Here is a 69849-nt window from a genome sequence, read left to right as displayed (position 1 = left end):
TTTCATAGCAACCAGTGTGGTGCCCTCTAACGAACATACTGTGAATGATGAGAACATAAAAGGCAGGCATTTTCACACTGCACTGTACAGTACAGTAAAACTCAAGCTATTTCAGCGAGTTTTCCAACAAGTTTTTATTCCACATTTTATATTTGTTCACAACTTAAAACAGTACACACTTCCAAACACGCACTTCTGTCATTCTAATTCTATTCTACAGCAGTGTTAAAAAGTTCACCAGTTATTATTAACATATGTGCTATACTTATTCGGAGTCAAAAATATATATTTACATATAAATCTTACGTAGGAGTAGCAAAAGGTACACTGACTGGAAGGTCATCATAGAGAAAATACTGAAATTCAGGGTTTATTAAAGTGAGTTTTTTCTAAAATTTTGGATGCTTACCATTTAGTTTAGTGGTAAGAAAAATATGTAAAGCATGACACTGATGATAGTATTTGTATTCCTACCATGAACGGCAGTGTTAGCATTGCTAACGTAGCATTGTTGTTGTTGACGTTTACTGTGCCGGCGTTTCCTGGTTCTTCATTTCCTGCCATTTTTTCTCCCTCAGGCTCAGCTCAGCATCAGAGAACGCAGCCGGGCCCCAGTTTGTGATCATCTGATGTCCCTTGGAGCCTGACATGTGGGAAGGAACACGCTATGATAATAGTCATATTTCAGTGCTTTTGATATTAATAAATGTACAGTCCATTTGAACTGGACGTCGGGAGTTTCATTTCACTGACAAATGTGCAGACAATTGGTGATTGGAGTGTCAAGCTAAAGTTATAACCTACAGGAATATTACAAATTGTTTTTATGTGCATCTAGCAACACGCAAATGTTTCAGCATTACCTGGCTGAATAAGGCGCATGAACCCCTCATGTTCAGCCACTTTGTGCTTCCACGATTTTGTGTTGTTGGTGGCGTCTTCCAGCTTCTTCATCACCGTCTGACTCACACAAAAAAGAAAAAATCATGACGATGATGATAATCCACTTTAACGTATTGCGGCTGGGGTTTGTATTATGTGACCTGGTACTGCTCCAGCACCCCCTGCCTATCCAGCTCTAGCTGCTGCAGCTGCGTCATGGCGTCTCTCAGAGCATTGTCCTTGGCCAGCCGCTCTTTGTGCAGCTCCTGCTTCTCGGCCTCTGTCTCTGAGATGGCTTGCTGCTGCCTCAGGTGGATCTGCTCCAGCTCGGCCCGCTTGGCCGCTTCCTCCTCCAGCAATCTGCGGAGGAGCTATTGTTACACTGACCACACAGCAACTGTCATATTACCACTTAAAACACTAAAACTACAGAAACAGATCAACAACCTTCCTACTATTCTAACTGCTTTAATGCTCATTCATTAATTAACTCACTGACTGCCATTGACGGCGGAAGAAAGCCAATCCATTTTGACCTTCTATCGCTGTCAACTGCACTGAAACATGATCAAACAATACCAGCCATCCAAGTTACAATTGATTTGATGTCTACCGCTATCAGTGGTAGTGAATGAGTTAAGATTACTACTGTTCTACAAGCAATGTGTAATTACAGCTGCTGCTATTTCCTTTATCTGTGTGTGTTGTTAAATTGCGCTAAGTCACTCTCTCTATGGTCAGGAAAGTAAATAAAGTCAGCAAAGAGGAAGGAAGGAAGGTCAAAGAGGAACTTGAACTGGACTGGTTGTGACACCATTTAATATTCCTTTCGGAACATCGCATTGATGATTTCTATATAAATTGAGTTAATTTTTAGACTGCCCAGAGGGAAGTCTCAACAACTCTTTTTTTCTCGGTCTTGTGGAAGACACATACTGAAATTGTTCATCTGCCGTTAGTCGTTGGCGGATCTAAATGAAATTTGGTAGGTATATTCAAGGGATGTATAGGCAGCAATCCTCAGAGTAAAATAAGTGTTTTTTGTCTCAGGAGTGATTAATCAGATTAACTAATTGATGATTTAAAGTAGTACATTTTTCTATTTTTGTAAATGGGTCACAGTCAAACTTGGTCAGTACATTTTAGGGATGTACTTGGGCCCTATTTCTAATATTTTCGTCTCAGGGCTGATTAATTACGTTGATTAATGGCTGAATTACTTTAGCCAGGAGAGGGCATGCGCACTCTTTGGTTTAGCTTTTAGTATCTCTCGGCTGATGAGATATTGAGGGAACGCGCCGGGCGGTCGTAGTTCATTTTGAATTTGTTCAAATGAAGCCCCTTTCACACACATATCCCGGTAAATTCCCTTGTAAGGTAACTCGGGATTTACTCACGTCATTGCTTTCACACATGGAGAGATATCCCAGGAATCAAGCAGGCTGGACACTTTCACAGACGTGTCCCGTGTTGCCGACTCGGCGATCTCTGTGCGGGGAGGGCTGCTGGTGCGATTTTATAACCCGGACATTACGTCATTTTTGGTCGGCATCTGCGGTTGTCACATTCTGTTGGTCGGATTGTGTTTTGTTTCAGAGCTGGTTGTGGGAGCATTCCCAACGTCGTACCTGATATTATAAGATATTAACTTGCTGGGTGCCATTCCACACCTTGTACTCTCGAATTTCATGCATTTGCTAGCTTGTTTGTCTGCTGCCCTTGTTTTAAAATTCCTGAAATTGTGCTGGTATTTGAGTGTATTTATTTTGTTGTCTCATCGGCTCTCTTCCTACCGCTTAGGTTAGTATTATTGATCCCCGTCCACCTATGTCACGGACCCATTGTGTTATTTCCCCTTTTCCGCAATCGCGTGTATTTTTGTTTGTATTTAATAAACCTTTGAACGCATCCCTCCCTTGTTTTCTGCTTTGAGGTACAACCTTGTTTCCGCAGTTCCGGACCCCAACATCAGCAACAAAATAAACCACACATTTCCAAAGATGGACAATGGACTCTCTTCCTCGGTTCTACGCTCTAGTAGCAATTTAATTTCGTTATTTTTCCGTTTAATTTTGCCATTTCCAGTTTGCCATGTTAATAATTGTGATGTTTGTTTACCGCTGTTCATCTTACTGCGAAGAAAGAGGAAATGACGATTGGCCCACCGTGATATTTACATCACCAACCATCGTGCTGTGACCCGTGAAATCAAACGCGTGCTTTCACACAAACCTCGTCCCGGGAAAGTCCCGGACATAAAACTAAGATCCAACCCGTTAAATGTCCGCGTAATCGCTGTGTCAGTCGACCCGTGATATTGCTTTCACACACAAGGGCTACCCGTTTAAATCCCGGGATTTTAACGGTGTTCAGGTATATGTGAAAAGGGCTTATGTCAGTTGTATGTGTATAGTGGGAAAGACACAGGAGGTCTGCCATTTTGGTCAGAAACTTCAGGATCAGTAAAGGAACATCGTCCTACAGTTTTTGTCTATTTGCTACAAATTTGAAGCATGAATTTTATATAGAGGGTAATATTTTTGCCGTCTTACCTGGCCTGCAGCTTTCGGACTGTCTCCTCATCTTGGCGAGCACGGCGCTCATCCTCTAAAGCATCCTCCAGCTGCCGATACATGTCCTCCATCTCGCGGACCTTTTGCAGGTACTGCTCGAGTTCTGTGGACTTCTGGGCTACCTGTTCCTCCATTTGTTGCCTCACCTAAACATGTGTAGAGAGCAAGTAATGTTTCCATGATGTGTGAAGATAGACGAGGGTCTACGAACTCACGTACCATCTTCTCTCTCTCCAGATCCACCCTGTAGCGGTCCTGAAGGTCGGCCTGGGTCTGAAGGCGCCGTCGCTCTTCCTCCGCCGCATTAGCTGCCGCTTCGTCGAGAGCCTGATGACCACACATTAGATAGTAAATTGCCATAAAAGTGTTTTTTCTATGAAGATCAATTCACTTATGATATATTTTTTGAGAAAGTGAATGAATAAATATATGCAAGTTCATGATTATTATTCATTTAGTAGTAAAGCATAAGGTGGCCATTTTAAGACCATGATGAAGCACCATGTTTGTGTGCGTATACAATAAACAATGGCAACAAACAAACAAATAATGCACTGAGTTTACTTCTGTGCAGTTAGTGTGAGCGTGTATCTTATTGTGCATTCATGCAGTCACGAACTATGCTGGACAAAAGAGTCGCACCTCAATGCCAAATGTTTGTGCATTCAGCACCAAGACAAAGTGTGTCAGCCAGTAAGCACACCAAACTGTCAGACGCACACTCACACAAAGACACGTACTGTGTACCCACTTGTACAACAATAGCTGACTCAACCTGTTTCAGTCAGTTTCCCCCCACAGGAAATAAAGGAACTAGAAATAATCTTTTCCAGGGTTAGAAAAACACAAAATCCCCATCATGACTTAACTATGCCATTACAGCAACTTTATTTTATAGAGTAAAAGTTCATAACGCTGAAGCAAACATGAGTCCCAAACAAAGCGACTGCAATAGCGCCGCAATCCAAATGTCAGCAGTCTCAGGACGTTCTAGTTTGGCGATATGAACTGGAAGAGCATGTTTAATGGCGACTGACCGAGCCACCAATCCTGCTTTAATCCGCATTCCAGCATGACAAGTGACTCATTATTCATGATCAGAGGGGCGTAGAAGTGGAGAAGCGGAGGTTAGGGGGGCTTCGGATGTTATTAGTATTCATGATGTGGCGTCACACTGGCCAGAGAGTGCGAATGAAGCCTAGAGGACAATTTTGCTGCTTGGAATAACAATGGCGCTATTTAACACCACGTGAAGTCTTCATCCATGAGGACAGTTGCTCATCAGTTTGGATGGACATTATGACTATGACTACTTCGAGAGGTAAAGCTGTGCACTGCTTTAAGTGCTATGTTAACGAACAAGCAAGTTTATACAGTGAAGAAAATAAGTATTTGAACACCCTGCTATTTTGCAAGTTCTCCCACTTGGAAATCACAGAGGAGTCTAAAATTTTCATCGTAGGTGAATGTCCAATATGTGAGAGATCTAAAAAGAAAAATCCATATCAATATATATATATAAATCAATATATTTGTGTGATACAACTGCAAATAAGTATTTGAATTAGGAGTGTGACAAAATATCGAAATGGCGATATAGTTATTGATATGCTCCTGTCAAGAATCGAAATATCGTTTTAAAAAGGTGTCAATGTTAAAAAAAAGGAACCATCAAGTTGCTACCAAAATCTTCCACTATAATAGTGTCTCAGTTAACTCTAAGGCTGCCATTGACGGTGCTTGAAGCCCAATCCATTTAGACTGAGAAGGTTCGTTCATTCAAAACCAGAGCATTCACAGTCATTCGGTCCGATTTTCGGGGCATTTACAGGTCATTTCCTGTTGAGTTTAAATCACTGCCTATTCATTTGGGTGATTCCCAGGTCACTTCCTGTTCTGCGACTCAAAATAAACAGGAAGTGACTCATTAAAATACTCCAAAATCAACAGGAAGTAACTGAAAATCAACAAGTAAATGACCTTAAATGGCCCAAAATTACCTCATTGCCGCATTGGCTGCCATTGACAGTCATAGACGTTCAATCCGTTTGAAGTGGCAGTTCAAATGGATTGGACGTCTACTAGTGATAAACTCATTCCAATTCACAGCAGACACTTGTTTTTCTGTTTATTAGTTGTTTGTAGAAAATCCTAGACCAATGTACCAATGTATCGCTAATCGTTGTATCGCCATATCGTCAGATCATCGTTATCTTGAGCTTTGTATCGCAAATCGTATCGTATTGTGAGATACCGAGAGGTTCCCGCTCCTAATTTGAACACCTGTCGATCAGCTAGAATTCTGACCCTGAAAGACCTGTTAGTCCGCCTATTAAAGTCCACCACTCCATGTATTATAGTGAATCAGATGCACCTGTTTGAGGTTGATAGCTGCATAAAGACACCTGTCCATCCCTTAGAATCAGTAAGATTCAAACTTTTAACATGGCCAAGACCAATGAGCTGTCCAGAGACACAAGCGATAAAACTGTACACCTCAACAAGGCTGGAAAGGGCTACGGAGCAATTGCCAAGCAGCTTGATGAAAAAAGGTCCAATGTTGGAGCAATCACTAGAAAATGGAAGAAGCTAAACATGACAGTCAATCTTAATCAGAGTAGAGCCCCATGTAAGATATCACCTCGTGGGGTCTCAATGATCCTAAGAAAGGTGAGGAACCGGCCCAGAACTACATGGCAGGAGTTGGTCAATGACCTGAAAAGAGCTGGGAGTACAGTTTCCTAGGTTACTGTTGGTAATACAGTATGATGTCATGGTTTGAAATCATGCATGGCACGGAAGGTTCCCCTGCTTAAACCAGCACATGTCAAAGCCCGTCTTAAGTTTGCCTATGACCATTTGGATGATGCAGAGGACCCATGAGAGCACGTTTTGTGGTCAGATGAGAGAAAAATAGAACTTTTTGGTCATAATTCCACTAACCATGTTTGGAGGAAGAAGAATGAGTACTATCCCAAGAACACCATCCCTACTGTGTAGCATTGGGGGGTAAACATCAAGTTTTCTTGGTGTGTCAATGTTAGATATCAGATAAAGGCTAGATTAGCCAGATAACTGATATCAAGATGGTTCTAAAGCAAAATCTAGGTCCCACTGGTAGACAACTTTCTTACGGACTACATGTCATCAAAGCATTACTAATGAATTGCTAGATGTTAACTACAAAACAGTTTGTGAAGACTTACCGAATTTTCAGCATTATAAGGACCACCTAAAAGCCTTCAATTTGACAGTGCGCTTCTAATCCGATGTGCCTTTTATATGGCTCGGTATTGGTTAATCATGGCATGGCATTCCCTTTAGCGATGCTCCATCTAGTGAATGCATAACGCAACACCAACACTACTACTACTGCACCTTATAATGCAGTGCGCCCATTCATTGAAGGTGCGCCTTGTACTCCAATGTGCCTTATTGTGCGGAAAATACAGTACGTTATATTACAGAATCGTTCTTCCTTGCAACAAAGGTGATCCAAAAAATCTCTTTTTTGTGTTTAGCAACAATTAAAAAACTACAGCAGTAGGGTCCTCCTTGTGGTAATCCTTACCTTCCTCATGTCTTCAAGCTCGTGCTGCTTGGCCTCGTTGGCCGTCTGTAGCTCCTTCATCCTGGTCTGCAGCTCTTCCTGGTCGGCCTTCTGCTTGAGGCGCATCTCGCGCCGTTTGTGGCGTGACTCGCGGTGTGGCGCCGGACGGCCTGCTCGCATCAGGTTTAAGCAGGTCTGGATAGCTAAAATGAAACGCACGTGTTGAATAAAGATTATCTATACTACAATACTTACAAAAATGTTGGGTTGTTGGGCTGCCAAGGGGGTTTTATGGATAAACCTAAACTGCTCTGTAGCTTTACAGGTGAACTTTTTTGACCTCGTAAATAATTTTGAATGCACTTGTCCAACTGTTCACTATTTCACCACGTCACATAAGTTTGTTTTTTTTAAGGGTGCTAAAGGCTTTCTTCTCAGAATTTGTAATTATAGAGCCTACTCACATGTCTTCACAACCACACCTCCGCGCCATTATTGTCCGTCAACTCGTCGTGTTTACGCATTACCGCTACGTAAATTCCTCCTATTATGGCGTGGTTTTCTGCTCGTTAACATTAATAATGAAAATGGTGAAGGTGTGTGTGGCGGTTGGTTGCAGTAAAAGAGAAGATAGACAAAGAGACTTGAAGTTCTAACGTGTTCCGAGAGACCCGGAGAGGAGAGCGAGATGGACTGCTGCAATTCGACGAGAAAACTGGGCACCAAACGATCACCACAGATTATGTAGTAGTCATCTTATATCTGGTAGGATACATTTAATATATATTTAGAGGGTTTTGGGCCGACAAACACAATTAAGATCATTGCGAGGCTAATCTCCGACAACATACAGTTTCAAATTCAAGATGCTTACAGTATTTCTTCCACCATCATTATTTTTTGAATAATATTTAGCTGGTACCAAGTGAAAGAAGCTGGCATCGTCTACGGATCATCAGTTAGACAGGTGTGTCCAAACCTTTTGCAAAGGGTGCCAGATTTGGTGTGGTAAAAATGCGGGGGGGTGGGGTGGGGGGGAGGGCTGATTTACATAGAACAATATATTTAAACAAATTTTAGCAAGCCCTTCTGTGTGTCATATTTGCTTTATTATTTTTTTTTTATTCATAATTTCAACAATGTCGTCTTTGTGGCATTCTCTTTCGACACTCGGGCTCTTGCGAAATACTGCCGCTGTGAAATTAAACTAGCTTCAAGTTGCTGCGTATATCTTCCCTGTAATGTTGTACATGTTAGCGTGTCTTGTTTGGTAATATTGCGTCACATCGAACTCTTTGAAAAGAGTGACTGTCTCTTTGCAATGAGGCAGACACAGTTGTTGCGTATTTTATTGAAGAAATAGTCCAATATCCACCTATCCTTGAAGCGTCGGCCATCGCAGTCAACTTTTTTTTTTTTATTGATTGTCGCCATTTTAGAAAATTGGAAGTACAGGGTCACACAGGGGTAACGTTGCTTAGAGTGCTGCTGTTGAAGTTTTTCAAACTTTCGTGAGAATACGCTGAGTTTCTGTGGACAAGATAGTTGTAAATATCAGGGTAGTAGATGTCAGGCAGAGACGGCGAAGACAGCGGGTCGAAAAATATCAATTTAGGCATCAAATATGGATCTGGCGAATGGATCGACCGAAGCTTTTCCACATAACGCCTTTTATGCAACACATCCAATGAGTTTACAGCGTCTGAAAGCACCGGGGCTTCCATGAATTTCACTATAAATTGCACGACAAATTGAAACCATTGAGAATACGGATAAACAATGACGGACAACATGGTGGCCGGATACAGCGACACGTCATTGTGTGACGTTGGTGAGTGGGGTCTATATGCGCTTCTGTGACTGTCCATATTATTTTTTAGTGTGTCGTAGAAGAGACCACTCCCTCACCCTGAATCCACTCCTGCTTCTTTTTCTTGTCCGACGCATTGATTTCAAAACTCTTTTGTGATGATCTGATGAAGAATAGACACTTCTTGCCATCCTTGTCCGCTAGAGGCTAAAAAGTACCACATCTAAATTCAATAAGCCACACCAAATTCACTTTGTTGTCATTGAGGTTGCCCTTGCCTCTACGCTGCAGTGTTCGTCTAGCATTATGTCGCCCTTCTTCTCACTCTGGTCCTCGCTCACATAGTAGGAGATGGAGTTAGGCTTTAGTGTGAACCAGCGTTCCGTCCAATTCTTCCTTTTGTGGCCTTTTTTCATCATGTAGCCCTGCAAGAAATGCATCTTAAAATAAACACTGCAATCATTTAAATAAACAATTCAATTTGGATAATTAGTCCAACAATTGCTGCAATTCCGTTTACTATTGACCATTAGAACACACCTGCTTGAGAACATCCAGGATGAGCTCCTGGTGGAGCTCGTGGATGCCCATGGAGAGGGTCTGTCGGTCCATGCCCTTGCTGAAGTGTCCGGAGCCTACCAGAGTGATCAGCTGCCATACGTTGATGCTCTGCTGCTGCTGCTGAGAGAGCATATGCAGCTTGTAGTCCTCAAAGCGCTCCTCCACCCAGCTGCCCCCCATCGCCTCTGTCAGCTTGCGCAGGAAGTACTCTATCTGGAGAATCGGGAGGTAAAACATGACATGTGAAGGCTGAAAGATGATGTCTGTGAGCACAAATGACAGGTACAGTATGAGGAAGTTCTTAACTTCCCTTGCTTGAATGACCCTCAGCGACCCATCAAGTGACCGATCAGCTTACCTCCAAACAAATACATGTGAATCTGTTCTCGAGCGATTCACAGGAACACGGAAAACACCTCACCTCTTCTGTGACGATGACTGGCGGGTAACTATCCTCTGACAAGAAGTTGAAGATGCACCAGATTTTGAAGGCATCTTCATTGGAGATGAGCAAGTTGGCCTGGTCCAGGTTCTTCCTGGAGCACAAAGTCCAGCACATCCAGTCGAAGTCCTGCCGGTCAAAGTTGTTTGTTGCCTGTCACACATGATTCAAAAGTTGTCAATCGTTGAACAAGGGATTTAATTTTTTCTACAAATTATGGCATCCCATAACAATCATTTTCAGATTGATCGTTGATTATCACACTGATTTCAACCTTTTCTGAGTCACGGCACGTTTTTACAATGGAAAAAATCTCGTGGCACACCACAAACCAAAAATGTTTCATATGAATTAAATGGAAAGGACACTTCATGTATCGACACTTGACAAGTCTAGTCAAATCATGTACAGTAGAAGTGCTAGGGTCCACATTGTCGTGGAGAGCAAGGTGGCTGATGGCTAGAAATCCGAGCAGTTCTTGAATGCGACACGACCAATACCTCGCTCATCTGCACACGACCGAAAACTTTCTACCTACTCCTTCCTTCCAACTGCAAAAAAAAAAAAAAAATGCAACATTGGATAATTTTTCACGGCACACCTGACGATCGCTCGCGGCACACCGGTTGAAAAACACTGGATTATCAGAATGACATACAAACCTCCCTAACCATTAAAAACAAGATAAAGGTATAATAATTATACGTATACACTGCTGGCCAAAAGTATTGGCACCCCTGCAATTCTGTCAGATAATGCTAATTTTCTCCCAGAAAATTATTGCAATTAAAAATGCTTTGGTAGCAATATCTTCATTTATTTTGCTTATAATAAAAAACCACAGGAGGATTGATTTTTTTTTTTTTAATCATTATCATTTTACACAAAACTCCAAAAATGGGCAGGACAAACGTTTTGGCACCTTTTGAAAAATCATGTGATGCTTAACTAATTTGTGTAATTAACAGCACCTGTTACTTACCTGTGGCACATAACAGGTGGTAGCAATAACTAAATCACACTTGCAGCCAGTTGAAATGCATTAAAGTTGACTCAACCTCTGTCCTGTGTCCTTGTGTGTACCTCATTGAGCATGGAGAAAAGAAAGATGACCAAATAACTGTCTGAGGACTTGAGAAGCAAAATTAAGAGGAAGCATGGGCAATCCCAAGGCTACAAGTCCATCTCCAAAGACCTGAATGTTCCTGTGTCTACCGTGCACAGTGTCATCAATAAGTGTAAAAGCCCATGGCACTGTGGCTAACCTCCCTAGATGTGGATGGAAAAGAATAATTGAAAGATTTTAACGAAAGATTGTGCGGATGGTGGACAAAGAACCTCGACTAACATCCAAAAAAGTTCAAGCTGTCTTGTAGTCCGAGGGTACAACAGTGTCAACCCGTACTATCCGTCAGCGTCTGAATGAAAAGGGACTCTATGGTAGGATACCCAGGAGGACCCTACTCCTGACCCAGAGACATAAAAAAGCCAGGCAGGAGTTTTCCAAAACTTACCTGTGGAAGTCCAAAACGTTTTAGAAGAATGTTCTCTAGTCAGATGAGACAAAAGTAGAGCTTTTTGGGAAAAGGCATCAACATAACAGTTTACAGGGGAAAAAAACGAGGCCTTCAAAGAAAAGAACACGGTCCCCACAGTCAAACTTGTCGGCAGTTGCCTGATGTTTTGAGGTTGCTTCACTACCTCTGGCACTGGACTGCTTGACCATGTGCATGGCGCTATGAAGTTTGAAGACTACCAACAAATTTTGAAACAATGTAGGGCCCAGTGTGAGGAAGCTGGATCTCACTCAGAGGTCATGGGTCTTCCATCAGGACAATGACCCAAAACACACTTCAAAAAGCACTAGAAAATGGTTTGAAAGAAAGCGCTGGAGACTTCTAAAGTAAAGTTGTATTTAAGACCTTTTATGAGATTTTAGGAGAATACAAGACACATTTTAAGGCCTAAACTTCAAATTATTGGATTTAAGACTTTAAAAAAAAAAAAATTTTATAGACTTTTCAAGACCCCGCGGATACCCTGTGTATATGATCAATATTGGTTAATCATGGCATGCATAACACAACCCCAACCACTACTACCACTACTAATGCACCTTATATATTTAAAAAAAAAAATTAAGATAGGCCATTCATTGAAGGCGTGCCTTATATTCCAATGGGCTTTGTAGTGCGGAAAATGCGGTCCTTGCATTTGAATTTTAAAATTCTTATGTTGGACAGCGATTTTATTGCTGTCCCTCAATGTGTCTCTAAACCAGCATGTCCAAAGTCCGGCCCAGGGGCCAAATGCAGCCCGTGGTCAAATTTCATCCGGCCCCCAACCCCTGTCATAAAATCAATAACGTCTGGTCCGCACACACTAATAAATTGGTCAGCAGTACTGCTACCAGCATATGAACTAGCTTACACACTAAATTTACCCACTAAAAAGCAGCAGCACTCTAAGCAACATTATCCTGCGTGACCCTTTACTTCCAATTTTCTAAAATGGTGACAATCAACAAAAAAAAAGAAAGTTGACTGCGACGGCCGACGCTTCAAGGATAGGTGGAAATTGGGACTATTTCTTCGCTAAACTACGCATCAACTGTGTCTGTCTCATTTGCAGAGACAGTCATTGTTTTTAAAGAGTTCAACGTGAAGCGTTATTAAATAAACAAGACACGTTGACATGTACGACAAGATTACAGGGAAGATACGCAGCGAAGCGAATTAAAGCAACTTGAAGCTAGTTTAATTTCACAGCAGCAGTATTTCGCAAGACCCCGAGAGTCGAAAGAGAACGCAACAAAGGCTAGCTGCGAAATTGTTGAAACTATTATTTAAAAAAATAATAAAGCAAATGTGACATACAGAATGGCTTGCTAAAATTTGCTTAAATATATTGTTCTACGTAAAGGACATCAGCCAAGGTTGGCACCCCCACCTTTTTAACGCACCAAATCTGGCCCCCTTAGCAAAAAGTTTGGACACCCCTGCTCTATACCAAAGTAGCATGTATGTACTGTAATGCCATGTTCTGTTTTTCCCCTTAAGAACAAAGATGTGACTCTCTCTCTTTTAGAAACGAAGATATCTTTGGCTGACATTAACGGCAATAGACATCTAATCCATTTTTGGCTGAAGGCGAATGATCGCTTCCAGACCCTTCCAGTCAAAATGGATTGGACGTCTGTTGTTGTAAATTGGGTTTTCATCATTGTTTTCTATCTTTTACAAACTACCACAAGACATACTCAAAGACTAACACATACTTTGTGACCAGAGAATGAGTTAAGAATGAAACATTCTGTCATAAATGCTTGTCCTTGCACAGTTACAATTTCTCAATTTGCTGGCTTCTTTCCTAATTTCTCCATGAATAAAGCATATATCTGAAGAGCAAAATTCAGTATGTGTACATATAAGGAGGCACTGGTTGGCGGAGTTCCATCATTATTTCTGTAGCGCCAGAAAAGAGAAGTAGCTGTGTCAACAAGAGCAAAAATAAATCATGCTTAACTTCCCGAGAAAATGTGAGGAACACGCAGGGATTGTCAAGCGTCGGCATGGAGACAACTGACAGGCCAGGCGTGAACTCGTGCAGCTTCAAAGATGCAAAATGGGTGACCCCGAAGTTAAGCGTCTCTAGCACTCCTCATTATAACATAAGTTTTCTCAACATGTGTAATTTATAGAAGACTACTATACACACACACTTAGGGACAGGATATGATGCAACACGCTATTGTGCTATGTGGGGCTGATTTAGCACCCGTGCGGAAAATTGTGCCACTCCACCCAGAATGCCTCAGAGTGGGATCTCCCACAAAGATTAACAAATGTGCTAGACAATCCCCTCTTTTCTTTTTTCAAACCTAAGTAAAAATACTTCCTTAAAGCACAGATGCTCTAGTGGGAGATTTGTGTCAAAGTCGTACTGGAAAATGTTGCGATTTCATGAGAAGACTCAAGACTCACTCCATTCACGTGCACAATGGGTTGCCTTGTACAGTCATGTGATCAGATAGCAGGTTGGATCACCCTGACACGCACAGGCACCTAAAATTACACACATACTGTATATAGTACACACACATCCTATAAATGACTGTTTCCTTGTGTACCAGGGTGGAGTTTCCTCACTACAGTAATGCACCCCTCACATTATCTGTGAGTGTGTGCGTGTGTACATTTGTGTGGTGCCATGATGACGACACGTCCTGAACTTACATCACTACTTTTGCATTTCCTGACAGCACCAAAAATCACTCACAGTGAGGGAGAGAGTGAGAGTCCCTCATTATTAGCAGGATTGCTGTGTGTATCCCAATCACAAAAAACACATTTGAAATTTGAATAGGTTTAGGTTTAAAATCATAATGTCAGGACATAAAAGAACAAGCTCCTATGACATTATCATCATCAATAAGACTGGTCCAACAGTGCAATTATTGGAGCAATGCATGATAGCTGCATTAAATTTATCTTAATAATTATCAGACTATCGGCTGCTACTTTTTCCCCTCAGTTTGAATCCTGCGGTTTATAGTCCAGTGAGGCTTATTTGTTGATTTATTGAGTTAGTAGGTAACACTTTATTTGCCAGTGGCGTCATAAGACTGTCATAAGACCGTCATAATTATGACATGACACTATCATGGGCATTACTTAATGCTTGTGACTGATGTCATTAAGTGCCATTTGGCAAATTATGTCACGAACTCCATTTATGTCCAGCTCGGATCTTTTACATCCATTCAAAAGTGAGATAATTTGCTGGATGACACAAAATGACATCTGCCATAAGCATTCATTAATGCTCATGGCAGTGTCGTGTCATAATTATGATGGTCTTATGACAGTCTTGTGGTGCCACTGTCAAAGTGTTATCAAATTATTAGCAATTAATGAAACAACTGGAACAGTAACTCCATCCATCCATCCATCCATTATCTTCCGCTTGTTCCGGGGTCGGGTCGCGGGGGCAGCAGCTTTAACAGGGAAGCCCAGACTTCCCTCTCCCCAGCCACTTCAACCAGCTCCTCCGGCGGGATCCCAAGGCGTTCCCAGGCCAGCCGAGAGACATAGTCTCTCCAGCGTGTCCTGGGTCGTCCCCGGGGCCTCCCGCCGGTGGGACATGCCCGGAACACCTCTCCAGGGAGGCGTCCGGGAGGCATCCGAACCAGATGCCCGAGCCACCTCAGCTGGCTCCTCTCAACGCGGAGGAGTAGCGGCTCGACGCCGAGTCCCTCCCGGATGACCGAGCTTCTCACCCTATCTCTAAGGGAGAGCCCGGACACCCTGCGGAGGAAACTCATTTCGGCCGCTTGTATCCGGGATCTTGTTCTTTCGGTCACGACCCAAAGCTCGTGACCATAGGTGAGGGTAGGAACGTAGATCGACTGGTAAATCGAGAGCTTTGCCTTTCGGCTCAGCTCCTTCTTCACCACTACGGACCGGTGCAGAGTCCGCATTACTGCAGACGCCGCACCGATTCGCCTGTCGATCTCCCGCTCCCTCCTACCGTCACTCGTGAACAAGACCCCAAGATACCTGAACTCCTCCACTTGGGGCAGGATCTCATCCCCGACCCGGAGAGGGCACTCCACCCTTTTCCGACTGAGGACCATGGTCTCGGATTTGGAGGTGCTGATCTTCATCCCAACCGCTTCACACTCAGCTGCGAACCGCTCCAGTGAGAGTTGGAGGTCACGGCTTGATGAAGCCAACAGCACTAAATCATCTGCAAAAAGCAGAGATTCAATCCTGAGGTCACCAAACCGGACCCCCTCAACGCTTCGGCTGCGCCTAGAAATTCTGTCCATAAAAATTATGAACAAAATCGGTGACAAAGGGCAGCCTTGGCGGAGTCCAACCCTCACTGGGAACGAATTCGACTTACTGCCGGCAATGCGGACCAGACTCAGACACCGGTCGTACAGGGACCGAACAGCCCTTACCAAGGGGCTCGGTACCCCGTACTCCCGGAGCACCCTCCACAGGATTCCCCTAGGCACACGGTCGAACGCCTTCTCCAAATCCACAAAACACATGTAGACTGGTTGGGCGAACTCCCATGCACCCTCGAGGACCCTGCTGAGGGTGTAGAGCTGGTCCACTGTTCCACGGCCGTGACGAAAACCACACTGCTCCTCCTGAATCCGAGATTCGACTTCCCGACGGACCCTCCTCTCCAGCACCCCTGAATAGACTTTACCGGGGAGGCTGAGGAGTGTGATTCCTCTATAATTGGAACACACCCTCCGGTCCCCCTTTTTAAAAAGGGGGACCACCACCCCGGTCTGCCAATCCAGAGGCACTGTCCCCGATGTCCACGCGATGTTGTAGAGGCGTGTCAGCCATGACAGCCCTACAACATCCAGAGCCTTTAGGAACTCCGGGCGGATCTCATCCACCCCCGGGGCCTTGCCACCGAGGAGCTTACCAACCGCCTCAGTGACTTCAACCCCAGAGATCGAAGAGCCCACCTCAGAGTCCCCAGACTCTGCTTCCTCAAAGGAAGGCGTGTCGGTGGAATTGAGGAGGGCTTCGAAGTATTCTCTCCACCGACTCACGACGTCCCGAGTCGAGGTCAGCAGTACACCATCTTCACTATACACAGTGTTAATAGTGCACTGCTTTCCTCTCCTCAGACGTCGGATGGTGGACCAGAATTTCCTCGAAGCCGTCCGGAAGTCGTTTTCCATGGCCTCACCGAACTCCTCCCATGTCCGAGTTTTTGCCTCGGCGACTGCCGAGGCCGCAGTCCGCTTGGCCAGCCGGTACCTGTCAGCTGCCTCCGAAGTCCCACAGGCCAAAAAGGCCCGATAGGCCTCCTTCTTCAGCTTGACGGCATCCCTTACCGCTGGTGTCCACCAGCGGGTTCGGGGATTGCCGCCACGACAGGCACCAACCACCTTACGGCCACAGCTCTGATCGGCCGCCTCAACAATGGAGGTGCGGAACATGGCCCACTCGGACTCAATGGCCCCCACCTCCCCCGGGACAAGGGAGAAGTTCTGCCGGAGGTGGGTGTTGAAACTCTTGCTGACAGGGGATTCTGCCAGACGTTACCCGGCAGACCCTCACAATACGTTTGGGCCTGCCAGGTCTGGCCAGCATCTTCCCCCGCCATCGGAGCCAACACACCACCAGGTGGTGATCAGTTGACAGCTCCGCCCCTCTCTTCACCCGAGTGTCCAAAACATGCGGCCGCAAGTCCGATGACACGATTACGAAGTCGATCATCGAACTGCGGCCTAGGGTGTCCTGGTGCCAAGTGCACATATGGACACCCCTATGTTTGAACATGGTGTTCGTTATAGACAAACCGTGACGAGCACAGAAGTCCAATAACAGAGCACCACTCGGGTTCTGATCGGGGGGGCCGTTCCTCCCAATCACGCCCCTCCAGGTCTCACTGTCATTGCCCACGTGAGCGTTGAAGTCCCCCAGTAGAACGAGGGGGTCCCCAGAGGGGGCGCTCTCTAGCACACCCTCCAAGGACTCCAAAAAGGGTGGGTATTCTGAACTGCTGTTCGGTGCATAAGCGCAAACAACAGTTAGAACCCGTCCCCCCACCCGCAGGCGGAGGGAGACTACCCTCTCGTCCACCGGGGTAAACCCCAACGTACAGGCGCCAAGCCGGGGGACAATAAGTATGCCCACACCTGCCCGGCGCCTCTCACCATGGGCAACTCCAGAGTGGAAGAGAGTCCAACCCCTCTCGAGAGGATTGGTACCAGAACCCAAGCTGTGTGTGGAGGAGAGTCCGACTATATCTAGTCGGAACTTCTCTGCCTCACACACCAGCTCAGGCTCCTTCCCTGCCAGAGAGGTGACATTCCATGTCCCAAGAGTTAGCTTCAGCAGCTGGGGGTCGGACCGCCAAGGCCCCCGCCTTTGGCTGCCGCCCAACTCCCTACGCACCCGACCCCTTTGGCCCCTCCCACAGGTGGTGAGCCCATGGGAAGGGGAATCCACGTTGCCTTTTCGGGCTGAGCCCGGCCGGGCCCCATGGGGACAGGCCCGGCCACCAGACGCTTGCCTTCGAGCCCCACCTCCAGGCCTGGCTCCAGAGGGGGGCCTCGGTAACCCGCGTCCGGGCAAGGGAAACTGGGGTTCATTAATGTTGCTCATCATAAGGGGTCTTTTTGAGCCATACTTTGTCTGGCCTCTCACCTAGGACCTGTTTGCCATGGGTGACCCTACCAGGGGCTTAAAGCCCCAGACAACATAGCTCCTAGGTTCATTGAGACACGCAAACCCCTCCACCACGATAAGGTGATGACTCATGGGGGGGAACAGTAACTGACGGAAAAAATAGTACAGAACATGAATTTTGATTGTTATTTATATCTGTATTACTGAAATGGATGCTAGGAGGCATGTTGGACGACAACAGTGTTTACTGCAGGTGGAAGCATAGGTTGACTCTCCTCCAAGGGAGCAGTAATGGCCAAATGAAGCTTCTTGAAGCAATGAAGCTTCATGGTGGCTCATTTGGTTGTATGGCAGTCTTATGATGCCGCTGACAAAGTTTTACCGGTTAATATCTTTTGTTGTAAATATCCCATAATACAGTGAGGATAGCTGCGGCTTATAGTCCGGTTTGGCTTATCTAAGAACAAATGCCGTTTTCGTGTCAAATTTATGTGTGTATGTAATTTGTCTTATATTCAGGTGCGCCTTATAGTCCAAAAATGACAATATTTACCTTAATCTGAACAATTAAATATCAGTGTGTATAGATTTCATAGCCAGTATAGATGTACAACTACCTTGTCCAGGATGAATTTGTTAAGGTAAGGCATGTATCCTTGGTTGGAGACAGGCCCCTCATCGTCATCTTTAAAATGTTCTTCCAAAGCCACAGGGTCGTGAGGGATCTTCATGACAGTACATAAGTTGTGTGACAACACCTAAACAATGCAAACAACAATATTGACAGTTTTAAATTTTAAATACAATCAATCAATCAATCATCTGCCACTTAATCTTGGGACATTTCTATAGCCCTTTACAAAAACCCGAAAGGTCCTCAAAGTGTTTTTCAACAAAGACAAACATGGCTCATGATAAATAAAATAAAATGCACTACAATTTTGTTTGTATCATGTTTGATTCTGTTGAAGGATGCATTTGTATTTCATATAAATGGACTATTTCTTTCAACTCAAGTCGACTATCATTAACCCTGTCCAAAGAAAGTGACTATTTTTGGGTTGGTATGTGTAGAAGCCAAGTCTCAATTATTATATTTTTTTAAATACATGGTTTTATAAATACGTTTTTATCAATTAATAAAATGTTAATTAAAACATAACACAATTAAAATGAATAAAAGAGGTATGTATGGCACACAATAACGTTCAAAAGTTTTCTTTTAAAATATATATATTTAGGGACTGGCCTTAAATGCTCATCATTCAGTGACTTTGATCATTGAGCGGTGTTGACCATGTGCATCATGATCAATATGCATCATGGCTGTCAGCCTTTCCCAGTTAAAATGGATTGGACGTTTTTATATGAACAAGGATGTATATATAAGACTTTGACTAAGACTACACTGGCAAACCTTTTAAACACTTAAATGAATCAAAATAAATATTTTTCAGAGAATTGTAATAAATACACATTAAAAGTCTATATTTGCACCTCTGTGTCTTCAAAGCCCAAAGTTCATCAACGTGACTCATCAACGTATCTCATAAGTCCAAACATTCCGTTTCTTAATTTTGGCTTACTGATCATTTTTTGTGAGAAGTGGCATGTACACGATTGCTTTGAAAACAGTTATACAATGCCCTTTTATCTTCATCACTAGCTAACTTTTAGGACTCCAGTCTGTCGACCATTTCCTAGCTTCCGAAAAACAAATGACCACTGTTATAACCATATATTCCATAGAAATATTAAGTTTTCTTCGTAAAATTGGATGTCATGCAGGTGCGGGCATCCATGTGTTACGTTCTCGTCCTCGATGAGGAAGTTCAAAAGCTGTAGTTTTCTCTTCCTTTTTTTGTTTGTTTTACCTTTAGTTGAGATTTGGACACTTTTCCGCTCTTGTCCACGTCCAAAGCCGTGAACGCGTGCCAGATGGACTTCAGCAACTCGTCCCGCTGAGACATCACTGTATTCGGCTTGAACGCTGGTTCGACACGGTCTCTCCCCTTCTGCCTGGAAATCACAACGCTGTCTGCGTTCAGCCCATGTCATGTGACCTCGCCCGGGTCATCCCCCCCGCCCCGTCCCCAACACACACAGACAAAAAACGTCACATAAGTAATTGCTCAAACCTTGTTTCCGATATACTCTATTTACCTAATACTTACAAAAATAAACCACATGCCATTTTTACAGTACTGTATAAAAATGTCTTTTGTACATAGGCATGGGTTACTTCAGTAGATATTCATCATCTCAACATCCCTTTATCACAGTGATGTCCAAACTATGGCCTGTGGGCCAACTGTTGTGTAACTGCTTTTATTTGCCCACGCCAAATTGTGAAAATATCACTGAATATGCCCCGGGGTCAGCCCATATGGCTCCACGTCAAAATGGATTAGATATTTATTGCCATCAACAGCGGCAAAGGGCTTCATTCTTGGAAATGAAAATACATTTTTAAAAACCTCAGCTTTTTTTTTTTTTTTTTACCCGATTCTGATCCTCTGAAGATGACGAGATTGGGACAGATTTTCAATCATGTGATCAGATTTGGGACAGGTAGTCGCCATCGTAACGCGGAAATGGGACATTATCGACACGCCTTCGCATACAAACCATGTTATTTCTGCTCATTTTCTCCAGCAATCTTTCAAAAAAGAACATGGTGAATAAACACTGCTGCTATGGAACTTGTAGAAACGACTCTAGATATTACGACAAATGATGTTTTCTTCATACGTTTCCCGAAAGCAAAAACTCGTAGGAAAAAATGTGAAGAATGGATCAACTTGCGCGAATGTCCAAAAGACCAGTTTAACGCCAGCAAGATAAAACCATTCACATTTCATATGTAGTAAACATTTTGTTGGGGGCCATGGTCCTTCAGAGGATGAAGAGGTAAGCCATTTTGATTCTTTTTTTTTTCCGTGGTGTTTTGCCGTGCTGATTCTGTCTGACAATGAATGACCTGAAAAAAAATAAAATTGTATCTGACTGCAACTTTTCTGTTGTAGAAAAACAACTTTAGTATGGGGAAAGTGTAAATAAATTATAGAATTAAGATTTGTTATTTATGAAAACATTAAAAGTGTTTGTTGGCTGTCACTGGGTAGCATTTGCAATCGCTCTATGACTTTGCGATAGCAATGTAAATTGCACCCCAGAACTGACAGACATAAGAAAACCAGAGGATATAATATATAGGAAAGACAGGGCATATGATGGTAAAGGATAGATTGTTGAAATAGGAGAATGTCATTGTTAGTGGCGTAAGGCGATGCACACAGTGCATCAAAAGGTGTCGATAAAAAAGCTAACTCTGGATGAGGTCGGCTCGGTTCTTTTTCAGCCCGCGACACTCAAGCCATCTCTTTAACTGAATATATGTATGTTCTTCCACATATTTACCAGTGAATTTGGCACCAGGGACATCATTTTCGGACAGAATTGGTAGGTTTAGCTCAGTAAACATCTCGTTCGAACACTATTTCCATTTATTTACTGTTGGGGACAAACAGGAGGTTGATCTGCCTAGCTGCAATTGCCAACGTCATGAATATTAATGAGCAAAAGTAACATGTTGCTTGCGGTACGCCATTAGAGATTGACCAACTATCGGCCGGGCTTATTATCGGCATCGATATTTGGAAATTTGACCTATATCGGTATAAGCATTTTAAAAATTTTTTTTTTTTAAATCCGACCAACCGATATGAAAAACTTTTAAAACTGGGTTATTTCAGCTCAGATGCAGCCGCGCCTCATCTCCTGCACTAGTATTCACCCTTTCCTCTGATTGGTTAAATGGCAATTGTAAATGGAGATAGACTTGTTATTGCGCCTCTACACCTCAAACCGCTTCACACTATATCCTCATCTATCCACTGGTGACACAGCACCAGGAACAACGTGGGGTTTAGCATCTTGCTCAAGGATACTTCGACAAGTGTCATCAGGCGGAGAATCAAACTCACAACTTGTGGGTTGGGCAACGACTTCACCTGAACCATGCCACCACCCCCAAGCGGGAGAGGCATAGTCTCCAAAGAAGCAGCTGTCCTCACACACACTGGAGAGTGAGACGAAAAGTTTTCCTGAGTGAGAAGCTCAGTACAGAAAACATCAATGTTTGCAATATTCAATTTTTCCACGTTTACTGCAAATATCGGCTCCAAAAATCAGTAATTGGCCCCTCTGATTTTTCTGAAAGAAAAAAAGCTTTGCAACATAACTATGAATTGACGATTGACACATACCATAAAATGATTAAGTGCAATTAAAGTACCCATAAGAATTGCTATTCTGACAATACAAAATTTGTTTTGGCATGAATTAAAGTGAGACAGCAGGTGTACTTTAAAAAAAGGATGGATTTGATGTTTGCCACACAATGACTGATATGTTGGGGGGGAGGGGGGGGGGGGTTCAAATTGTTGCAGTGAGAATTTTGGAAAAACAGATTACATTCCAAGCAATTTTGTAACCATAAGTACAAACTTTTAATGTTCAAAAACAAAAATGAGATGGATGCAAAATTATACAATTTTCCTTTTAAATTAGCAGCTTTATAGTAAGTGCATCTCTTTAAAACGAGAGATATTGCAACCAACAGCAGGTAAGGAAGTATTTTCCAAAAAGTTTGCTTTCAAGACAAATACAGTACACCCAGGTTGGCAACACATTTGTTTGGTATACGATTTTGCATTGCTACTATTTTCCCCGTCAAGTTTAACTGCTTCAGCAGTGCAAAAAACAAAAACAGACTTGTTTGATATCCTTGAAGTCAAAAATGTTGCAGTCAGCCTAAAAAGTGAAAATGTTGCATTTTGATAAAGACTTATGCTCTGACAGCATTTGTTCAGTTTTTGTATGTTATGCCGACAGCTGCTTGACGTATCCGTGTTCCCATAGGTCAACAATTTACAACGGATGAAAAACCCAATTGGACATAGTGACAAAAAGAACATAGAACACTTTTATTAAATAACTTTGTACAAGCGCTACATGGCAACGAGTGAAGGAACATTAACTTTCTTCAAACATATGTACACGAAAGAGTTCAGAAAATGTTGAGGCTAACAGAGCGACTCATCATCTTCCCAATAAGCCTGGAGGTGCTGCTTCCATTTCCCGTCTCCCCAATGGAGGCTCTCGCCAGCTGAGCCTTCTGCAGCTCCCTGACCACAAACAAACACAAAGAACGGTTGTCAATATTCTGCTCCAAACTATGACACCTGTTAACAATGGCCGTAAACTATAATGTTCTAACATTTGATTATTATGTAAATCAAAATATTAAAACATAATTTGTTTGCTAATTGCTTTGTTAAAAACACTTTATGAATAACCATTTTATATGGCTACAATGTGTTGATAGCTTTGTTGAAATTGGGGGTGCGGTACATTTGGATGTGCCCCCCACTAAATACATTTGGGAGGTACTGGATCGGCACAGCTTCAAAATAAAGTGACGTGGAATCACATGCAAAAAGATGTGATTGGGACATCCCTTGTACGCACCTTTCCAACAGGGCATTCTTGCATCTGAGAGCATTGTTTTCCACTCGCAGTTGATCAGCGCTAGTCTTGGTTGCTGTCAGCAGCACCGGGTGGCGGATGAGGTCAGTGGCAGAAGGACGTTCGGTGGGGTCAGGGTGAATCATCAACTGAAACACAGCACCGGGACATTATAAACAGAAGAACTTTGTTTCAAAACATTCACATTCAATAATTTCTATGATTCTCCCTGACGATATTTTTTTCTGTGGGATCTGTATGAAAGTGGCCACATATTCTGGTTCTTAGGGAGTCATTGCAATACACACCGTAAGGAGGCTGAGAAACTCTGGTGAGAGCACTTGGGGTACAGCAGGGAGTTTCCCCCGCCGGATCTCGTGCCAACTGTCACCATTGCTGGGAAGAGGCGCCGCTCCGGCTGCGCTCACTACTGTCAGTGCTAGGGCGAAGATGTCGGCCTTGGCCAGGTTGCTGCAGTCCTGAGGGAGACCAGAGAAAGACAGTGAGTTTTTCTGATGAGACAATTAACAAGTTTTGATAACCAACCTCTTGAAGAACTTCATTGGCCAAATATCTGCTGTCACCTTCCTCGACTTGATGATTGTTGGCTTGCGTCACATGGCCAAGATCACCTGCAAAGATTGAATATAATAAGGAAGGCATATGATTAAATAATATAGGTCTTTCTTTACACAGTGGATGTCTTGAAATACGTGTAGCTAGATTAGCAATTGTTTTCCAAGTTATGAGTTGTTACCAGTTAATCATTCGAGTATTTTGTTATTTAAGGTTGTTGTGCACTGTTACTACGAGTTAATAAACTGAAATCATTAGGTTAGAACAAAATGTTCTTCGCCTTAAAATAAAAATGTGTAGACATTTAAAAAATATCAATTAAAAACATGAATCAAACCTATTTTGTAGACCACACTTGTGTTGAGCATATCCTCATCATCGCCCTCATCACAGCTGCTGACAGACTTGCGAGAAATGAAGATGTTACCTTGAATAATAAGCAAAATTGCATGTCAAAAATGAACAAATTCCTGTCTTTTTCACAACAAAAGCTTCCTGTCAACTTACTGGGCTTGATGTCCATGTGCACCAATGACATGGAGTGGATGTACCTAAGTCCACGGGCCACCTGTAGAAGCAGGTCTTTCAGCTCCAGCTCTGAAAAGCGGGCGAAGCACCGGGCGTTGTCGGCCATCACGTCTGCCAGTGTGCCGCCGTTGCAGTACTCGTTCTGGATCAGCATGTGGCCTTCCTCCGCCCATGCAGAGTAGTAGCGTACTACGTGCCGGTGCTGGCCGAGCACAGCGTGAGCGTACACCTCGCGCAGAGCATTTTGCCTACAGAAAGATAGACGTGGACAAAGTGTGTTAATGCACATTCCACCAACAGTAGCAGCACTTCCACGTGACATGACAAGACTTTTTTTGAGAGTGTGGCCTATGAAGTGAATTTGGAAAAAAAAAAAAAATCCTAAACACCTCTGTTTAAATGCTGCGTTTTATGATGGGGAAAATGTGACCCAATTAAATCACTCCAAAACCCTTACCTCTTGTCTGCTATTGAAAACGATAAATATCCAATTCATTTAAAGTGAGGTATCGACAGCATATTTAAGTAACAATTTTACCTTGAGTTGATTGGTGAAAGCTATATAAATTTCATAGATTACTTAATATAAATTTGCTCGGGGGACTCGCCGCCCCCCGTTTAGGTCTCCATACTCAAGCTCTCCAGTTTACTTTCATTATAGAGTATGTGCCTCTATGGAGAGGCAGTTCAATAAAACAATCACGTTATCTGACAGTTTGACTCCCGTGCATTTAAAAATATAAATAAAGTACACAACATTTCCTCATACCTATTGTCTCCCCAAGCACAAGTGTTAGCTACGCTGTAGCATTTCATGCAGTCTTGTCTTGAGGAGAAGGGATGAGCAGAAAAGCAGAGGATGAGCTTTGAGGAAAAGGCAGAGGTAGTTACCACCGAGTGTTTCAGCAGCCTCCACCGGCAGACAGGAGACATTCGACGATTTCTCAAACTGAACGGAATCGTTTAGAAATCCCTTTTCAACCGTGCTTTCAACCAAGAAATAATCATATAGCATACTGTATATTAAAAGTTCATAAAAGTTAAATTTGCATGTGATCCACCCCCACTTTAATGAGGGAGGACTTGCCGGGAATGCTCATGTTTATGTGCCATTGATGGTGACAGATGTCCAATACTAGAGATGGGCGACTTTGGGCACCTAACGATTCGATTACGAGTACGATTCAGAGGCTCCGATTCGATTATAAATCGATAATTGATGTACTGCTGTAAGATGGGGCCTGTTTACTAGCGCGGGCAAGTCTGTCATTTCCCATCTAGTTCTTGGTACATGTTTTAACACGGCCGTCATCTATCATTTCACAGGCAGTTCTACATATATTTGATATCTACCATAGCCGTATATTTGTAGCAACTAGCAACTGGGCACTGTTTGTAGCGGCTGACGGTCGCAGTCAGGTATTATTGTTTTTGGTTTTTTTTTTATCTAGTGGTATGAGTTGGACATGATATTTACTCTCTGTCTGTTCCCAATTGGGTCCCGAAGACTGCGCTGACTGTGTTTTATTTCGCTTTACCTGGTATAATTCAATAAACGGAATTTGGATGTTTGTGAATCGTTCTCGAATCTTCCACGGCCGAATCGCGAATAATCTAAGAATCGGAAATTTCGCACTCCTCTATCCAATACATTTTGAGTGGGAGGATGAGTGGCAATTATTTGCTGCCTGCCCTCCTAGTCAAAATGGACTGGACATCTGGTGCTGTCAATAGAAGCCATTGAGTTAGAAATATAACACTCACTCATCCACCGATCCAGCCAAGGGCTTCTTGGAGCGCTTGATTGCATAGAGACAGCCGTCCAATCGCTTTACACACTTGTAAACAGCGCCAAACTGGCCACAGCCAATCTTCTCCAACTCCAGAAACTCAGAGACGTAGCGTGACATCATGCTGCTCTCCATCATGGTGATCCTCTGGTGAATAGGAACACATGTTTAACCCAGTACTTGAGTGAAGACATCAATTAAAAAGGACACGCTGACACACACACACACACACACACACACACACACACACACACACACACACACACACACACACACACACAAAACCTACCTTGGATGGTGGCAGGATTTGCTCTTCGTCCTCGCCATCACTATCCTCCCTGTCTTCACCATTAGAGCTGTGTAGAGAACAGAACTGATTAAGCACAGTTCAACAAAACAGAACAGGTCTCAAAATGGTGCATTTGTTTATTTGTTTCGTTCTAATTTTATAATTTTCTATTAATTTAGATTTATCTGTATAAGAGAGAAGTAGACGCACCAGCAGAGTGCTTAGTTGGGGGGTTGGGGTGCTGAAGGTGTTCACAAGCACACAGCAAAGTTGGCAAGCAAGCATGAAGTCAAAGTTCCCAGCTAAAGGTTGGAGGTGAGCAACTAACTGTGTAATTACCGGATTTTTACATTCAAATTAGTGACAGCAAACGGGCACCATTTTTGTTTTGTGGTTTTTTTGTTTTTTGGCCGGGGGCGGGGGGGGGGGGGGGGGGGGGTATGTGTGTATATATGTTAATGATTATGTTATATATTTTGTAATTTAAAAACAATTAGTATTTATTATTGCATTCATTTTTTCAAATACAGGTTTTTATGAATTGGTAACTTGTAAATCAAAAACAATGTTAATACAAAATAAAAACTCACACAGGGCACTCCCTGCTAATTTTGGGGCATTTGTAGGCCACTTCCTGTTGATTTGGTTCACTTGCTATTCATTTTGGGTCATTTCCAGGTCACCCTCTGTTGATTTTGATTTACTTCCTGTAAATTTTTGGCATTTTACAGGTGACTTTCGTTTGATTTTGGGGCACTTCCAAGTGATTTCCTTTTAATTTTGAAGCATTTGTATGTCATTTCCCGTTGATTTTGGGGTATTTCTGAGTTACTTTCTATTAATTTTGAAGCATTTGTATGTCATTTCCTGTTGATTTTGGGGTATTTCTGAGTTACTTTCTATTAATTTTGGAGGAATTCAATGAAGAATAAACTGTGGTTATGGCCCCCAATGACACTACAGTGGATTTTTAATTCAAATTTCATAGTATTTAAATGAGTGCCCTATAAAGGGTTATGTGATTTATTTTTAGTAGATTAGGTAAGAACGAATTTAGACTCACGTGGAATAGAATCAGATTTTGGTGCAACATGCCGGGCACCACTTGACTATGCTACAGTGATCCCTCACTACTTTGCGTTTCAAACTTGGCGCTCTGGCCATCGCAGATTGTTTTTACAATTAGAAAATAAATAAATGCAGGAGCTTATGGAGCTGTCCCAATCTGATCATGTAGTCACTCACTCTCGCTCCTGCCGCTTTTCTTGGTCAGGCAGTGCACTGGAGTTGCTTATTAAAGTTAACGATGATTGACAGATGTTAAGGTTTGATCTGGCAGAGACGCTTGAAAGCCGAAACTTCAAAGCGCCGCATGTGTCAATCATCGTATAACTTGTTAAACAGTTGCTGTGGCAACTCATTGTGTGTAAGTGAGCAGCTTGAGTGGATTTGAGTGGACTCACTCAATGAAGCGTGTGATGCAGGTGATGGGTGCAACTTTGCGGTTTTTACCTATCGCGGCAGGTTCTGGTCCCCATTAACTGCGAAAAATGAGGGATCACTGTAGTTGTAGAAGCAGAAAAGGTCCCATAACAAGTAAAAAGAATATACCTGTACACCTGTGATTAATGTACAATATGGTTTAGTTGATGATATTGTGTCCTCAAAACTATACTTGTGGGACAATATGCCTATTTCAAGTTATTAAGGGTTTAGAATAACTGCGACAACTACGCCAATTTCCACTGCATGTCTATCACGTTTCCCATTATACGTAGTCATTAGGCTAGGAGGCAAACATTATAATGATCAAATGCATGATGCTTAATTCTCTAGCATATGTTTCTAGACCAGGGATGCCGAAGTCCGGTCCTCGAGAGCCCCTATCCAGTTCATTTTCCATGTCACCCACCTCGAACACACCTGCATCAAATGATCAGCAAGTGTGTTAAAGGAGGGAGACATGGAAAACAAGCGGGATACGGGCTCTCAAGGACCGGACTTGGCCACCCCTGGTCTAGAAACATATGCTAGAAAATGAGGACTATTGACTGTTACGTACACGTTCCGGTGTGGCCTCTTTCTGTTGTTGCTTTGCTGTGTGGCCGACTGGATGAGCAGGGAGTCAGGGGTGAAGGGGTTGATGTTGACTGCAGGCGTATGAAGTCTCTTGCCACTGTCTGTGAGAGGTCTTGGCAGAATCACTTTATGCTCTGCCGAATTGAATAAAGGGCCCTTCAAGCTGGACTCCTTCACGCGGGACAGAAGGCTCTAGAACACAAACACAAAGTCTATAAGAGCCAACACAAGCAAAAAATAAATTGAATTAAAACACAACAACTTTACTATGATACTAACTTCTGGAGGATTGGTGTTTGGTAAAATTCAGAGATTTTTTTTTTGTCTGCATTTGAAACGTCCTATTTAGTTGGTGGTCCTTGAATGCATCGCGAGCAGCAACAACAGTAGAACAAGCAGTAAACAAATTATTAACCAACTTTCTAACTAATCAGAACAGACAACTCTTTGCTGATCTTAGTGCTAAGGAGGAGAGTTAACTTTTGAATGGGGCAGCACAGGACTCGGGCTGAAAAAAAAAAAAAAAACAGTATGAGTGTTTATACCATGTTGTCTTCATATTATTAGTTACCGGACAGCCTAGGATGGTAAACATTGCTGGAAAACAGCAATAGAAAAGTTCCATTCTTTCCTAAATTCTCCTCAGATTTAGAGTTTAAAAAAAAAAACATTGGTCCTAGACATTGATTTTACATTGAGTAAAATTATCCTTTATATCTCTCTCCAGTAGAACTGAAATCAGTTAAGTTAGTGCACTATATGATGTTGAAATAAAGATTGAAAATTACTACTTCATTCACTTTCTCTTGATTCATCCTGCCAAATTAGCTTTGGAATGAAGCTTCATGAGGAACTGGGTTTGAACTAGGTAGATTGTGGGTCACATTACTCGGTTCAAGTGTAGAGGAGTGTGAGGCGGGGAGATGATCATAAAACAATGATATTGACAAAATACTAAGTGGTTCAAGACATTATTTAGCAAGTTTTAGGTCAACAAATGTCTCAACGATTAATCGACTATCAAAATAACCCATTTTGTCTAGGAGGCCTGCTGCCAATTTCCCTGTCAAAACTGATTGGACGTCTTGCGCCATCAATGGCATTCTGAAAGCTTAACATTCACAGCCAGTCCTACAAATTTAAATGAAGTGGACGTCTATCGTTATCAATGAGGCAAATATTATGGGGCGGGTGTCAGCTTTAGAGTATTATTGGAGGTCAGGTTGTATGTGTGCGAGTTCATTTTTAATTACCCACAAAAATTCACGAGTTAAATTAGCTTTACTATATAGTATGTGGATTACTAACGAAATGGTGCCAAAGGGTCTTTAGATAGGATAAATGTGAGCACAAACTGTAGGAAATTTGAGATTTCCTTAGTTTAAAAAGTTTGATGGCAATCGTGTGAAAATGGGGAAAAAGTACAAAGTGTTACAGTAGAGCTACAGTTCTTGAGTCTATTATGCAACAGCAACCACGTTAAGTGGGTCACTAGGTTGCCTCCTGACTCGGCAAAATTGTTGACGTTCAAAATTTGTCTTTGGTCCACAGCAATAATTGCATGTGCATGTAACTCCTTAAGAAACGATTTCTACTCACCTTAGGCGTGTGCGGTGTGTCAAAAAGTCGTAGCTTTCTCAGAGTTTTGTGAGGAGGTGTGTCGGGGCATGAGCGGATCGGCGAGCCGGATTCATCCTTTCTGGCTCGGCTGTACGACCGCACCGGTGTAGCGGAATGCAAACGTGGTGCCTTCTTCACAGACGGCGTGCAGACTGCAAAGAGCTCTGAGCACGGGGAGATCAAGTGGGACGGAGAGCCAAAACCCTCTTCCACCCACATCTCGTCCCCGAAAGCCTGCCTCGTTCCGGGGCTTCCACTACCATCGTCACAGCCTACCGAGCTGGTTCGCATAGCATGCGGGGAATCCAGTTCGTTGAAGCCCGACTCGTTGACGTCCTCAATCGTGTCATCCTCGCCGTCGCTAGCCGTAAAATTGAGTTTCTGACGGACGGGTCGGGTTTTGGGCGACGGGCAGTTGTGCCAACGGCTATCGTAACTCGACATGCTAGCCAAGTTTTCTGCCTCGATAGAAACTTGATATCGAAAAATAATCAAGCAAGCAACTATTCCTACAAAAATACAGAAAGGTTCAGTCCTAAACTACTTTGAATTAAGGTATATTAGTCACTACCTTAAAAAAAAGGTCTAAAGTAGATTCCGCTAGCCCAGAAAAGGCTATGTTGTTTTTAAACTCCAGCCCACCACGTTGAAGTCGTCATCGACCGAATGCGACGAAAAAGGCACGAAGAAAAATAACCTACCCGCCTACGACGGGTATCTCCCTCCGGACCGGCAGCTCAACCTGCTCGGTCTCTGACATAAACTGAATAGGCCACAAACGACAAAACACCGTTTAAAAAAAAATGGGGAAAAATAAGAGAGGTGAAAAAGGCTCTTTTAACTCCCAACGTTTGTCACGCGCGACTCAGTGCTAACGTACTTCCCGCGACCGTTAGTCATGTGGTAGCGGTCAGCCAATCAGAGTGCCCCTACAAAATATGAAAAAAAAAAAAAAAAAAAACCTGGGCCTTCCACTTGAAAGAGTGGGGACGTGACGTCATTTAGTAGCTTGAGCGCTAATTAAGTCACTTGCAAAAACATTCTAAAAATAATAAAAATGGTCTTGTGTGCGTTCTCATAACTTAAGAAACTTCTCCCAGCTTTCTGGAAGAATAATTTTTCTCAAGAAAGCCCTTGCAAATAATTTAAAGAAAAATAATTTTTTTGAAGAGGTAGTTTGTCATGGAATTCACGGTTACTTAGTATCAAAACGTATGAATTATGTATAATTCTCAATCCATTTAAAATATTACACATTTGTATTGACCAATACACTCTGAAAATTTTACTCAATTGTTTTTAGGTCATAAATATGCCAAGAAGTTGTACTGTTTGAGAGCCCAGATGATGAATTTCATATCTCTCTGTGGTAAAAAAAAAAAAAAAAAAAAAAAAAAAAAGCGAGAGGAAAAAGAGGACCCCTTGTAATTTTTGAGTACCCAACCCACAAGTTCAGGATCACCTGGTTAAATTATAGTCTATATTCTGTACAGATGTGCCAGTTACATTTAGCAGTCAGGAAATCACACTTGATGCAATTAATTATATTTTATTTAAAAAAGCATTAGATGTACCCTGCAGTGTGCATAATCATTAGAAAGCACCCCCTCAAACACATCTGCCCATTATCTGTTTGGCTGAGAGACAAAATAGTCCAGTTATCAAAATCCTATGTACACTTAAAATAAAGTTCATTTGCATGGCCGTGGAGGGGAGGGAACAAAACAGCTTTGAAGGAAGACTTGCGAGTTCGCTGTTGCATCATTTTCTTTCTTTTTTTAGTCCAAATTCTGACTCCCATCCAAAATCAATCTTCCAGCCCAGGTGACTCTCCTTGCTGGATTCTCGAGGCTATTCGGATGGCTTCCTCCAACGATGGCTGATCGCTAAGCTGCACGCATAAAAATAAAAGACATGAAGAGCATCCACGTGGTGGTGGGGCACTAACATCACCTTTCATGTTTCTGCAGAAATTCACTTTCACAATTTTCAAATTCACAATTGGTTGTAATTTTTCAATAAACATTGCTGAATCCAATTGCAGGCTATAATTGTGTTTCCATTGTAATTAAAATGACAATGAGCAGGTATTAAAAGAAACCGGGTTTTATTGCAGGCCATAATTGGGTTTCCGTTGTAATTAAAATGACAATGAGCAGGTATTAGTAGAAACCGTTTTTTTCCAGGATAAACAAAAGGTTGAGCAACGAACTTGCAACCTTTGATGTCATTGAAGAATTTCAGGTTAGTTTAAGGCCTGGGCCTGTAGTCATCACTTTTATTGTAGTTTGTACCTGGGGATATTGAAAGCGACATCAGACCTTCTATTTGCTGAGGAGCACTTGAAGAGTTATTTTCCAAAATATAACAAGTTCAGTGTGAAGTTCGGCCTTCACCCCCCCCCTTCAAAAAGCTCTTCATTTGGGCATTAAAAACTGCCTGTCCAGCTCTTCTGCTGTAATCACAATCGGTGGAGTACATGTAATATAGTATAAGTTAGGCCTGAACGATATTGGAAAAAACTATTGCTGCGATTTTTGGGGGGTTTGCGATATATTGCGATATTATATTGCGATATTAAAAAAATGTATATATATTTTTTTCAAGAAATTTTCACAAGATGACTTAAATAGCTGTTTGGAAAGACTTTAGATGACTCACCGTCACCACAGTGTACAGTCATCCCTTGTTTTTCGCGGTTAATGGGGACCAGAACCCGCCGCGATAAGTGAAAAACCGCGAAGTAGCGCACCTCCCCCATTTTTTTTTTTTTTTTTTTTTTTTTGTGTGTGTGTGTTTTTTGTGCCCAATGTATTTATTCAGATTTACTATTGGAAAGAGACACATATAAGACATGTTTTTTTCTCACTTTTCCCCCCAAAGTGATTTAAAAAATGTATATAAATAAATGGTTTTTAAGCACTTCAAATGTCATAATTATGATAAGTTTAAAACATAACTGTCCAACCAAATCATTTTTGAACAAGAATAAAGTACTGTAGCAGATAAATGCTTGGCTTTATTAAATGCTTCTGTTTATCTACTTTAGCTGTGACCGTTGAAGTGACATGCAGAAATTTCAAACTCCTCATGATCACTTCTGGCATTTAAATGTCTCCAACGTCCCCACAGTACACACATTCATTCCAGCGCGGCTTCCTTACAACTGTTTAACAAGTTAAACGATGGTTGACAGATGCCCGTGTGAAGTCTGCTTCTTTGGCCAGATCAAAGCCATCGTTGTGCCGCAGTGACTGAGAGGATCAAAAGGCTGGGAGCGGGAGGGTAGGAGGCTGTGCGCAGACCAGAAAGTGAGGCGTATGTGGATAAAAAAAAAAGAAAAACTATCGCACGTGCTTGCGATGGGACTATTGCGCACATGCACATCGCGATGGCAATGTTTAAACGATATATCGTTCAGGCTTAGTATAAGTGGTTTCACTCATTAATTGGCCTGGCTGGGCCCTGCCTTCTCTAGACTGACACGATACACAGAGGATTTTTCACTTTTGATTTGGTTTGAAACTTAACTTCGAAATAGTTTTCAATTCCGCTCCTAGCCATGAAATAAAATCTATCACACTTTTTTTGACAGGTTAACCCTTTAACACCGAACTTGTCAGCTGCGACAAAAATACGTTTTTATTTTTGAAGCTTCTTCACTAGGGTTGGGCATCGAGCATTGATGGGACCCGGTTCTAACACTCCGGTTCTCCCGTAGCTGTTCTCATTTTTAAATTTCGATTCCATGTTTCGATGCCCTGACCGCCGAGCAGAAAAAAAAAATGCTGCCGAAACCCAGGAAGAAGCCACAAGAAGCGTGTGTTTGTGCATTGCAACTTCATTACAACCATGGACATGGAGCGGTGGCGGCGCTCAAAAGTTTGTCTTAACTTTACAAAAACAAAAAGACCAGTCAGCTCAGTGCAACATTTGCAACACAACTATATCATGCAAAGGTTGCTGTACGACCAATTAGGCACGACCGGCTTCATGAAATATAGCCTAAGTGGCAGGTGCAAAGCTAGCTGAGTGCTACGTAGTTGACACGCTGCGCCGTCAGAACCAGGTAAGTAAAACAATACATTTCGTCTGTCTTCTGCTGTCCCAGCGACCCGACCCTGGATTAAGCAGTAGATGATGGATGGATGGAATAGTATGAGAAAAAAATCGTATTATTACGTCAGGCTATGGTCGACATCACATGAAAATAGAACTAGATGCGAAATGACAGACTCGCTGGCGTTAGTAAACAGCCGCCATCTTAATTAAAGCAGTAGACGCCTCTGTTAAAATCAACAGTGTTAAAAGAGTTTTGTTTTGGAATCTGTTGTGTTGCTTATTTAGAAAGAAGCAGCCATATGAAGCATTCGATTACTTTTTTAATGAACTCGTAGCAGTGAAAACAGGGCATCACATCACAAAGCATCCTAGCCAGACGCTCAAGTATTTATACTAATGCTACTTTGTAGCTCCCAGCTAAGGTACATGTATGGAAAAGGAGTATAAGTAAATGTTTTCTCCATGAGCTTTTGAAAAATAAACATCTTTGTGAAAGTGCACTCCAGTGGAAAGAAACTTCATCACATTCGAGTTCAAAGACTGATATTTATATACAAGTTAAAAATAACCCTGTAAGTAGTTCATATAATTCATTAATTTCACATGAATTATATTAATAAATAATAATACTTTTAAATTCATATGATTAAAAAAAAAAATTGAGAAAACATTAATATAAACTAATAAATTTAGAAAGTATCGTTGTTGTTTTTTTTTACCCTGCCTATTAAAAGAATCGGAATCGAGAATCGTTTGGAACCGGAATCAAAACATGGAACCGGAATCGTTCAATTTCAAACGATGCCAGATCCTACTCTTCACACTGTAATTAAATCACCGACGGGCTGCTGGTTAGTCTCATATAAAGTGCGGAATTTGAGGTCCACGCCCATTTTTACTTGAAGTCCATCGACCAAGTAAAACGGGAGCTAAATTTGAGTTTTATAGTTTTATTGCCCTCATAAAAAAGCATTAAAACGCTGCATGGACCATGTATTTATGTCCATATTTTTTTTGTCCTTTTTCAAAACCAAAAGCACCACGAAAGATTACGTAGCCCAGAAGCCATTGTGAGGTCAAGAAGGATGGCTGTAATGGCAACATTTTTAATAAATTGCCGAGCGAGGCACCACCTAAGGAGAGGGAGGCATGGTAGCGGGCGACGGCCGATTGGATTGCGTGAGCGACTTTGAAACGTGTGGAATGAAAAAAAAAAACAACTAAATTTAGCGCAAACTAATGCATTATTTCATCAACTCGAGTAAGAGGACGAGTCTGATTTGTGGTTGTTTTCTTTGGACGAGTGGGCGTCTCAGCGAGTGAGAAGTGACAGCAGCGCACAACCAGCGGAAGATTGGGCTGTGTGACATGGTGTGTTATGTAGCTCTGTGTCCTGTTCAACAGGAAACTGAGTGGCATGCCTGAAAAAAATTGAACTAGTTTATTGTCAATATTTTAGAAATACATTTTTTCAATGTTATATTTGATTTTTTTCCTTCACTATAATTTTAATTGTAATATAGATGTGTGTTCGAGAAGCTTGATTGCATGTATATACTTTTGATAAGGTGATGGGTACAATACCTGGCCTCACAAAGAGATATCCTCCAAACCTTTTTTGTGTTAGAAGATGTGTGTGTGTATATATATATATATATATATATATATATATATATATATATATATATATATATATATATATATATATATATATATATATATATATATATATATATATTATTTATATATTCACTATTTCGCACTGTATATAAATTGTTTTGACCATAGTATGTGTAAAGGCCAAAAACGCCTGTGGCCATACCTGCTGTTTGTGTTGAATTGTCAAACATAAAATTATTATTAATTATTATTATCTTACTTTTTCTGTTGAATGTTTATACTAACAAGTTGAATAAATATTATCAAGCTACAAAACGGTTGGTCGAGCATGTTTGGTTGTCAATGGGACATCAGTATAGCAAATTTTGACAAAGACTTTGGGATTTGTTTGTCTTTTGGGTCAAAGATGTTGATTATAACTGCTCAGTGAAGAAAACAACAGTTTGGACATGCAGGAAATGGTGTCCTGAAAAAAGGGACCCTATCTGGCCTTTGCAAACTTTTTTTTCTTTGAAATACAAAGGCAACATCAAAGGCATGCAAATTCGGCCAAAATAGGCTTAGGTGTTAAAGGGTGAACAGCAAAGGAAACTAAACCAAAATGCAGCACCCACAAAGGCACATACACAGTCTCTCAGATTAATTACAATGTGGATATTAGTGGGCACTGCATCACCGTCTGCAGTTGACAAAATAAATCATTCTATATAGAAAATCCCTTGTTTTCTACATTGCCTCAGTGCTACCTTATTACCTCCAGTTCCTGAAGTAGCAAGTGATCAACATTTCATTTTTATATACTGACCTGCACAGCAATGTGAGTGCCATTGGAGGTGGCCAGCAAGGTAACTGGGTGAATGTCTTCTTGCCCCTGGCTGTAACTGGCCTCCTCCACTGTTTCAAAGGAAGTCATGCCGGGTGTCATGATGGCCACCTGGGGGGGACAAACATACACTCTACAATTCAGTTGGGGGAAAACTTTGTGCCTTATGGGCCAAGTAAAATTAAAAATTAAAAACAAACAGTGTTCTGTCTGTTGAGGTCATTCTTAGATTATATTGTACATTTTCGTTTATAAATGTTACTGATATTCTGTATTAATTGCAATAATAAGTTAAGCAATTATTCATGACAAAAATTATTACGATTGTGTTGTACCCAAAATTAATATTTTCATCTGAATACTTTTTACTCTATCTGACCCCTGACAAAATAGCTCATTTACCTAGTATGTTCCGAGCATTTTAAACAGAGGACCTTCTGAAATAAAAATCTATTGCTAAAACTTTCACGAGAAGGTTATAAAGTTTTATTTTTAGGTGTCTGTATCAATACTGTAGCCACAAAGAAACACATCTAAACATGCTCCATGAACCTTTCAGACTTTCAATTTCAAATTAAGTGGTGCCTCGACAAACAAATGACCCGACTTTCAAGTTCTGCTCGATGCAACGGTCCTTTGAATTTTTTTATTTGCCAAGCACGCAAATATATGACACTGCTGCACATAATTGAGCTTGAGTCAAACAAATAAAAGTGTGTTGGGTTCATTTTCGGAGAAGCCATGAAAAAATCCAATGAAAATAAATTGCGTAAATCTCACAATTTTTGCATTGATTTTGTCACTTAAAGCGTCACATTTTTTCAAACTATGTATGTACTTAGTAAAGTAATTCGGAAATTTGGACAAATCAGAGAGCAGTCTATCCGTACTTTACTGTTGTTTTTTATTGTACCTGAGCACCTTGCGTGGTCAGTTCATGGGCTGGGATAGTAATGGTTGTTCCTTCGTGGGTCACCATGGTGATGGTACCACCCATGGCTTGTAAATCAGCTTCAGAGATGCTAACCTGTGCAGGGACAAAAGAACAAATATGCATCACAGATGCAAAGTGGTATCACAACATGCTGGAAGAATTGATCAACCTGCATACACCAAGGATAGGAAAATATGGAAACTTTGGACCCCTCGGTTGAAAATGACTCACTGACAGTGAGCAACTGACAAAGGACATTTTAATAAATCCTGACTGATATTCACAAAAATGTATGTGGACATCTGAAGTGGAGTGAAGTGGTAGAGATGTACACATACATTTTAGTGATGACTGCTCAGTTTTCAGACATTATAGTCAAAATTCCGGTCTTTTATGGAGGCCACTCAAATGGTGCTCACTTCCAAATTTATTTAATCATAATTCTGAATACATGGAGAGGCTTATGCTAGAGATATTTTCCAAGACTTAACCAGTAATAAGTAGAGGTGTAATTTTAATTAGGTTTGGTTGCAGTTTATAGTTTTGCAAATGAAGAGTGGGTGTTTCAGAAAGTAATTATATAATGAATGACTGACCAGCTTCATTTTGGCGGGCAAAATATGGCGAGTTTGATAGTGAAAAACGGACCATCTTAGCCCGAGTGTCCCTTTAAGGTGCACATTATACCTGCTGTTGCGTCCCATCCGCCTGCGTCACCAAGGCAACGTGCTGCTGAGTGACAACATCAGCATTCTCCACTGCAACGTGCTCAGAGCCCGAGTCTTCCTCCTCCACGGGGGCCCCTGTCGAGTAGCTTACATTGGGGTCGTCAATGGCGTCTGGAAACCGCAAGGAGGGATTCAGATTTCGTTTTTAGGAAAGTAGTTAAGTCATGACTAAATGTCAAGCAAGTCTTGGTCTAAGATTGTCGTAGTAAGGCAGTTCATACAAACTATAAAGTTCCCAGTGTCGTAAGGCAGTTCATAAAAACTCTAAAATATCCAGTCCAACTGGGAACTGAAGTGCTGAGCTTCTGATGTAGGCATTTTGAAAGACGGATACTGCAAAAGTTGCTAAAAACACTGCTGCATAGAGATACGCAACGGTCTACCCACCAGTGGGTGGTTCAAAGTAGGCCTCCTGCTCCTCTTCGATAGGCTCCGTGTCGTTGTGAGCAGTGCGCTTGTGCATCGCGAGTGTCGAGATCTGCTTGTAGGTCTTGCCGCAGTGGTTGCAGTTGTACGGCTTGCACGGTGTGTGCACAACGTGGTGTTTATAGAGGCTTGAGTACTCTGTGAAGCGCTTCTCACAGCCGGGCACAGTACATACGTATGGCTTCTCCCCTACAGCGGGAAAAAATTTAAAAAACATCCAATTGAAAAATGTTGTCTCAGTTGACCCCAGGGCAACGATATCAATTTTGATGGAGCGCAAAGGTAACTGCAGTCAAAATCAATTTACCGGTGTGGATCCTCATGTGGTTCTTGTAGTTTGTGGCGCTGGCAAAGGAGCGGCCGCAGTTGGGTTCTGAGCAGTAGTATGGCCGCTCCCCTGTGTGCGTACGAATGTGCACTTTGCGAATGTTAGAGGTGGTAAAAGATCGGCCGCAGCCCTCCACCGGACACTTGAACGGCTTTTCTCCTGCAAGATCACAAAATCACAGATAGACTTATGGGTCGTTCTTATTGAAAGCAGAAAAATGACAGTAGATCCTAACTTGTATGCTGTACATAGGCAAATACGCAAGGAGCTGCCATCCCTAGATATTCCTAAAAAGCAGACTTAGAAGTATGTGGTCATCAAATTATAGTCATCAAACATAGATTTAATTTATTTTAAATTTGTGTACTCAGTTGTTGAACCCTGCAGATAAGGCTATAAATTTAGGCAGATCTCATGCCATTGATGATCAAGCCTCATTCGACCTCCAAGATGGCGTTATTCATAATAACACAATATTAAAAAAAGCCTTGGCAGAGGTCACTTATGGTTGTATACCTGTGTGCGTGCGTGTGTGCTTTTGAAGGTCTCCCGAGGTTTTAAAGGACTTGCAGCAGTTAAGCTCCTGACATCGATACGGCTTCTCGCCAGTGTGCGTGCGTGAGTGGCTCTTCAATCCATACCCTGGAAAAAAAAAACATTTACTTGACTAGACTGAATTAAAATTAAAAAACATTTTGGCCAAGACTTAACCGTACGTACCGGTAATTTAATGCTTTTGCATCTTAATACTATACATTTTTGCTTTATAAGTGGGTGATATGGTTAAACTGTTAATTTGTAGTCCAGACAGGGCAAGGTCTGCTTTATAGAGTGGGTCTCAGCACGTGTCCACTAACCCTACAAACCTACTAGGGTTTGTTATGCGGGGCTTTGTCGAAAAATAATCATTATATGGTCAAAATTCATTATGTGTTACATATTTCGACTGAAAAATGACACAAAGATTTATTTATTCAAAGATGCATGGCAACAGTTATATAATCACTTCTTTAACAAAATGGCATAATGGCACCTTTATAAAAACTTTTTTTTTTTTTTAAAAAGTACCTGTTGCAAACTTCTTCCCGCAGCCCGGATATTCACACATGTACGGCTTATCTCCCGTGTGCGAACGCTCGTGTACCTTTGTTAACAGACACAAACAATAATGAGGATACTTGTGTGTAAAAAAAATAAATGGAAACCTGACTTAAAAGTTTAATTTGTTAACTTTTTGGCTGCATTTAATGTTTGCACTCCTAAATCAAGGTACCACATAACATGTACATTTTCACAGAGAGAACACTCACCTTGAGGTGGTGTGCAGTGGTGTACAACTTTCCGCAGTCCTCATGTTCACAGCGGAACGACTTTTCGCCGACGTTGGCCACCCTTGTTGTTCTGTTTTCCTGATTCTGTAACACAATCTGTCAGGGGAAAAAAAAAAACTATGACCCCCCCCTATAAACGATTACGTCTTTGGAAATGCATGACATTCTTCCATACTCGCATATGCACGCCGTTATCTGCCTCCACTCTGCTGAAGGGAACCAAAGGGTTCTCGACATTCTCCACCTGAGGAGAAATAACAGATTTAGTGAGGTACTTTTGAACTGGAAGGGCTGGCAGTGATTATTCCCTTAAGTAGCACAAAAGGTGGTTGCTGTGATCACCTTAGTGGTGTACTGCTCCAGAAGGCTGATAGTTTCGGGGTCGATGGCGGTGGCCTCGGCCTGCAAATCGGCGAGGGTTCCATCGGCCTGGATGGCCAAGATGGTGTTGGGCTGAGGCACATGCACCGTGTGCTGGATGTACGCCGTGCTTCCGTCCTCCAGCTGCACTTCCTGCAGGCCCCCTTGCTCGTACGTTTCTGCATCATGACCAAAGCGTCATGCATTGAATGGTACTGCTTCTGTGCCATTGATGGCGATATGACGTCCAAACTAGAGATGCGACCGAAAATTCGGCACAGAATGCCAAAAATAGCTAAAATTGCATTTTTGGTTTTCGGTAAAAAGACCAAAAGTTTACCACAAAATAGTGTGAAGAACCGTTGTCACCTTGTGATGACGCAATCAAAACACGGTGAGAAGCAACACTACTTGCTCAAAGCCAACATGTCTGCGGTTTGGAAGTATTTTGAGGTATCAAAGAATGAATGAAAAGAAATTTGCTTCATCACTGCCACACGCTCATTCTGAAGTTGCTTTCCATTTATGTCCCATGTCACCTCAAGTACAGTGCATTTGAGCCCGTGTGTGAGTAGTTTGGAGTTTAATAAAGCGAGCAGTTTACAAATGAAGTTGTATTTAAATGCATACATGGGCATTTGCTGTGGTTCAGTACAATAACGTTATGGGAGGACCACTTCCTCTTTTTGTCACATTTTTTCCACGCCTTCCACACCCCCTGTGCCAGTCGCCATTTAAGTCGGCTGGGAGCGACTTTGCTTGGCTTCGTCGCCGCTAGGAATCAGTCAACTTGCCTAGCTCTCAATCAATTCCACTTGTAGCACAAGAAAACAGCAAATCTTATTTTAAGGAGAACGAAAGATTGTAAGGGCCTTCTAAAGCGCTTTACTAGTTTCAGCAAGAACGGAATACTCTTTTGTCTACAGTTCCACATAAAAGTATATCGAGATCTCATTTAGTTTAGCAACGGGAGGTGTCAGACCCATTTTTCAAGTGCCCCAAATTTCCAAGAAAGCGAATTTATCAAGGTTTCACCGGCCGTGACATCCACTGAACAGAATGGTGCGACGGCACCGGCACCTCTGCTACAGGACGCGTTCAGAGTTTGCCACAAAATGCTCACTGCCGTCGGGAACGCACCCCCCAAACGGGTTTCAGAATCTACAATTTCAAAACAAAATTTCTGGAGCCCTGGGGGGTCGTAGAACATTTTGGAAGATGTTTGCATACTTCTGAGAAGGGGCCATATTTTATTACCCCCTGATCATTAAAAAAAGGTCAAGGCAGAGGGCATTAATCATAAAATAATGATTTCTTCTTTTTTTTTTTTTTTTAATGAAATAAAAAATGAATTGTATACATGTGTATTATTCGGCCTTTCGGTTTCGGCCAAGTGTTTCCAATATCCGCTTTTCTGTTCCGGCTAAAAATTTTGCTTTCGGTACATCCCTAGTCCAAACCATTTGGACTGGGAGGGGCTGGCACCAAACGCTATCTCTGATGATGGCAGCCAATGAGTTAACACTCAAATCATTGTTTTTATTTTTCACAATACCTTTGGGAGTGTGTATATAAGCTGTTGTTCCATCTTCAAGTTGAACTGCTTGTCCATCTTCCAGCTGCAAACTCTCTCCACCTATAACATCCAAAAGCATTCCATTTCTGAGCAAATGTCAAGATATGGTTTGCTAACTTATGCAATGACACTACCTGCTTTGGGCACAGACACGTGTTGGACATAAGCAGCTGAGCCGTCCTCCAGCTGTATCACCTGCCCATCCATGATTTGCGTGTCAGAAAAGGCCGGCTTGGCATCTCTCTGGATGTAGGCAGTGGAGCCATCAACCAGGGTGACGGCCTGCAGGCTCACTGTGTCCATGGTGTTCATCTGATCACCATCTGGGAGGGCATGACAACTTTGAGACGTAGAAGGAAACCTCCTACACTTACTGATGTTGATAGTTTTTTTCCCTCGCAGTTGATGTCTGTACTCTGCTCAAAACATTGTTGCAGTATATTAATCTATAAAATGGGATGTCATGGTAGCTGGAATAAATGGAACGCTTGTCTTGCATCTGAGCAGTTGAACAACACACTAACCCCTTTTATGTCGTCATTGTTCCCATTTGTGTGGTTGTTCTGTACAAGAACTGATACGGAATGGGACTGGGATTTAATGTGGGATGGATTCAGGGTTGGTTGAGAGTTTTGCCATGTCAATTTCATAAAACTAATTTTAGCAGGTACAGTTAAACAATATTACAGCCTTAAAATCATTTTTGTTGTTTTAATCCAATTTTTAATGTTTTTCTCATCGCTTATACAAAAATCAAATCGACACCTTCTTGAAATGTTTAATAGTATATAGTTTAAAAAAAACAACAACTGGTAAGTAAGTTGCTTTGTCTTTCTGACACTTTACTGGTGAACTAATGATTGTTATTGTTATTTGACTTTTGGTTAAAAGTTTTAGTTCCTGAGTTGAGTGTTACTTAATACTTTGCAAGTCGTACTACAGCCAGTGGAATTCAGCTTATCCGAGGTAAACTATGGAGATAAAACGAAATAACGAACATAAAGTGACTAGCAAGTAAGTGGAATTTGGCTTATCTGGGGTAAACTGTGGAGAAATCCCTTGACCTGCTAGAGAAAAAAAACTGACTAAAATTGGCACGCTGACTCAAAATTTCAATCATCACAACAATCTAACTGGACCAATTTTTTTTTTTTTACCACTGACGTGAAGCTAAACAAAAAAAAAAGCCATTTCCATTGAGCTCACCCGCTACAGTTACAGCCTCAGTCAGGCAAAGCGTCACCGGCTGCCCATCGGCGTCATGAAACTCAGTCATTCCCTGGGAGTCCCGGTTGAGCTGTGCCAAGAGCATGCTTTAGCCGCTGCAAGCACACGACAAGCCATGATTGATGCACATGTGGCTATGTTGTGACCAGTCAAATCAACAGTGTTGATTGTCAGGTGTTGCTAAGATAAAATATCCTGTTGAACACACAAAGACATTTGACACATCAAAGCTGAAAAGGTTGCCGGGCAACTTTACACAAACTTTATTTTTTGGGTGATCAGATCACTGTTCACAATTTCTCCATATTTACTTATGGATTATTTTTCAAAAATTTTGTGCTGATTTGAGAAATTTTTATAATGTTTGTGAAATACAGTTGTTAAAGAACCCTGAACACAATGGCTATGGTCATACAATCAATACTGGGTTTTAGGCCAATATTCCACTTTTGTTCCCCACTCAAACAGCAATAACATACACGTCCTTCTCAATTGTGATAAAGTTCATTATTTTCTGTAATGTACTGATAAACATTAGACTTTCATATATTTTAGATTCATTACACACAACTGAAGTAGTTCAAGCCTTTTATTGTTTTAATATTGATGATTTTTGGCAAAAAAAGTAGAGAAAAACCAAAATCCCCATCTAAAAAAAATTAGCATATCATGAAAAGGTACTCTAAAGGAGCTACTAAACTAATCATCTGAATCAACGAATTAACTCAAAACCCCTGCAAAAGATTCCTAAGGCTTTTAAAAACTCCCAGCCTGGTTCATTACTCAAAACCACAATCATGGGTAAGACGGACGACCTGACTGCTGTCCAGAAGGCCATCATTGATACCCTCAAACAAGAGGCTAAGACACAGAAAGAAATTTCTGAGCAAATAGGCTGTTCCCAGAGTGCTGTATCAAGGCACCTCAGTGGGAAGTCCGTGGGAAGAAAAAAGTGTGTCGGGAAACGCTGCACAACCAGAAGAGGTGACCGCACCCTGAGAAAGATTGTGGAGAAGGGTCCGTTCCAGACCTTCGGGGACCGCCAGAAACAGTGGACTGAGTCTGGAGTGGAAACATCCAGAGCCACCGTGCACAGGCGTGTACTGGAAATGGGCTACAGGTGCTGCATTCCCCAAGTCAAGCCACTTTTGAACCTGAAACAGCAGCAGAAGTGCCTGACCTGGGCTACAGAGAAGCAGCACTGGACTGTTGCTCAGTGGTCCAAAGTACTTTTTTCAGATGAAAGCAAATTTTGCATGTCATTTGGAAATCAAGGTGCCAGAGTTTAGAGGAAAACTGGGGAGAAGCTAATGCCAAAATGCCTGAAGTCCAGTGTCAAGTAACCACAGTCAGTGATGGTCTGGGGTGCCATGTCAGCTGCTGGTGTTGGTCTACTGTGTTTTATCAAGGGCAGGGTCAATGCAGCTAGCAATCAGGAGATTTTGGAGCACTTCATGCTTTCATCTGCTGAAAAGCTTTACGGAGATGAAGATTTCATTTTTCAGCACGACCTGGCACCTGCTCACAGTGCCAAAACCACTGGTAAATGGTTGACTAACCATGGCATTACTTTGCTCAGTTGGCCTGCCAACTCTCCTGACCTGAACCCCATAGAGAATCTGTGGGATATTGTGAAGAGGAAGTTGAGAAACACCAGACCCAACACTGTGGATGAGCTTAAGGCCGCGATCGAAGCATCCTGGGCCTCCATAACACCTCAGCAGTGCCACAGGCTGATTGCCTCCATGCCACGCCGCATTGAAGCAGTCATTTCTGCAAAAGGATTCCTGACCAAGTATTGAGTGCATAGCTAATATAATTAATTGAAGGTTGACTTTTTTTATGTATTAGAAAACACTCTTTTGTATTGGTCGGATGAAATATGCAAATTTTTTGAGATAGGGATTTTTGGTTTTTCTTGACTTTTTTGCCAAAATCATTAATATTAAAACAATAAAAGGCTTGAACTTCTTCAGTTGTGTGTAATGAATCTAAAATATATGAAAGTCTAATGTTTATCAGTACATTACAGAAAATAATGAACTTTATCACAAAATGCTATTTTTTTTGGGAAGGACCTGTATTTTTTGACTGACAATGTTTCTATACAAAATACAGGTTTATCAGGTCATATAGGCTAGCACCCCCCCCCCAGCACAACAACAACAACAACGCTAATATCATTTAGATTTAAAAATACATACCAGTAGCGTACTTCATTTTCAAGATAAGCCCCTACCTTTAATATTTACGTCAGTGCAGTTTTTAGAACTGCAAACTTCCAAATAGCCGTATCCTTCCCGAAATATAGTTTATTATGACATGATTTTTAATGTAACTTAACAGTTAGGAATGTGGAACGGCATGTAAGTGGTAAGGTTGTCAAAATCTATATTATCTGATTTATGTAGTCCTCAATTAATGCTGACTTTCTTTGCAAGTGATCACTTTATTTGTTGAGGATGGATACTTCCAAGTACCTTGATCCTCAATCAACAAATATGACTTCATGATGGAATTTCGGGATTATAAATGTGAATCTGCTAGAAAGTGTTTTAATTTTTTAGTCTAAGCAATGTCAGAGCATCAGAAACAAGAATGAGAAGGAAGCAAAATCAGCTTCTTCATAAGTGTGACTACTTTTGAGGCATACACTGTTCAATTTAGTTTACCAACCAGTTTTAGCCACTTCTAGCGGTATGCATTTGAATATGGATTTAGAGAATGAAATATAGACACATTTTTATGGCGTGAAGGCTTTTATTCAACAGTTGTGTTCGAGGAGCCCAATAGCGCGGTTTACCGAGAAGTTAGCATCCGTGTTAGCTAACTGCGGCGACCAAGCGCTGTCACGACTTGGAGGAAGACGTTCCCGCTACAGTCATTATTGTCATCTGGTAGCTCGTTAAAAGAGTGTTCAGTCCGCGTTCGTTGGCTAATTTGGGGTAGTTGAAATACTAAAAGGCGAGCTAACGACGGCTAGCCGCAGAGCTTCCGTCGCGTACCCGTGATAAGTAGACAAGATGGTCTCATTATTGACAACATAAGCATTTTTCGCTCGCCGCCTACTTTTCAATGTTATCGGCGACGCTTAAAACGAAATGCAAAGTCCATTTTATAAGCATTGAGACCGGTCAACCACACCCTCTGCTGAGGTGATGGCTGCGGGAATACTGCATACTGGGTAAAAACAATTTATATACGAACCTCGGGAAAATTTTCCAACAATTCCTCCTGTTCGACCACCATGCACCAGTGCAGGAAACACTCGGCACCGGGAACGTGTATGACAACATAATACTCCCGACGATGGACCGCCTTCTACATATTTACCCACTTTCTGATTGGCCAACATCCGTTGAGCCCTCTGTCATTGGCCTAGAAGACCGTCCATCTCATAGATACGCAAGCTTCTCATTGAGCGAGTTGAAATTTTGCTGTGATACGTCAGCGCGTCTGCCTTATTGGATGGGGCAGATCTGCCCGATTAACTCTTTACAATACAATGGCATTGCATTACGTTACATTAAATTATAGTTATAAAGCAACACAGGGCTGAGTTGTGTTTTGTGTCCCTGTGTTGCGTGGGTGTTGTACCTGTCTTCTAAGTAAGCACTGTCGTGCATGTTTTTGCAGTACCGAATTTATTTCATCAAGGGTGTAGGTTTGGTCTCAACATTGGTAGGGACGATATTACAGCATAACCTTTATGTACACTTTTTGGTTGGGATGGGACATTAATAAGACCAAACAGATTGGGTGAACGGGGGTCAGGGCTATATTTCTCACGAATATGAACCTAATTAATTGATATGCTAAATCAGGGGTGCTCAAGACGTCGATCACGATCGACCAGTCAATCGCAAAGCTAGTGTGGGGTAGCTCGCGGCATCTCCCCAACACTTAAAAAAAAAAAAAAAAAAATGTACATAATTAATTATGATTGTTGTATGTTGTGTTGTGTGAGCTACATATGAGGTTATGCAGCACCCCTCTCTCTCTCTCTAAGCAGCTTCTTGCTAACATTTTTCTAGTTCCATAGTTTCCAGGAGAGTTCACTACATTTCTCACATTTCTTTATTTAATGTTAACAGTAGAAAACACAAAGAGAAGGACACTTCTCTCGAAGCAACTTCCTACTTGAGTTTTGCTGGTTAGCAAGTTCACACAGTTTAATGTTATGCTAACACTGATGCAGGTCGGACCTACAGTAGCAAAATTAAAAGTGTGTTCCCCACTTCTAAAACAATGATGTCTTTTTACATTTCTAACAATGGCTGCTGCTGGCTGAAAAAAAACTTCTCATATCTCTAATATCTAATGTGAGAGTGTGTGAGAGTCAAGTCATCAGCCAATCAAATATTCGTTTAGGAGGAAAAAATGGACCGGCACATTCAGCAGGTGAAAAGATGTACTTGTAAATCTAAACATAATCGAAAATAATTCACTTAATAAGGGTGGGGTCAATTACACACAATTATAACATATTGGAAGATGATATAAATGACCTATATAACTGAAGTTATTACATAACGCAAATAAGGTTGCTTAAAAGTTGGTGGAGACAATTTGAGCATCCTGAAAAGTTGGTAGTGTTTTGTCCCAACCGTCCCTATGCAAATCTACGCCCTTGATTTCAGTAATGTGGTAGTCATATTAGTAGTCTCTTTTTTTTTAAAGCATCTATTTGCCACATCTAAAATGGCGTCTTCGTAAACGTGCTATGCAGGGCAAGATACGGTGTCGAGCGTTCCCGCCTCTGATACAACTCAGATGGTGGGAATTATAGGCTCATGCACGTTCTCGGGCACCTTGTAGCGCCATTCCGCGTCGCTGTTCATATTGTTCACCTCTTTAGACTGTCTGTGTCGTTTCGAAAACTACACGTTTATCGGACACTTGTGAAATAGCCTCGACCGACGCGGAAACCGCGTGTCCCTGTGCAAAATGTCGACCGGCTTGGTCGTCGCTGGCTACGTGCAAGTTGCTAGTTGAGCGTCCATGTTGAAAACAAGGCCGTATGGGAAAACACAAGGGCAGTGTGGGCAATGCAGTCTGACGGACACTGCGAGCACCTGATCGTCGACAAACAGACATTAATTAAAGAATTGGTTTTCAAATTGGGGGGCATCAAGTTGTTTTCCTCACTGTGACTTGGTTATATTAGCCCTTTTAAACGTTTTTCTTTGTTTGGATCGATTATAATATAACATATCGGGGAAAATGCGACAGTAACAAAAGAAATATAGCGATAATAAGCGATAGTTGTGAGGTAGATATCTGTGACATATTTACAGAAACCAAATGTTTTCATTGTGACGCAATTTGTTTAAAAGTTTAAAATATGCGAGTGTGTAATTTTTTAAAGTCGTTTATTTTTCAAAGAAAATATTAGACAATAATTCTAAGCTAAAAATGATAGACATATGGAATAATAAATATAATTACTTACCTTCTTTTTATGGCTGGGTTGAAACAAAAGCGGTTGCGCGACATCTGTAAACAGGTGTTTCCAGGGTAAAACAGACAAAATAAAAATAGTTCGAGGGCTTAATGCGCCATGAATGTGATATGGCAGCATATAGACATATTGTTCTATCAAACACAAGTTATTTTTGCTTAAAATACAGCAGTTTATTTGTAAGAGGGGTGCAAGAGCAGAAACTGCTTTTTCAGCCTTCTGTGTTTTCCGCCATATACGTATATATATATATATATATACACACATTTTTTTTACAGACTGCTCGTGGCAGTTATGGCAGAACACATGAATTCACAATCACAATGAAATTTCAGGGGTGCCAAAATTAAATGAAAAAATAAAAATATAAAAGTATATTTTGTCATTGATGCAGTTTTGTCACACAATCGAAAAAAACTATGGCAATTTCTTTTCCATTTCGCTTAACATTGTCTTCTCTTTTGAAATGGCCTTTGCTTTTACAGAAAGGAATTGTCAATCAAATGGCGTTGGGAGGGACAAACCTATAACTAATGTCAACTTAATGTCAACGTAAACTTAAAGTAGATTAAATATATTTAAACAACAAAACTGCAAATTAAAAGGTTAAAATAAAATAATGAATTGCCCAAACAGAATTTGAAACAAAACTAGTAATTTCCCAGATACTGCCGTATTGCTATGAAAGTGCAGAATAAGTCTCCGTCCCTGCATATTTTGTATGATTTTGAATAGGCAGCATAGCGTTACCCCAACAGCATGTGGTTGATCCATGATTGTCTGGCCTGTAAGTGAACGAGGGCAAGTGTTCTCCATTTGCCTCTTTCACTCCCCCTCCGCTCTCCAAGTAGCTTCCGTGTGACGTCATAGCAAGGGCTGAGGGGAAGTGAACGAGGGCGACTGTCAAACTGTTCTTGAAATGCAGCCCCTAAATTTGGACACAACTATGGTCTTTGGTTCCACTCACTACCTGTTTGCCCAATCAGAGCTCTCTGTACTGTCTACTACCTGCTTCTTCGTCAAATGAAAGCCCTTGATTTCACTGGCTTCCTGCCTCTATGGAAAGAAAAGCAATTTTGTTGGGTGGAGTCTACTTAGAGATAGATGGCATTACTCAAGAATGTCAGACAACAAATTACGTTTTTTTTTTTTTTTTAATAAAAACTGTGAAATTTTGAGTCAATACAAACATGCTGTATTAAAAAATAGAGATGCTTTTCCATACAAAAATAAATGTTGAGATTCATGTAGTAACACACATACACAGAATTTAGAAGTTAAATGTGATGCTGACTGTGTCGCCAGCTTTGAGGTCGATCATCTTTGTTTGCTGCTGATGTCCGGGCTGGTCCGCGCTGATGGTGTATGATCCGGCAGGCACCACCACATAGAAGTCATTTGGTTCAACTTGACTGCCATCCTGCAGACAACGGGAGAATAAAGTCAAACATTAAACCTTGTTTTAAACTTTTTTTGTACGTACTTGCTGGTGTCCCCGAGGGGACAAATTGCTGGTCGTAGGGATATGCTTATGGTAGCGAGGCCCGTGTTTCTTCTCGATGTCGGGACCATGAGTGCATCCCATTGAGTCGTAGTACTTCTGCAACACAAAGGTGAATTGGATGAAGCCTAGCTTTGGTGCGAGTTGGGTGGGGTGGGGTCAGGTGACTGACTTTGCATTGAATGTTGGTCTCTGCCATTAAGTCAGTAATAGAGGAGAAGGCCTCCTGCAGTGCTGCCAATGAGTTCTGAGAATAAACAAAACATGTATTTGATTAAAACACAAGGTAGCTCGACACGAGTAATCAAAAGCATGTCAACAGGCCTCACTTTGGTGTATACCACCCGTTCATCCTCCTCCTCGGGGTTGGTAGTGTGCTTGCGAGGCGTGACAGTCCAGTCCATCCTCTTGGAGGCCCTCTCCAGAACCTCCAGCCCCAGGCGGGCAGTCTGATGCAGGGAATAATTCAGCCAGGTTAGACTGTCCATGAGGGAGACACATCTGTGAGGAGGAAAGAACAAATCTATTAGTCACTTTTGTTTTATGAGATTAGAGCAACATGACATGAGTGGAACCATTTCAGTTTGTAAGGCAATTTTTTGAGAGTAGAGGAGTTAAACTGACTGGCTGCCATTGGCGGCAATAGACATTCGATCCATTTTGCCTGTGAGGATTGGAGGTCTATCTTCATCAATGGCAGGGATACAAGATACGCAATGCAAGCCTTACCAATAGCGTATCGCACAAATGCTATTTTTAGACCGTGCGTGGCCATCATAGACACGCCCTCGCATGCAACTCATGTTATTACTCTTTTTCTGATGGTAATCTTTCAAAAAAGAACATGGCGAGTATACACTGCTGCTATGGAACTTGTAGAAACAACTCTAATGTTTTCTTCACACACTCTCTGCTTTATCTATTTTCAGCTTAAAACAAACAAAAGTTGAACAGTTTTTCCACTCCCCCAAAAATGCAGAATGCACACCGGAAAGAGCATGATTTATTATTGATATTTATGTTATTTATTTATACGTTAAAAGAATTTAGGTGTTCCAAAATGTTTTTTGTGAATTAATAAGCTTCAACAAAAATTTCATTATTAAATTAGTTAAAAAAAATAATAATAATAATAAATATATATATATATATATATATAATCTATCTAATCTATACAGTGTGTGTGTATATATATATATATATATATATATATATACACACACACACACACACACACACACACACACACACACACTGTATAGATTAGTAGCCCAATCGTAAAAATAGTCGGCTGACTAATCGGGAGGAAATTAGACGTTTGGGACAGCCCTAGCTCATTGGCTGTGACTGAGTAGCATTTGTGATCGCTACATAAAAATAGCAATGTAAATTGCCCCCAAGAATGGTCAGAGACGTAAGACAACCAGAGGATATAATACATAAGAAAGACAGGGCATATGGTGGTAAAGGATAGATTATTGAAACAGGAGAATGTCATTGTCAGTGGCGTAAGGCAACGCACACAGGAAAAAGGTGCGATAAAAAAGCTCCCGCTGGATCATGTTGGCTCCTTTTTCTTCGTTCTTTTTCAGCCCTCGACACTCAAGCCATCTCTTTAACTGAACATTTGAATGTTTGTCCACATCTTTACCAGTGAATTAGGCACCAGGGAAACCATTTTCGGACAGAATTGGTAGGTTTAGCTCAGTAAACATTTCGTTCGTACACTATTTCCATGTATTTACGATTACGGACAAACGGGAGGTTGACCCGCCTATCAACAATTGCTAACGTCATGAATATTAATGTGCGAAAGTGACTTGTTGCTTGCAGTACACCATTGAAATTGATTTGATGTCTATAACTCAGTGCCAGTGAATGAATGAAAAAAAGGCATTTGTGACTTTTTTTGTGCTTAGTTGTATCATCGGCTATACTAATACTGATAACCCTTTAGATATGACTATATGGAAGCAGTTAAAGAGAACATGAAGGTAATTGGTGTGAGACCAGAGGATGCTGAGGACAGGGTTAGGTGGAGGCAACTGTTTCAGTCTGGCGACCCTTGCAGAAAAAAGCCATCTTGGAATAGCTTAGCTGAAATTGGGGCAATTAAAGACATTTTGATTTGCCTATTTTCCTCCTCAAGTCATTCCTGAGGTATCGGGTCAGGACTCCGTATTGGCAGATATTCAAAGTCAGGTGACTCGAACTCATGCAAAAATCGGACTCATTGAACTGCCATTGTCGGCGCTAGATGTCCAATTCATTTTGACTGGGAAAGGATGGCAGCAAAAGCTTTTTGTTTTTTAAAATTCTTTAATAATTACCAAAAAAAATAGTTACTTGGCCTCTGAAGTGTCAACTCAATGGGGCAGTTAATAAGCAGTATGTTTTAACTGAGATAATAATCTTTAATTAATGATGCCCAAGTTTACATTTGGCGTTAAGCAGAACAACAACAGAATTCAACAAAGAAATTCCATGAAATTATTACATCCATGTCTAACATTTGCATGCAAGCACGTGTATTTTTATGAAGGTTAATGATTCCACTTACCAGGAAAAGACGAAAAAAACTGTCACCTCTTAGAACTTTCCTTCTTGTTCGGTTATCTTGAAAGAACTGGTTATGCATTGGGGATTATTTTCTACAAGTAAACGTTAGTAACTCCTGTTTTCTTCTTAAGTTTCCTATTTATTTAGCGCCTTCACTATTTGGGCAACTAACCAAAAGTTTTTGGGAGTTTGTAAATTGAAATGACGTAATTACAGCACACGCTAGCAACAAGCAAATGACAAGATTAGGTCACGTGAAAATGGAGTGAACAAAAACGTCATCTTGACAACCTGTTCGCCGACGGTTTACCTGGCTTTAAATCGTCACGTCGCCCGCGTGCACAGAGGTCACCTCACCGCCTCACAAATGACTTTTTCACAGCAGACGTGAAGGAAATCCCTCGCTTTTAAGCCGCGCCTCCCGGATGTAAAAATGCGGAAGTCACAAGCTACAGTGCTCATGTAGCAGCGACTCGGCCATATTGAATAGGGAAACCAGTGATTTTTGATACAAAAAATGTTTTTGATTATATGCAAAAAGTGTCGTCGAGGATGCAGGGTTAATTTCCCTAAAACTGTGTGAAAAATATAGTGTATTCTATAATTTATCATGTAGCTACTTGCATCTGCTTTAATGTAATTTTCTGCCTCTTCTTAAATCGCTGCTGGACTGGCTGTGAATGAATCCTATTGCCATTGACGGTGCTAGACGTCCAATCCATTCTGGATCTGAACATCTGATCCAATCTGAAAATGGATTGGGTGTCTTGCGCCATTGATGATTTGGGTGTTGACTACTAGTGGACATGAGCTCATTATGCCATGGTAATTTAAAATTTTAACATGTTTTTATTTAACAAAAACAATGTGAAAACAGATTACAGGCATCAAACTACACCAAATGTATCTGGACATTTCTGACAGCTGGTGGCATTTAAAATTTTTTGTGTAAATTACGGTAGTATAAAGAGTGTAAATCAGGGGTCAAACTCCGGTTCTCGAGGGCACCTATCCAGTCTATTTTCCACATCTCCCTCCTCTAACACACGACTCAAATGACCAACTCATCAGGAAGCTCTGGAAGCTTGATTACAATCCTGGTTATTTGATTTAGGTGTATTGGAGGAGGGAGACATGGAAAACAGACTGGAGACCTTCCCCTGAGGACCCGAGTTGGCGACCCCTGGTGCGAATCAAGTTAATTTTTAAGCACAATTAAGGCCTTCCTGTTAAATCTGTAGTTTAATGCTGTAGTTTAGAAAAAAAACTAGGCAATAACTTGTGTATTTATACAGTTTAATTTTTCTCAAAATGCAGTTGTTTATGCCATCAGCACACAGGCTCCTCCCACGGACTTGATTTTTTCCTCAGCCCGTCGGCTGAAGAATTTGGCCTTAACGATGACGGGTTGTTTGGGCAGCTTTCCTTTCCCCAAAACTTTGTAGTAACCCTGATGATTAAAAAAAGGTTTTAAAATCATAGGAGAAAAAAAGAAAATACAACTAAGTGTTATGAGTTAGTACTTACGGCGCGCACGGCGTCAATGATGGGTGCGGGACCATCAGGCTTCTTGCTGTAGTTGACCCTGGTCTGCTCGCTCACCAGTGTCCAGAGCTTGTCCAGGTTGATGGTAGGGCAGTACTTTGTGTTCCTCTTCAAGTGGTAATGTCTCATACCCACTTTTCCAAAGTACCCGGGATGGCTGAGGAAACACAGTTATTGCAAATTAGAACAAACACACAAATTGTTAGCCTGTCTGTATTTTTATGCCATTTGACTTCCTGTATTCCATCTGAGTCACCATGTATACTGAAATACTCCATTTCTCAAATTCACGTCTCAAGATTGCAACATACATGGTATGAGCAGACATTAATGACGACCCCGATCCGATCAAGCGATCGGAAATCAGGCAGATTACATCATTTTTCAGAGGATCGGAACTGGATGAAATTTTTTTTTTAAATTTGCTTATTGATTTTTATATGAAATGTTAAGGGCTCCAACAACAAAATAATCCAAATGTACAACGATATTGCCCTCCCCCCCAAAAAATATATACGCTTTACAATATGCAACAAAGCTTGGAAACGTCCGAACTGGAAGAAAACACGCCGGAGCTAGGAGGATGTTCTGGTAAGTGTTGGTCGTGCAAGCGCAAAATATAGCACGAGAATGTCTGCAGGTGCACAATCATTTTTTCTTTTTACCTAAATTGCCCCCCTCTTGCGCCTCCGTGTTTATGCACTGATTTTGAAACGTGCAGTACTTATCAGTGTATTGCGCCAGCTAAAAGCTAAGCGAAATGCCAAGTCTTGACTAGCTAATGAGCTGCTGATGTTTCACTCACCCCACGACTTACTAAAGTTACAAATATATTTGATGTCACAATAATAAGTGATCCTATAACAACACTGTGCCTTAAAAAAATAAAACCTTTCACCTGGATCACTGCTGTCAGGGTTGCTTGAAAGTGCGGATTACAACCTCTCCCAGTTTTTATTTGGCACTGATAGACCACAGAAAACTGGATATATGATCGTTTAAATTTGATGGTTAAATACATTTATCCCTACATGTATGAACACTGACGGGCACTTGTGCTCTTGGAACAGGACGCTTTTCTTTCCTCTTAACAACCAACTTTGCAATTGAAAATATTCTCAACTATCAAACCTTGTTATATGGAAAATGAATAAAAACAGATTACCATTATTTAAAAAAAAGATATATAAAAAGATATAAACACAGACAAGACTGAAAAAGCAGTTTCTGCTCTTGCACCCCTCTTTAAAATAAACTGCTGTATTTTAAGCCATAAGAATTGTTGTGTTTGATAGAATAGTATGTCTATATGCTGCCATAGCAGATACATGGCGAATTAAGCCCCCGAACTATTTTTAATTTGTCCGTTTTACCCTGAAAACCCCCGTTTACAGACGTCGCGCAACCGCTTTTGTTTAATCCTAGCTATAAAAAGAAGGTAAGTAATCGTATTTACTATTCGAAATGTCTGTCATTTTTAGCTTGGAATCATTAATTGATGTCTAATATCTAGTTTAAAAAAAAAAAAAAGACTTTAAAAGTCACGGATATCTACCTCATATCTGTCGCTTAATTGTATTTTTTCGTTATTGTCGCATTTTCCCCAATATTTTAGATGATAAGTATTCGATCCAAACTGAAAAAAATTGAAAAATAACGTTTAGAAGGGTAAATATATGAAAAAGAACATCTCGACCACTCCTTGATGTCAGCGATTTCTGCATCATGACCCTTGTTATATTACAGTGTTTCACCCATAAAATCCCCCCAAAATCCAGCTGTGGCCATTCACAGCTTTGTCTTGACACTCAGTGATACACGCTACATGGAGTTTTTGAATCGAAACAAGTACGCGATAATATCTCGCTAAAATCATGGCGTCTTTAATTCTGCTCTTGCGTGCTCTCCCCTCCAGTTCGGGTTTTGCTGTTTAAAAAAAATAAATAAAAATTTTAAATGCCCTCCTGTTCGAAATTTTTCTTCCCCCAGTAAATTGAGATTTTAAGCTTTCCAATGATGTATCACACATGAATATCGGACAATGTTGAAAGTTGGCCAAATTGGGGGTCTCAGAACGGAGCTTCAAGTCACCTGAGTGTTTTCCGCCATATATATTTATGCATACTCTTTGGATGTAATGTAATTTTAGGGCTAAATTATTTAACCCAGAATATCACCTTGAATTTAAATTACATCATTGATAAACATTTCACAAATACAGTTACATGCTGAAAAGTTTTTTAAACAAAAAACCTTTTCTTCTGAATACATTGCAAAGGTATCGGATCGGGACATAGTATTATGGTAACTCTGACTCGCGAGCAAAAATATGTCTGTCCCTAATTACACAGGGTACATGTTTATTACATGGTGTCAATTTGTCATGAAAACACTTTTATTTTGGTTTCAGGGGGGCAGAAGCAGTTAAATAAAAAACATGTTTGCCACTGAATTTTCTTTTATGCTGACGGTCTAATGATTTGGGTTAAATTTCCCCCAAAACGACAGAGATATATGCCACTTGCTCTTATTCAATCTAGGGATACTTCCTGATTCACTTAGTTATGCAGATCTTTGTGAATTATTAAATCCTCAAATTAGTAACATTTTCAAATATAAAGGTTTCTAGTACAGCAGCTATGCGGCTGTCACTTAATTTTCATGAAATTGCAAATAGGAGTGGGAACCTCGTGGTACCTCACGATACGATTTGCGATACAAAGCTCACGATAACGATCTGACGATATGGCGATACAACGATTATCGATACACTGGTCTAGGATTTTCTACAAACTAATAAACAGAAAAAAAGGTTCTGCTGTGAATTGGAATGAGTTAATCACTAGTAGACGTCCAATCCATTTGAACTGGGAGGGTGGCAGCGAATGAACAAACCCCTCCCACTTAAAACAGATTGAACGTCTATGGCTGTCAGTGGCAGCCAATGCGGCAATGAGGTCATTTTGGGCCATTAAGGTCATTTACCTGTTGATTTTTTAATGACTTCCTGTTGATTTTGGGGTATTTTATTTGTCACTTCCTGTTTATTTTTAGTTACATAACAGGAAGTGACCTGGGAATCACCCAAATGAATAGGCGGTGACTTAACAGAAAATGACCTGTAAATGCCCTAAAATGAACAGCAAGTGACCTGTAAATGCCCCGCAAATCATACCGAATGGCTGTGAATGTGATTGGGCGTCGAGCACCGTCAATAGCAGCCTTAGAGTTAATTGAGATACTATTATAGTAGAAGATTTTGGTAGCAACTTGATGGTCCCCCCCACTTTTTTCTAAAATAAACATTGACACCTTTATAAAACAATATTTCGATTCTTGACAGGAGCATAACGATAACCAGTGGGATACAAAGTATCACGATATATCACCATTTCAATATTTTGTCACACCCCTAATTGCAAAACTCTTTCTGAAAACTAAGGCTCTGTGTTCAAGTACATCATGTTGAACACCAGCATTGTGAATACATAACGACAGCATAGTTACTACACTAACAGTGGCTCCGACACATTACACAAGAAAGTTTAGCCCCCCTCCACCTCCCCGAACGTTAAAATATGACTACAGGTCCACTTGTCCTTACAATGCCCCCATTTTTACTCATTTATGCAGGTCTGACCATCATCTATGGGTGTCATGATCAACATCGATCTCACTTACTATTTATCAAAGTTGATCCTGTGGTGATGCATGCCACCAGCATTACCACGACCTCCAGGATGCTTTCTGTGCTTGCCTGGAGAAGGAAACATCACACTGGGTCAAGCTGCTGCAGTCAAAACAATAGTCAACTTTCAATGTATTTACAAATAAATTAAGATCTTACCAACTCGACCGTGTCCGTGGCTTACATGTCCACGGAGCTTCCTGGTCTTGGACGTCTTAGTAGGCTGTCGATAGATGATCAATTTAGATACACAAGTTGCCAACGATTGGTGCGTAACAGCACAATTAAAGTATAGAAAGCAATGTATTTAGTCATAACAATGGAGGTCAACATTAAAAAAATTAAAAAATAAAAGAACCCATCTTCCATCGGCTGTTCTCAATGCTGATTCTTAAAAGTTGCGTGCCGATGTAGCTAATGCTAACATTACAGAATATGAAAACACCTAGTTCAGACTTTATTCTCCTTTTGCCTTTATTACGTTACGAGACATGACGTTTACGTCAACTCCACATACTTCAGAATAATAAAAAATGTGTCAGTTGATTTAACACACTTAATGGGAGTCAAGACAGCGGGCCGAGAAGAGCTCATCATGAAATTGTGTTATGAATCACGCATTCAACCAAATTGTTAGCAGTAAGGCAACATGTGGGATTCGTGTGTCGTTAACAATTATCGCATGGCACATGTAAGTGGTTTCGAATGAGGATGGACATGGATATAACACTGAATTCAGATCACGGGTTATATGCGATCGCACCTACCATCTTGAAAGGTTGGAAGAAAGAGGAACGGGATTTGGAAACAACGCGGTTTTCTGTGAGATTTGGAACCCCCTGATAAGTAAACTACAGCGACTTCTAGCGGCAGATAGTAGAACGTGTTCTTTACATTCTTTGGATGAAGTGAAAAATACATACGAGTATTTTATATTTGACAATATTGAAATATTTAATCACCCACATTGTTATTATGTATGACAATACTATAATACACGTTATAAATGTTTGTTTTGGATTTTTTTTGTGTGTATTTGTATGCATTTCGAGTATATAGGTGAATGCTTGTTTGTAGCCTACAGTGGTAAGAAACGTTTCTGAATCTTTTGGAATTTGTCACATTTCTGCGTAAAATCACCATCAAATGTGATCTGATCTTTGCCAAGATCACACAGATGAAAAAACAGTGTCTGCTTTAATTAAAACCACCCAAACATTTTTGGTTTTCATATTTTAATGAGGATAGCATGCAAACAATGACAAAAGGAGGAAAATAAGTAAGTGAATAATCTGCATTGAAACTAATTTTTACCAAACAATTTAAGTCAGGTGTGTGCCCAATCACTGATGAGTGGTTTAAAGCTGCCCGGCCACTATAAAACACACACCTGGTAAGAAATGCCTTGATTAGAAGCATTGTCTGATGTGCATCATGGCTCGGTCAAAAGAGCTTTGAAGAGATTGAAAGAGATTTGAAGACCTGCGATCAAGGATTGTTGATTTGTGTAAAGCTGGAAAGGGTACTAAACCATCTCTAAAAGTCTGGATGTTCATCAATCGACAGTCAGAGAAGTTGTCTAAAAATGGAAAAAATTTGGCACTGTTGCTTCTCTCCCAAGGAGTGGCCGTCCGCCAAATATGACACGAAGACTTCAGCGCAGAACACTCAGAGAGGTAAAAAAGAACCGTAGAGTGTCTATTAAAGACTTACAGAAATGAATGGCACAGTCAAATGTCTCTGCACACATCAACTATATGTAAAACTATGGCCGAGAATGGTTTCCATGGAAGGACTCCTCGGAGGAAGCCACTGCTGTCTAAAACAAAAAAGATTGTTGCTCGTTTAATGTTCGCCAAAAGGCACTTGGACACTCCACAGAAGTTTTGGAAAAATATTTTGTGGGCTGATGAAACCAAAGTTCAATTGTTTGGGAGAAACACACAGCTTCATGTCTGGAGGTGAAAATGGAACAGCTCACCAACATCAACACCTCATCCCCACTGTGAAGCATGGTGGAGGGAGCATCATGGTTTGTTGCCGTTTTGCTGCCTCAGGACCTGGACAACTTGCTGTCATTAATTGAAGAATGAACTCAAAAGTTTACCAGGATGTTTTGCAGGAAAACCTGAGGCCGTCAGTCAGACAGTTGAAGCTAAAAACAGGATGGATGCTGCAACAAGACAAAGATCCAAAACACAGAAGTGATTCAACTTAAGAATGGTTTCAGAAGAACAAAATACACATTCTGGAGTGGCCGAGTCAAAGTCCAGACTTGAACCCCATTGAGATGCTGTGGCATGACCTTAAGACAGCGATTCATGCCAGACATCCCAGGGATCTGACTGGACTACAGCAGTTTTGTAGAGAAGAATGGGCCAAGATTAGTCCTGATTGATGTGCCAGACTGATCTGCAGCTACAGGAAGCGTCTGGTTGAAGTTATTGCTGCCAAGGGGGGCACAAAATATTAAATGTGATGGTTCACTTACAGTGGGGTAAATAAGTATTTAGTCAACCACTAATTGTGCAAGTTCTCCCACTATTAAATATTAGAGAGGCCTGTAATTGTCAACATGGGTAAACCTCAACCATGAGAGACAGAATGTGGAAAAAAACAGAAAATCACATTGTTTGATTTTTAAAGAATTTATTCGCAAATCATGGTGGAAAATAAGTATTTGGTCAATACCAAAAGTTCATCTCAATACTTTGTTATGTACGCTTTGTTGGCAATAACGGAGGCCAAACGTTTTCTGTAACTCTTCACAAGCTTTTCACACACTGTTGCTGGTATTTTGACCCATTCCTCCATGCAGATCTCCTCTAGAGCAGTGATGTTTTGGGGCTGTCGTTGGGCAACACGGACTTTCAACTCCCTCCACAGATTTTCTATGGGGTTGAGTTCTGGAAACTGGCTAGGCCACTCCAGGAACTTGAAATGCTTCTTTTGAAGCCACTCCTTAGTTGCCCTGGCTGTGTGTTTGGGATCATTGTTATGCTGAAAGACCTAGCCACGTCTCATCTTCAATGCCCTTGCTGATGGAAGGAGATTTTCACTCAAAATCTCTCGATACATGGCCCCATTCATTCTTTCCTTTACACAGATCAGTCCCTTCTCAGAAAAACAGCCCCTAAGCATGATGTTTCCACCCCTATGCTTCACAGTGGGTATGGTGTTCTTGGGATGCAATTCACTATTCTTTCTCATCCAAACACAAGAACCTGTGTTTCTACCAAAAAGTTATACTTTTGTTTCATCTGACCATGACACATTCTCCCAGTCCTCTTCTGGATCATCCAAATGCTCTCTAGCGAAACGCAGACGGACCCAGACGTGTACTTTCTTCAGCAGGGGGACACGTCTGGCAGTGCAGGATTTGAGTCCCTGGCGGTGCATGGTGTTACTGATAGTAACCTTCGTAACTGTGGTCCCAGGTCTCTGTAGGTCCCCCCATGTGGTTCTGGGATTTTTGCCGTTCTTGTTATCATTTTGACGCCATGGGGTGAGATCTTGCATGGAGCCCAGATCGAGGGAGATTATCAGTGGTCTTGTATGTCTTCCATTTTCTAATAATTGCTCCCATAGTTGATTTCTTTACAACAAGCATTTTACCTATTGTAGATTCAGTCTTCCCAGCCTGGTGCAGGTCTACAATTTTGTCTCTGGTGTCCTTTGAAAGCTCTTTGGTCTTGGCCATAGTGGAGTTTGGAGTGTGACTGACTGAGGTTGTGGACAGGTGTCTTTTATACTGATAATGAGTTAAAACAGGTGCCATTAATACAGGTAACGAGTGGAGCCTCATTAGACCTCGTTAGAAGAAGTTAGACCTCTTTGACAGCCAGAAATCTACTTAAAAATACGTATTTTCCACTCTAATTTGGAAATAAACGCTTTAAAAACCAAACTATGGGATTTTCTGCTTTTTTTTTTTCCACATTCTGTCTCTCATGGTTGAGGTTTACCCATGTTGACAATTACAGGCCTCTCTAATCTTTTCAAGTAGGAGAACTTGCACAATTGGTGGTTGACTAAATACTTATTTGCCCCACTGTACTTATTCTTTCCCCCTCTGTCATTGCCTGCATACTATCTTCATCAAAATATGAAAACCTATAAATGTTTGGGTGGTTTTAGTTCAAGCAGACAGTTTTTTCATCTGTGATTTTAACAAAGATCAGATCACAGTTGATGTTGATTTTATGCAGAAATGTGAGAAATTCCAAAAGGTTAAGATTCTTTTTCACACCACTGTATATGCCCCACAATTGGCTGGCAGCCTGTCCAAGGTGGAACCTGCTGATATAAACTCTTGTATCCCATGACCCTGAAGAGGACATGCTCGATAGAGGATGAGTACATGGATGTTATCCAGAAACAAAATGTTGTCACAACATCCCATTGGGGTGGGGCTTGAAATAGTCCATGTACTCACCATGGTTGTTACCCTGAGGGACAGGTAAAGGCCTCATTAAGGAGACGTTCACCTGAAAGGGATTTTAGGTGTCATCCAATCAAATCCTTCTATATTTGTCCCCAGTGACATTTGGTTTTAAACAACATTGTTCCTGTCATTAACACCCCATCTTGTATCTGGGAAAACTCAGCAGTCTCTTGCAGTCATCATAACCAGGTAAGATGTATTTTGCATGATAATTTTATTCTTTTTAATTATTGTACCCACTGATTTTATTGTTATGTTTTTGCTCAAGATAGCTCATCACTATGGACAAAGTGGAACAAACAGGCAGAATTTCTCCATTCAGGAAAAAAAAATACATTACGGGAAATTTTCCCAACAACATAAGGTGAAATAAGATCTGTTCTATTTAATACGCATACGCAATCGAAATGTGCACATCTCACATAAATAAACCTAAAAGTCCTGTTTTTTTCTGTACTGTGAATTTGTTTGTTTAATGACCGCATGGCCAACTGCCATGGAAAAGCTTAGTTAACCTCGCTGATTGTTAACGTTTTTGAAATTGATATTTTATATCAAGGCAATGTTGGCATTCTGAAGATGTTGCTGTAATGAAAGTATCTATTTCCATTCATACAGAAGAGAAATCTAATTCTATACTATGTGGGGCAGCTAACTTATACCAGTTTATTACTTAGTGTGCAGACCAATATTTACTAAGCTCACCTCGCCTTGCTTTTCTGGCCACCCAAGCAGGATCCGACCAGAAGACAAGAAAATTCTGGATAATTCCTGCAAAGCCGTAGTGAGACTTGAGCGTCTGAACCTGGTGTCTCTGGTGCGACATCTATGCCAAAACCAAGCGGAGTTCTCCGAAGAATGCTTGGATTGTTCTTGGCGGGTATGAAAATGAAGCATGATAAAAATAATAATGATGATTGTTTACTGTGGTTTTATTCATAGGATGACATCAACCAAAATGCATCCAACATTGTGGCGGTCCAAGAGACAGAGGTGGGGTACTTTTGTCAGACTTCTTGCAAATTTTGCCTTGACGTTTTTGTTTTTGAAAGAAGAGATATTTTTTGGAATATTGTTCTCAAACATTTTACAGCAAATACAACCTCAAAGAGTACTTCGCACTCCGAGAACCACTATTGGGTCCAACATTAACATGTGGTGGTGTAGTAGGCCTAATTGTGCAAAAAACGGAGAGAAGTTTGTTATTTTCTTATTAACACTGCAGACTGCACTTGTAGATATTAAAACAAATACCCGTATTTTTCGGACCATAAATCGCAGTTTTTTTCATAGTTCGGCTAGGGGTGCGACTTATACTCTGGAGCGATTTATGTCTAAGTATTTACACATTATTATATCATTTCACATGTTTATTTGGGTGTTTTGGAGTGACACTGATGGTTTGGTAACTTGTTAGCATGGTTTTTATGCTATAGTTATTAGAGCTGGGAATCTTTGGGCACCTAACGATTCGATTACGATTATGATTCAGAGGCTCCGATTCGATTATAAAACGATTATTGATGCACCCCCCCTCCTTTTTTTTTTTTTTTTTTTTTTTTAATGTTTTGTACATTAGTTCCAAAATTGTTCAAAAATACTCTCAGGCTAAAGCAAACTACTATTTCAGTATCAAGTTAACATATAGCAGTAAACAAATATGCAAAAATAACAGTAAATAAAAAACTCCAGTCCCCATTCTTTATCAGCAGCTTTAAACTACATTCAATTAATTTAATGTTGTGAATCAACAATTAAAGTTGTTATAATTGCTCCCGTTATTCCATAATTTCCCTTTTGTCTACTTTCGACATGTGAAAGTTTTAAAACTATTTTAAAGATAGATTCAAGTCAATATTTTACCGATTTAGGAGTATTTTAGATAAGGTTAGGTTTTCTTGGAAAGTTCGCTACAACAGCCTTGCAGGGAAGTGTACTGCTTTAAGATGGCGGCCGTTTACTAATGCCCTCATCTAGCTTTTTGTAGATGTGCTGGTAACGCTACCGAATCTATATTGCATCTAGTCCTACCATAATACCTACCATAACATTATGTGGATGTACTTTGTAGCAGCTTTTCGGCAGCAGTCAGGTATGTTGTTGTGTTTTTTGATCTCGTGGCATGAGTTGAGCTAGAGCCGTAAGTTGAGCATTGGCATTACCCGAGGGGCCGGGTAATGAGAAGCATGATGTTTAGCTACTCTCGCTCCGTTCTTCCTCATTGCGTCCCGAAGACCGCGCGGCGTGCTGAGTGTGTTGTACTTCCGCTTTACTTGGCATATTTCAATAATCGGAATTTGGATGTTTGTGAATCATTCTCGAATCTTCCACGGCCGAATCGCGAATAATCTAAGAATCGGAAATTTTGCACACCTCTAAAAGTTATCTGAATAACTCTTATTAGCTCTGTTACGTTAACACACCGGCGACGTTCACATTTCGTTGTTCATGCATCATGTAACGTGATCCTACAGTACACTTATTCAGCATGTTTTTTTTTTTTTTTTTAAGTTGCTTTTCAAGATGACGTATCAGTTTTATGTGTTGGATTTTATCAAGTAAATGTCCCCCAAAAATGCGACTTATACTCCGGTGCGACTTACCGTATTGGCCCGAATATAAGACGGTGTTTTTTGCATTGAAATAAGATTGAAAAAGAGGGGGTCTTATATTCGCGGTCTAGACATTATACCCATTCACGATGCTAGATGGCGCCAGATATCATTGAAGCGATGTTCTGTCATGACATCTCAGCTACTCTCAAGTTAACCAGTTTGCATTATTTTATTGCAATGTTTTTCCTTATTCAGATTTGTTTGTTTGTTTTGTTTTGGTTGTTGAGACAACCTTGTTGTTATATAGGGCTATACAAATAAAATTAAATTGTTTCATGACTACAGTTACAGTTAGACTTCACTTTGATGGTTAATGCAGTTATTGCAATTTTGTTGTTTTATCACAATAGATTGGTTTATTTACATTTCAAAAACCAGAAGCCATTCATTTGCGAATGTGATTGCACTTTAGTTTACATAAATGTTCAGATACCAAGATTTGAATGAGGCAAAATAACATGCTTTTTCTCTCTCAAATATATTGTTATAATCATTTGTTTCGGAAGTACTGTAATTATTTTCTGTATAAAAATTAATTTGGTGTTCAAAAAGTCTTTTTTCAAACTTGAGTCTTGAAAAAGAGGGGGTCGTCTTATAATCAGGGCTGTCTTATATTCGGGCCAATACGGTATATGTTTTTTTTTCCCCTCTTCATTGCACATTTTTGGGCTGGTGCGACTTTTACTAATGGGCGACTTATAGTCCGAAAAATACGGTACATGAAATTGTAATGTACCTGAGGATTGAGTTGAATGGCATTACACCCAGAAGCTGCTTTTAAATATTTGAAAAGAAACAGTTCTTAAACATTAAATGTAACCAGAGGTGGGTTGTAATGCGTTACATGTACTCCGTTACATTTACTCGAGTAACTTTTTGAGAAAAATGTACTTCTAAGAGTAGTTATACTTAGTCATACTTTTTACTTTTACTTGAGTAGATTTGTGAAGAAAAAAAAAACGCTACTTTGGGCTACACAAGTCGTTACATTTTTCCTCTATTTTCTACAAATTAGATTTATTATTTTTTTCCCAGAGATGCCAAGAGTAACTGGGCAAATTCACCAATGAGACGTCACAACAATAATCACATGACTCCATCAAACCAATCGGACGCAAGCTTCTTTGATCATGCCAGACTATTCAATCACATTACGACATAGAGCATTGCCCTCAACATGACTCAAAAGCGTGGATTTAAACCTTTCTCCCAGTTTTTATTTGGCACCAATTGCCCACGGAGAACCGGAGACATGATCCTTTTAATTTCATGATAGTAATTATGAAGGAACTATTGAAACTAATGTGGTTATGTAATGGGTTATTGTCCAGTCACATCGCTCAGTGTATGAAGGGCCTTAAGATTTGTGACTTGCAAATATGAGGCTGACTCCCACTCTGCCTTTAGGACAGCACAACAACCTCCTGTGTATAGCAGGGGTGCTCACAATTTTTTGCTCCAAGATCTACTTTGCAAGAAGACAACCTCCCACTATCTACCATTTTTTTTAGAGGCGCCGAGCAGCAAAATATGTTGCAAGCTACGAGCTTGTTAGCTTTGCTGCACTTAGAGTTGTTGTTTGAGCATGCACACTTGCACAGTGACCTATGTATGGGCAAAAATAAATAAAATTCAGACATCATTAAACTGGCTGCCGTTTGTATCAATCCAGTGATGGGATGAACAAAATGCTTATGTATATACTTTTTAAATTATTATTATTAGTTTTTAAATTCAATACAATTCAACTTTATTTGTATAACATCGTATAGCGCCTACATAGTGCAGTGGCAATATTGCGCATCAAACCATGATTAATCCTTATGGTTCCAAGCCTTTTTTTGAGGAGGGGGGGGCTGCCTACAAAGCTCAGCAGCAATATTCTACAACAAAACATACTGTAGTAAAGCATTTTATGGCCTTTAAAAAAAAAAAAAAAAGACATGATCTACCTACACTAGCGTTGCGATTGACCGGTGAATTGCGATTGACATAATGAGCACCCCTGCTGTATAGCGGAACGTTGTCCTAACGCAGGGGTATCCAACTCCGGTCCTCGAGAGACCCTATCCAGCTTGTTTTCCATGTCTCCCTCCTCCAACACACCTGACTCAAATAATCAGGATTGTTATCAGGCTCCTGCAGCACTTGCTGATGAGATCTGGTGCGTTAAAGGAGGGAGACATGGAAAACAAGCTGGATAGGGGCTCTCGAGGACCGGGATTTGGATACCCTTGTCCTAACGGCTCTCCAAAGCTGGATCTACCGTATGTTTTGTTCATTCCCGGAAGGCTGAGCCAGACACCTTCTTCTTGGATCCCGACCGGAGGCTGATCACTGTGCTTCAGCCGCAGCCAGAAGATCTGATATACTATTCCAAATGTGAAGAACCATTTCCAACCCGGGAAGGGGTCCAAAACTGCACAGGCGAGCGTCAGGAGATGGAAAGTGAAGACTTCTGTGCAGTGTGTCTGAATGGAGGAGATTTGCTGTGCTGTGATCTTTGTCCCAAGGTTTACCACTTGGCCTGTCACCTTCCTTCGCTGCTCAGCCTTCCAACGTATGTAGCTAAAAACAATTTTGCTAAGAATTGATGAAAGCCTCTAAAGTACAGATCTGCTGTCCTGTAGGGGTGATTGGGCATGTAGTTTGTGCAGGACTGATAATCCAGGCAGGCTCTCCCACTGCGAAAAAGTCGATGCACCCTACGCTCTGTCTGACTGTGACCAGGGGGTAACGCTTCCACTGTTGTACTGTACTTTATTTAGCTTCCTTTCAAGGTGGAAATTGAACTTCCAATTTATTTCCACAGAGATGTGAGAAGTTAACATTACTGCTGTACGTTCACCCCCAAAGCGCTCCTTTCCATGAGCCTGTTAGCCACCTGGTCAGTAGCGTTAACTGTCCCCAGCATTGACGTGCATTTTTCCTGATGTTGAAGTGTTCTGCTGGATGTGCTTCAGGTGAAGAACTACTACCAGGTGATTAGGAGGCCAGTGGACCTGTCGCTGATCCGCAGGAAGCTGGATAAGAGCAACACTCTACACTATTTCATGCCAGAGCACTTTGTCCACGATGTCCTGCTTATGCTCAAGAACTGTGCTACCTTCAACTATGTAAGTCCATGTTCGGAATGCTAAAGTATTGCCGTGATTATGTTAATGTATCGCACTGTAAATATAATACGTTGTCTTTACTTAAAAAAATAAAAAGAAAGCTAACCTGCCATAGAACATGTATTTTACTTAAATTAATTAGATGCAATATACTCAATTATTTCAAATTTTAAGGACTCAAATTAGTCTTAATAATTGAATTAGGAGTAAATTGTTTATTTTGAGTCTGCAGTACTCAAATTAACCTGAATGAATTAGATAAAAGTAATTTATTTATTGTGAGCTTCCAGTACTGGAGTGATACCTCAGTCAGCTTTAGTGCTGCTCATTTATCATTTTTCTTTTACCTGAAATAATTCTACGATACAAAACAGCACATGCTAATTTAATTAATAACAGATTTTCAACAGTAATGACCCTACCCCCAAATAACTGGAGAACACTTAATGGATTAATTTAGGGGAGTTAAACTATTTGAAAACGCCCAACAATGCATTTAAGACACAAGAGACATTGGCTCTTGACATGCTGCTAAATGTATTGTTAATGCTTGGTGTGAAATGAACAATCAGTAGTATAACCAGAGCTCTCTTCAACACCTTTACTTAAGTTACTTTACATCAATTTGGTAAGTAAATACTGTGGCGAGCGATTTGGAGAAGAATGGCAGAGACTGGATTTTTTTTTTCTAACAGTTACCTGTTCCCCTTACACTGCACGACCCCAAGAAATAACACACTTTATTAAACAGAACACACATGACATAACAACAACAATCATTACACTCAGTTTTGGTTACCACAAATACCCATCATCCATTGCAGTGGAACAAATATATAAGTTGCTACATAAGTATAATATTTACCTACCAAATCAATGTGAAGTAAGCAAAGTAAGTGAAGGTGCTGAAGAGAGTTCACCGAGGACTTGTGCGGGAATGTTTTGGTGTCAGAAAATCGTGAAATAGACGAGGCAGATCTGCGCATGTCTGAAAGAACGCCCAAAGAACACTGGGTACAAAAAAATATTTTTTTTCTAATTTGACTTAACTGAGATACATCAAGTTAGGCATTTTTACAGCCCCAAATGACTACTTATTTATTAAAAG

At 41.1% G+C, this 69849-nt stretch overlaps 6 protein-coding genes across 13 annotated transcripts in view; 1 reads left to right on the top strand and 5 right to left on the bottom strand.

Annotated features, from left to right (window-relative positions):
• Positions 1 to 116: 116 nt before the first annotated feature.
• On the bottom strand, positions 117 to 20034 carry swap70b (switching B cell complex subunit SWAP70b). Its single transcript, XM_057837711.1, has 12 exons — positions 19861 to 20034; positions 18604 to 18744; positions 9798 to 9971; positions 9356 to 9589; positions 9094 to 9240; positions 8914 to 9022; positions 7027 to 7208; positions 3675 to 3782; positions 3435 to 3601; positions 1044 to 1242; positions 864 to 960; positions 117 to 643 (listed from the first exon to the last, which is right to left on the bottom strand). The coding sequence occupies exons 1-12, from the start codon at positions 19954 to 19956 to the stop codon at positions 525 to 527; spliced, it is 1773 nt and encodes a 590-aa protein (XP_057693694.1). The 5' UTR covers positions 19957 to 20034; the 3' UTR covers positions 117 to 524.
• A 2469-nt stretch (positions 20035 to 22503) lies between these two features.
• Positions 22504 to 31316, bottom strand: wee1 (WEE1 G2 checkpoint kinase). Of its 2 annotated transcripts, XM_057836723.1 has the most exons (11): positions 30969 to 31316; positions 30377 to 30906; positions 28761 to 28969; positions 26699 to 26765; positions 26384 to 26556; positions 24599 to 24867; positions 24429 to 24518; positions 24062 to 24147; positions 23824 to 23994; positions 23519 to 23664; positions 22504 to 23175 (listed from the first exon to the last, which is right to left on the bottom strand). In XM_057836723.1, the coding sequence occupies exons 2-11, from the start codon at positions 30839 to 30841 to the stop codon at positions 23058 to 23060; spliced, it is 1794 nt and encodes a 597-aa protein (XP_057692706.1). In that variant the 5' UTR covers positions 30842 to 30906; positions 30969 to 31316; the 3' UTR covers positions 22504 to 23057. The 2 variants fall into 2 exon arrangements, with proteins under 2 accessions (XP_057692706.1, XP_057692705.1); XM_057836722.1 differs by having other exon boundaries at positions 30377 to 31316.
• A 624-nt stretch (positions 31317 to 31940) lies between these two features.
• Positions 31941 to 47155, bottom strand: znf143b (zinc finger protein 143b). Of its 3 annotated transcripts, none has more exons than XM_057835643.1 (15): positions 47020 to 47155; positions 43792 to 43907; positions 42720 to 42908; positions 42565 to 42645; positions 40992 to 41188; positions 40825 to 40893; positions 40629 to 40733; positions 40387 to 40462; positions 39835 to 39960; positions 39298 to 39477; positions 38952 to 39179; positions 38524 to 38675; positions 37816 to 37929; positions 36885 to 37013; positions 31941 to 32288 (listed from the first exon to the last, which is right to left on the bottom strand). In XM_057835643.1, the coding sequence occupies exons 2-15, from the start codon at positions 43895 to 43897 to the stop codon at positions 32205 to 32207; spliced, it is 1836 nt and encodes a 611-aa protein (XP_057691626.1). In that variant the 5' UTR covers positions 43898 to 43907; positions 47020 to 47155; the 3' UTR covers positions 31941 to 32204. The 3 variants fall into 3 exon arrangements, with proteins under 3 accessions (XP_057691626.1, XP_057691624.1, XP_057691625.1); XM_057835641.1 differs by having other exon boundaries at positions 31942 to 32288; positions 40629 to 40745; XM_057835642.1 differs by having other exon boundaries at positions 31942 to 32288; positions 40629 to 40745; positions 43792 to 44007; positions 47020 to 47039.
• Positions 47156 to 50448: 3293 nt separating this feature from the next.
• On the bottom strand, positions 50449 to 53758 carry LOC130916564 (A-kinase-interacting protein 1-like). The gene is made up of 5 exons (XM_057837379.1): positions 53644 to 53758; positions 51104 to 51275; positions 50947 to 51021; positions 50757 to 50873; positions 50449 to 50693 (listed from the first exon to the last, which is right to left on the bottom strand). The coding sequence occupies exons 2-5, from the start codon at positions 51260 to 51262 to the stop codon at positions 50544 to 50546; spliced, it is 501 nt and encodes a 166-aa protein (XP_057693362.1). The 5' UTR covers positions 51263 to 51275; positions 53644 to 53758; the 3' UTR covers positions 50449 to 50543.
• An 854-nt stretch (positions 53759 to 54612) lies between these two features.
• rpl27a (ribosomal protein L27a) lies at positions 54613 to 59387 on the bottom strand. The gene is made up of 5 exons (XM_057836775.1): positions 59334 to 59387; positions 58726 to 58789; positions 58560 to 58635; positions 54861 to 55035; positions 54613 to 54783 (listed from the first exon to the last, which is right to left on the bottom strand). Exons 1-5 carry the CDS (start codon positions 59334 to 59336, stop codon positions 54655 to 54657), a joined length of 447 nt encoding a protein of 148 aa, XP_057692758.1. The 5' UTR covers positions 59337 to 59387; the 3' UTR covers positions 54613 to 54654.
• A 3479-nt stretch (positions 59388 to 62866) lies between these two features.
• The window catches only part of LOC130916596 (tripartite motif-containing protein 66-like), an 11065-nt gene continuing 4082 nt past the window's right edge, over positions 62867 to 69849 (top strand). The window contains exons 1-9 of one of the 5 annotated variants that reach the window (XM_057837450.1): positions 62867 to 63025; positions 63107 to 63199; positions 63283 to 63374; positions 63746 to 63890; positions 63953 to 64003; positions 67917 to 68185; positions 68256 to 68358; positions 68438 to 68512; positions 68589 to 68741. In XM_057837450.1, coding sequence (XP_057693433.1) covers positions 63292 to 63374; positions 63746 to 63890; positions 63953 to 64003; positions 67917 to 68185; positions 68256 to 68358; positions 68438 to 68512; positions 68589 to 68741 — 879 coding nt within the window. In that variant the 5' untranslated portion in view covers positions 62867 to 63025; positions 63107 to 63199; positions 63283 to 63291. Of the gene's footprint in view, positions 63026 to 63053; positions 63200 to 63278; positions 63375 to 63742; positions 63891 to 63952; positions 64004 to 67916; positions 68186 to 68255; positions 68359 to 68437; positions 68513 to 68588; positions 68742 to 69849 lie in introns of those variants that run through there. The other 4 variants (XM_057837447.1, XM_057837449.1, XM_057837446.1 and 1 more) reach the window with 4 other exon arrangements.

Source organism: Corythoichthys intestinalis, chromosome 5 (assembly GCF_030265065.1).
Source record: "Corythoichthys intestinalis isolate RoL2023-P3 chromosome 5, ASM3026506v1, whole genome shotgun sequence".
Lineage (NCBI taxonomy): Eukaryota > Metazoa > Chordata > Actinopteri > Syngnathiformes > Syngnathidae > Corythoichthys > Corythoichthys intestinalis.
Note: the sequence above shows the minus strand (reverse complement) of the source record. Positions and strands in the feature narration are given on the sequence as shown.

Bases quoted from the DNA above. Each gene is read 5' to 3' on its own strand.
- rpl27a (XM_057836775.1), bottom strand. The intron at 58,636-58,725 runs GTAAGATCTTAA...TTCCTTCTCCAG, and splicing joins CCACGGACACGGTCGAGTTG to GCAAGCACAGAAAGCATCCT. The intron at 54,784-54,860 runs GTAAGTACTAAC...TTTAATCATCAG, and splicing joins TCATTGACGCCGTGCGCGCC to GGTTACTACAAAGTTTTGGG.
- swap70b (XM_057837711.1), bottom strand. From the start codon at position 19,956: ATGTCTCAGCGGGACGAGTTGCTGAAGTCCATCTGGCACGCGTTCACG. The intron at 9,972-18,603 runs GTAGTTGTACAT...CATGTGTGACAG, and splicing joins ACAAATTCATCCTGGACAAG to GCAACAAACAACTTTGACCG. The intron at 644-863 runs GTAATGCTGAAA...CCCACATGTCAG, and splicing joins CATGCGCCTTATTCAGCCAG to GCTCCAAGGGACATCAGATG.
- znf143b (XM_057835641.1), bottom strand. From the start codon at position 43,897: ATGCTCTTGGCACAGCTCAACCGGGACTCCCAGGGAATGACTGAGTTT. The intron at 39,961-40,386 runs GTACTTTTTAAA...TTTTTTTTCCAG, and splicing joins CGGGAAGAAGTTTGCAACAG to GGTATGGATTGAAGAGCCAC. The intron at 37,930-38,523 runs GTATAATGTGCA...GTCCCTGCACAG, and splicing joins CGGATGGGACGCAACAGCAG to GTTAGCATCTCTGAAGCTGA.
- LOC130916564 (XM_057837379.1), bottom strand. From the start codon at position 51,262: ATGGACAGTCTAACCTGGCTGAATTATTCCCTGCATCAGACTGCCCGC. The intron at 51,022-51,103 runs GTGAGGCCTGTT...GTTTATTCTCAG, and splicing joins AACGGGTGGTATACACCAAA to AACTCATTGGCAGCACTGCA. The intron at 50,874-50,946 runs GTCAGTCACCTG...TTTGTGTTGCAG, and splicing joins AGACCAACATTCAATGCAAA to AAGTACTACGACTCAATGGG.
- wee1 (XM_057836722.1), bottom strand. From the start codon at position 30,841: ATGTCGAGTTACGATAGCCGTTGGCACAACTGCCCGTCGCCCAAAACC. The intron at 24,868-26,383 runs GTGAGTGTTATA...ATCTTTCTGTAG, and splicing joins TTGGCTGGATCGGTGGATGA to GCAAAATGCTCTGCGCGAGG. The intron at 24,519-24,598 runs GTAAGTTGACAG...TTATTATTCAAG, and splicing joins GCACATGGACATCAAGCCCA to GTAACATCTTCATTTCTCGC.